A 72,089-nucleotide genomic window follows, 5' to 3' on the forward strand; every position below is an offset into this window, starting at 1 on the left:
TCCTCTGTATGGCATGGTGCTGAAGTCATTTACAATAAAGATGCTAATGGATTTTTAAAAATTGTACCCTCATTTGGAATGTTTCTTTGGAAACACGAGGCCATTAAAAGAAGTTATCGCAGCAGCATAAGTGCTCAACATCTTTCTAAAGAGTCACCTGATAAGGCAAGGGGGAGAGTCCTCTGTGTATCACTGGACTATTGGAATTTGCCTTAAATTTATTGTCCTTGGGGCATTCGAGGTGATGTGGTATTCTGTAGGACTTTTTTCCTCCACCCAGTTTATGTTAAGGTTTTTCAACCTCTGCACTTTGACATTTCAGTCCTGATAATTCTTTGTTGTGGGGTGCTGTGCTGTGCTTTCTAAGATATGCAGCGGCATCCTCAGCCTCCATCCCTAAGAGCAACCTCCTTAGTTTTCCTCCAGACATTGCTAAATGCCCTGTGGGAAGCAAAATTGGTCCCAATTGAGAGAGATTTGAGCAATCTACATCTTGAGAAGTCTTTGATGGGAGCTGGGGTTGGTGAGTAAAGTGTCAAGATAGAGAAGAAATAGCTTTAGAGTCTGTGTGTGGCTTAGTTGACAGGAAGAAACCCCTCTCATAGCACAGCCTGGTCCTCTCATGGGACAAACCAAAGGAAACCAATGTCTACATCCCAATAGCACTCAAAGGCCACAGTCCTCCCATTGGGGTTCATGAAATGTCACCTTGAGGGGTGATTCTTCTGTTATTCATATAGATAAAGTCCATTTGCAGATAAGACCCAGGCATTCTTTTGGTTACAAGTCCATATACAGACTGGAGAGCACAGAAGAGGACTGGCAGGAAGTTCTTATGCCATATTCCACATCATGGCTCATTAAGAGGGATATTTAGGTCTGTCTTCTCAGGTGAATGGATCCTTTTGCATACAACATAGCTTCAAAAGGTTTGCTTGCTCTGAATTCAGCTAGTCTAGTATACATTAGACAACTTAAAAGTTCTGGGTGGAGGATTTCTACTTAAAACATTGCCACAAACTTATACCTTGTTCATTTTTAACTTAATTAAAGCTCTGTACTTAAGTATGTAAAAGTCTACCTTGGCATGGGAAATAAAACAACTTTGGGAAAATTTTTCTTTTAACAAAATGGATTAGATATTCATAGTCACCTATTTTTCTCCCTTTCCCTACCTTCTTTGAAGAATAGTAAACACTGGAGTACCTGGGTGGCTCAGCTGATTAAGCATCTGCCTTCAGCTCAGGTTGTGATCCCAAGGTCCTGGGATGGAGCCCCCTATTGGGCTCCCTGCTCAATGGGGAGTCTACTTCTCCCTCTCCTTCTATCTCTCCTCTGCTTATGCTTTTACTCTCTCTCTCAAATAAATAAATAAAATCTTAAAAAAAATACTAAACATTTATGTGAAATAGTTACTTTTAGGGATCCACTCTTGGAGCATAGGACATAAACTATGTTTTACAAATTCCATTCTCAAGAATCCATATTAAGAAGTGAATCATCTTAGGGTGCCTGGATGGTACAATGGGTTAAGTGTCTGACTCTTAGTTTGGGCTTAGGTCATGATCTCAGGTTCATGCGTGTCCTGCTCTGCACTCATGTGGACCTGCTTCAGATTCTCTCTCCTTCTCCCTATTCTGCTCGTGATCTCTCTTCTTTTTTTCAAATAAATAAGTAAATCTTTTATCTTAAAAAAAGTGAATCAAGTTAGTCAACTGGATGAAAACTTTTACTGTTTAAATTTCACTGAATATAAAGAAATTTCACTGGGTATGCTTGAATAGCCATACATTTTTAAAAATTAAGATACTTTAAAATCATATAACTTTTAAGTGAAAAATAATTTTGAAAAAGCCAATTTACATTGGGGTAAATGTATACATATAAAGACTATAACTTATTTTAAAATCTCTAATATTTTTTAGTTTAATTTTTGAAATCCATCATACATTAATATGCAAAATGATTTAAGACTTAGCTCTTTGAGGATAAGATGATTTTATTTTTCCCATTAAATCCAAAAGTTGTGTTATCACTTTCCATCTATAAATGCATCAGGTTCTGCTTTCCATGTTCAATATGATTTTGTAGAACTGTCTTGGGATACTATGTGATACGCAAGTTGTGGAAAAAATCATTTGCTATTTTTTAAAGTTTTCCTTTTAATTCAAGGTAACATAGAGTGTTATATTAGTTTCAGGTGTACAACACAGTGATTCAACACTTCTATAGATCACTCTGTACTCATCATGAGAAGTACACTCCTAATCTCCATCATCTACTCCCCGCCCCCCACCACCACCCCTCTGGTAACCATCAGTTCTCTGTAATTAAGAGTCTATTTTTTGATTTGTGTCTCTTATTTTTTCCCTTTATTTGTTTGTTTTGTTGTTTAAATTCCATATGAGTGAAATCGTATGGTATTTGTCTTTTTCTGACTTGCTTTGCTTAGCATTATACTCTAACTCCATCCATGTCATTGTAAATGGCAAGATTTAATTCTTTTTGATGGCTGAATAAACTATTGTGTGTGTATATCTCTTCTTTATTCATCAGTCACTGGGATGCTTCTATATCTTGGCTATTGTAAATACAGCTGCAATAAACAACTTGTTACAGTCTTTGTAGGCAGCATGTAGATGGGTCTTGGTTTCTTATCTAGTCTGTCCCCCTTTGTCTTTTGATTGGAGTATTTATCCATTTACATTCAAAGTAATTATTGATAGGTGGGTATTAATTACCATTTTATTATTTGTTTAATGGTTGTTTCTGAAGATTTTCTTTGATCCTTCCTTGTCTGTCTTTCATGGTTTGCTGATTTTCTTTAGTAATGCATTTGGATTTCTTTCTCTTTATTCTTTGCATATTTATTAGTGGCTTTTCATTTATGGTTACCACTAGGTTTATATACTCTTCTGCATATACCAGTCTATATTAAGTTGATGGTCATTTAAGTTAGAACCTATTATTTTCTCTGTTTTAGGCATTTGTTATTATATTTTATATACTTTTTTGTGAGTTCCTTGACTTTTAACAGAAATATTCATTTTTACTGCTTCAGTGTTTCCTACCTTTATACTATCACTTTTGGTTTCTCCTTTCCACTTAAAGAGTCCCCTTTAATATTTCTTGCCTGGCTGGTTTGGTGGTCATGAACTCCTTTATATTTGTTTGTCTGGGAAACTATAGCCTTGATGGATATAGTATTCTTGGCTGCAGATTTTTCCCATTCAGCACTTTGAATATATCATGGCAGTTACTTCTGACTTGCAAAGTTTCTGTTGAAAAATATCTTGCTATCTTTATGGGTTTTCCTTGTAAGTTACTGACTTGTTCTGTCTTGGTGCTTTTAAATTTTTTCCTTCATCACTATAATTACCTCTTAGTGTGGATCTGCTTTTGTTGATTTTCATGAGAGCCCTCTGTGTCTCCTGGATCTGGATATCTGTATCCTGCCCCAGATTAAGTAAGTTTTCAGCTACTATTTGTTCAAATAAATTTTCTCTTTTTTTTCCTCTCTTCTTCAGGGGTTCCTATAATATGAATGTTATTATGTTTGATGGCGTCACTGATTTCCATAAGTCTATTCTCATGTTGCATAAGTTATTTTCTCTCTCTTCTGTTCAGCTTGATTACTTTCTATTACTCTGTCTTCTAGGTCACTAAGTTATTCCTCTGCTTCTTCCATCCTGCTGCTCATTCCATCAAGGTGTTTCTCATTCATTGAGCCCTTTATCTCTGCTATGTTATTCTTTATCTCTGTGTTAAAGGTCTTGTTCATATCTTCCACTGTTTTTTCAAGTCCAGTGAGTATCCTTATGATCATTGCTTTAAATTATCTGTCAGTCATGACACTTATATCTGTTCCACCGGGTTCTTTGGCTGTGGCCTTGTCCTGTTCTTTCTTTTAGGATAAATTTTTCTGTCTCCTCATTTTGTCTTCCTCTCTGTGTTATATGTGTCTTCTGCTCTTAAAACTAGTCACTTTATGAAGAGGTCCCAGAGGGCCCTGCAGTGCAATGTCCCCTATTCAGCAGAACCTGGCACTTCAGGAGGGTATCCTGTGTGTTGCTTATGCTGGGATGTTATGTCTGAGTCCCTTTTCTTTTCAGTGCAGTCTTCTGCACTGACTGTGCCTGTTGTGTGCTGTGCTTATTCCCTATGATATTAATGGGACTGGGGCAGGCCAGCTCTGAGGGGCTGTGCCCACTGGGGAACATGGGAGCAGGATGGCAGTGTTAGCAAAATTTGCACTGGGCACAGGTCCAAGGCTAGTAGGCTTGGAGTGGGTGGGTCCTCAGGAGAACTTGTAGGCATGATACACAGCTAGCAGGTTAGGTAGCAAATGTCCCACACCTAGCCCCACCTCCCACAGATGTAGCCCCACCTCCCACAGATGACTCTGTATTTATGTTGGGGGGCAGGAGAGGAAAGTGGCACCAGTCAGCTCTCCTTCATTTTCAGAGGAGCCCCAACACCACTCCGAAATTAATATTGATAGATGTGTCTCCTATTTCCCCCCAGTATTGTGTAAACTGCCATTTTTATGTTGTCTCTCCACAAAGGCTGCTGTCTCCGGGGCAGTGGCCCAGCTACCTCTTGCCCTCCTGGGTCACCCAGGGGTGGGTCAGCTGACCTTTAAAGCTCCAGGCTCCAAGTCCCACTGGTTTTACAAACTCATAAATGTCAGCCCCTCTGGTTTTCAAAGCTGAACATAATGGGGATTAATCTGTCCCATGTGAGGTCCCTGGTGTGGGGGAGCCCTTTCTCTCTACTCCATGTGCACAGCTCCCTCCTTCCTGCAGGCAGCCTCCCTCCACCTTTCTGCCCTTCCTCTTCTTTCAGATGCAGCTTCTTCTCTGTTGTGGAGTTTGTTCTGCCAGACTTCAAACGGCCCTATGGTTTATTGGCCTGGATGGCGATGATATGTACTTGTAAACATTGGACAAGGTGAGCTCCAGGTCCTCCTCCTCCACCATCTTCTGCTTTCTTCTTTATTTGTAAAATATTAGTCTCAAATTCTTTGGGTTAGCAATTATGATAATAGACTAAATATTCATTAGCTGAACACTCTCACAAGTTGGAAAGAATTTGGGTTTCTGAAAAGAGTATGTTTGTCCTTGTTTCTTTCCCAAAACTTTCCTCTGTTCTTTTTCTCTCTAGCTATTAAAAAAAAAAAAAAGTTCCCTTCTTTCTCTTCATTATAATCTGTAACCATTATAATCTGTAACAGGAAAACAATGTGTTCTAAGAGTTGAGTACCCCTTACTTTAGCACATGAGAAGCAAAAAGGAGAATATTAATAAATCAATTTACAGAACACTAAGAATAGCTGCATAAAAAGCCTTTCTTTATATACTTGTCCTTTGTCTTCTACATCACTACAAAGAGAAGAGTAGACTCTGCCAACTAGATAAAGTTTTCTAGAATGTGAGAAAGTAGCAAAAATGGAGACAACCCTTAATGCCTTTTGGTTTAGAAAAGGCCTGGAAGGGGTCGCCTCTAAATTGATAACACCTGGCATGCATCAGGAAGAGCTATTACCTACATACCAACAAGCAAGGTGAAGAATCCGTGCTATTATCTTCCTGGCCAGGAGACTTCAAGGAAGTTGGTGCCTCGAGCATTCAAATTGCCTAAATGATGCTCCATGACTAAACAGGAGTGTGACCTTGAACAAGTTCTTAACCTTTCTGAAGTCTGTTTTATTTCCTAGGATATTGTACAAATCAAATAATAGAATGTTAGTAACACATTGCATTTAGATCTTAGTAAGCACCTAACAAATGGTGGATAGATGCATAACCTATTGATAACTGCCCCTCATTTTAGTTTCCCCTCCCTGTCATTCCACCTGCCAACTCACTCTGTAGGCAAAAAAAAAAAAAAAAAAAAAGACATACAAACAGACTGAATTGAAAAGAATTACATTTATTCACATGACACATATGCTTGATTTGGAGTTACTGCTGTTGTGCTTACTGAGTTCATTTCTGAGACACTGTACTTTTGACTGCTCTCCTTTTCTACTCTGTGGCATTATGGTCCTTGGTTCTTTAACAGAACTCACATGTGAGTTAGGTCCCTTAGGAATCTAACCCCTGGTGATGTGTTTCTAAAAGGAATGCTGCTCATATCCAATATGGAGGCTAGATCTGAGAGGTAAACAATGAGAATGCAACAGTTCCCTGATACCCAGGTAGCCACTGACTTTGCCTCCTATTAGCTCCCGGTGGGGTGCTAGCTTGCTATTGACAGTAATATGCCCCTCTACCACTTGTACCATTCAATCAGGACAGCCATGGGGGAGTTATAGGATCTGCCTGGCCCTCCATCTGTTGTAAACCAGCCCTGCCTGGGTCTATACTTGGTTACTTCCGCACATTTCCCTGACCCTTGATGAAACTATTAATTTCTTCATTTATTGTCATGTCTGAGTTTGAATTTCTTTTCTCTCACTGGTTTCTAGTTCATAGCTATCTGTTCTCCATCAATCTGGAAATGTTTACTTCAGTGCAACTAAGTGGAAATCATATTTCATCGTATACTAACTCCACCTAAGGAAACATCCATTTCTTTAAGAAATTTCTAATTTTTGTCTTCAGGAATCACATTCACAGCATTTTTTCCATCCTTCTGTCACAACAATAAGTTATAGACATTGGACTGATTATACTAGAAGCTTTTCAATAACATGGACATTTTCATTTTCTAAGAAAGAGTGGGCATAAATGAGGGAATGACAGGTTCAGAGATCAAAATAAATTTCTAATATCAAGCAATTGCTAAGGAAGATTTTTATCCTAGCTCTCATTTTTAAAGTTTGAGTTCCAAGATTTTCCCATTAAGATTTTCTTTTAGCATAAGTCAGTTTTCATGAATATGTAATGAATTTCAGTTTACCATTAGTTTTGCCATTAAATAAAACATTATATCAGAAAAAAAAATACTTGTCTTATAACTCCCAGAGAAGTCTGTTAAACTAAGGTACTGAAGCTCAGGCAGGTTTTATGCTAGTCCTGTTGTTGCCTTTATCACAGAGGGGGGTGAGGGTGGGATAGGGAAAGCCTCTACCTTCTCTTCTCTATGACATGTATATCACCTAAATGGAAGAAAGGAAAGTAGAAACTGCTGGTTTCTGGTGCTATTCAACTATAAAGTTCTATATTCACGGAGCAAAAACATTTTGGTTTTCAGGATGAAATTGAAATTCCCTTTTTCTTTTTTTTTAAAGTGGAGGATAATTAAAGACATGTAGGAAATGACTTGTTGGAAATGAACATATTACACTCACATCAAGATTGAGTTGGCCAGAGCAGTACAATGTCCTAACAGGTTTGCAGCAATCCAGCTAAATCTACCTTGAATGTAATTACAGACAAATAGTAAATATAAATAAATAACTTCTTGTTCTTGCCCATGCCAGAAAATTTTTAAAGGTTACTCTGTGGAGGTACCAGGACGGCACAGTCAGTTAAGCATCTGACTCTTGGTTTCGATTCAGGTCATGATCTCGGGGTTGTGAAACAAGCCTTGTGTTGCCCTTTCTCCCTGCTCCTCCCTCTGCTCACGCACTCTCTCTCAAATAAATAAAAATTTTAAAAATGAAAAAGGATGCCCTGCCAACTCATTATGTGAAAAGGGGCAGGTGTCCACAGACTCCATGGCAGATTTCTTAGGAGAGAAAGAAGTAACATAGAACCCAAACCTTAGAAAAGCCATGAATTTTGTAGTGGGTGAACATGAACATTTTAACTGACCTGGTAAGTGCCCCTACTGCCAATCCCACCCTCAGCTAAAGGATGCAGTAGGAAGGAAGAGAAGAGTTAGAAGACTAAGGAAAGCCTCTGTTTCTTGGTTTTTATCACCCTGAAGTATCACTGACTCCATCCTTCCAAACTGGTTGGAAGTAAGGCCATTAATCACACAGCAGTTTTGCTTCAGAGATCTCAGAACAACTTAGAGCATTCAACAGTAATTTATCGTTTGCATAGTTAAAAAATGTTATCACTAGTGGTAATCACAGTTCAGCTGCCAGATGTAGAAACTTTTACCTAGGGAAAGTTAGTACTGGGTAAACTGACCAAGAAGATTCATTTGCTTCAAAGAAAACAAAACTTATAAATTTAGCATAGTAAATCCAGAGATATTTTTTTCATCTCCGTATGTTCCTATTGTCTTTGTAAAGATGCCCAAAACATCTTTGCCAAGAACTGAATTCAGCCATCTGGAAGTGCAAGAATTGTAAGGTTCCAATAACCACCAAAGACAGATACATATAAAGAACCAAAACATCCTTGTGCAATTTCCAGTATGGGTCCTTCCCTCCTTCCTTTCATGATTCCACCACTTTAATGTATACGCTCTAAGCCTATCTTATAGTTAGAAATGTTAAGGTAAAAAGAAAAATAAACTATTATAGGTTTATCATGTTTTTTTTCCTTTTCACATAGAAAATTTCTGATCTGTTTTGAAATAAAAAGTTTTCAATCTAGGGAAGGAAAATGGCCAAGTGACTCCAAATCCAATGGAAGATGAAGTTCACAGCATCACTTTCAACAGCACAAAGATATTGAGTAACCATAGCACAGTTTGTATATGCATCTGTTCAATGGGCATTGGGGTTTTATTCCAAGTATTTGGTGCTAAAGATTTATTCTTGAGAGAGAGAGAGAGAGAGAGAGAAAGAGAAAGCACAGGGAGGTAGAGGGAGAAAGAGAATCCTCAAACAGGATTTTGGCTCAGATGACCTGAGCCAAAACCAAGAGTTGGCTGCTTACCTAACCAAGCCACCCAGGTATCTGTCCAAGTGTTTGATTCTAAAGAAATAGTTGATTTTTTTCCATTGTAGCAATATTTAATTATATGTGCCTTGAGGATACTACCAGTCGTCTCTGCAAAATCGTCATAAATTAAGTGGGCATTGTAAAGATGTGTGGTACAATGCATAGGAGAGCTGCATGGCTCGGGGATGTTAGGGTTAATGTGTCAAAGTTGGATTTCAAGTTCTTGCTGCATACAGGTTCTCTCAGCTTAACCAGCACTACATTCTTCTCAGAAAAGCAAACCCAAAACTGCAGGTACATTGTCAAAGTTTATTTAATTTTAAAGATATTTGCATTTTTACTGAGGCTTGATGTAGCAAAATTTCTTAGGTAACAGGAATGAATAAATTCCAACCTCTCTTCATAATATCATTGTTCTGGATATGTAAGGAGTTTACAAATAGATAACAAGAAAAGCATAAACAGGAAATTCTGTCTGGTTTCTGAGAAACAAATAGTGTTGATACTATAGAGTCATATCACAGAGGTGATTTTTATTTTTTTCCCTAAAATGTAATGTAGACCGTAAAATTATTCAGAAAATAAACCTAGGCTATCATTTATCAATGCTTTCAGACATTTACAATATTTATCTCATTTGCAGAATGTGTCTGTTGAGAGAAAAAAATTACACATTCCATTGTAACATTCAACATCATTTTTTTCCCTGCTGCCAAAAATGAAAACAGAGCTTACTTTTCCCTGGAGCAAACACGTTATAATCTCACTCCATTAAAGGCGAAATTTGAGGCTTATACATCTGAGAGATTTCTTTAAAAAAATTTTTTAATGTACTTTTTAGCATGTGGGAGTGAGGTGGGTAATGCTAAAGTTTTCACTGGTTTGTAAAATAGGATTTTTAAAAAATGAGTGTAAGTCAAAGAAGACCCACACATTGAGTGTGCTACCAGGAATGGATGCCAAAGCAAAGTAGTAGCTATAAACAGAGTGGGGGCTGGGGGCTGGGGGCTGGGGGTAGTTAGATGGGTGGACAGAAACCCAAGAGAAATTGTTAAAGACTTTGAGCAAGATGCAAGGAAGCTTTCTATTTTCTCTTCTCCTGAGGCTGTGGCATCTTAATTTTACAAAACTTCAGCCTAGCTTGGTTGGGCTGAATTCTTTCCTGATGAAGAGAAGGTCATGGCTGAGACCCTGCTCAGTGTAGGGGGCCAGGTCTACGCTGTTCTGTTCGTCACACTGCTGCTCTTGGGGCTTATTTGCATCCTAACTTGGCTGCTGGTGAAACTTGAGTTCTTGTGGTCTCTACCACATTAGGAGAACATAAATGAGAAAGAGACAGAAAAGGATAGAAAGAAGGATTTTCGAGAAAAAGATTAAAATATCCAAGAGGTGAGCTTTTTTAAATGAAACCTTCTATCTTAGTTCATCAGCCCCTTCAGATAGCTCACAGATGTTCTCCAGTGAGAATTACCCATGCTTTTGTGTTCCCATGGGATTTTGTTCATGCCTCAAGTGGAGCACATCTAACACTGTGTTGTCCCTGGTTCCTTTGACCACCTTTCTCAGAAACTTAGGTTTCTTGAGGGACCATCTCTACATACCCATAGTTGTCTTTCTAGCACCTGGAAAGGGATCTGCACACAGTAGTTGCTTAGTACATACTGGAGGAATGAACAATCAAGTACAGATATAGACATGACCCAGAAGGTGGACTATTGCCTGTACTCCTCGTATTTTCAGCACATGGCACCATTTCTGAACAGCAAGGTCTTGATATAACCTAGTAAGTAAGAAAGAACCAAGGCTCTGATGTCAAAGAGACCCAAGTTTGAACCCCAGTTATGCCGTATAAGAGCTATGGGAGCTGGAACAAATTACATCTCTGTTCATCAGTTTCATCTGTTAAATGGGGTTTGCGAAGGATCAACCAACCAGATAAGACATGCAATGAACACCTTGGCATAGTACCAGGCATGAGTAAGTCCTGACTTAAATAGCAGCAAATCTTATAGTAAAGGACATAAGATTATCTCTTCACCCTATATTAGGTTGAGTGTTCATTAATTTTTAAGGTCTGAAATTCCATGAGAGAAAGGATGGTGTGATAATAAAAATCTTTGTATGTCTGGCGTACTGCCTGTGAAACAGGTATGGGAAATGGAATTATTCCCAAATCAAGGGTCTGTCACTGACAGAGACAACATTTACTGATTCCAGTTAACTCTAGCTATTTGTGTAGCTGGCCTGACTGTTCTCATGGTCACTGTACATTCCCTTTACCCCCCATTTGCCAAATCCTTTCTGTGAGGTGATAAAGCAGGGTCCTATCCTATCATAAATTAAACTGACTAGTTTATATCCTGGAGCCATGATCGGAACCTCATACCTTGGAGCTTTAGTTTCACAATATTCTTGTACCTGAGAGAGAAAATGTGGTCTCATTTTTCAGAATTGAGATAACTGATGTTTGGCTTAAGTAATCTGGCATAAGACTCTAGATGTTTTTCTAAGGAGACCTTCAACTAGTAGTTGAATGATAATTAACAGTTGCATAACCCTAGCTAAGGACTAGGTCTACCTTAACTAAATACACTTATGTTCCTCTTTTAACTTTCCTGAGCTTCAATGTCTTTATTTATAAACTGTGAGTAATAATCTCTACTCCTCTTAACTCACATGATTTCAGGTTGATCAAATGATACGGTATACCTGAAATATTTTTGGGAAAGAAAAAGCAAATATTGATTATTAAATCCTACATCTGAATGCCTCTTATTTGTTGCTTCTCTCTTTAAAATCGTCTCCCTTAGGAAACATTGCCAGGACCTTAACAAATGCTGCCACATTTTGCATTGGAGGAATCAATCTTTTTTCTCAATAGGACGAAAGACTAATGAGTTCTCTCAGTATTCTAGTGTGATTATATGGACTTAGCCAGTGAGGAAATTAGAACTTAGAAGTGCCCTAACTTGCCCAGATTTCACATTGCCGGCTTCTGTAGAGACTTCTATATCTAGAAACCAAATCTAATGCTTTTCTGCTTGCACATCAACCACAGAATTAGGAGGCCTTTGTGTTTTATGTGTAGAGAAACAAATGTAGAAATAATGTGCTTACACAAGAGGCCACCTGTTTTCCCAGGACTGAATCTCTTGAATATTCATATTGAATATATATTGATTTATCAAAGGGGCAAAATATAATTTACACCTGTTACAGGTAGCAGCAAGGATTTGGAGTTCTACTGTTTGCTTGAAGGAAGAATCTCTCTAGAAACTTGTGTTGAAATGCATGCAGATCCCGTGGAACCTTGTTTGCACTTGCCTTTTGCTACTGCAGGTCACATCGGAGTCATTATTGAGGTGGTGGCTCTAGTAGGTCCTGGAAAGTACTTTGTTGTCTGTTAAAGTCAAATAAAAGCAGCAGTACCTGAGAGAACAGGAGAGAGAATGCCAGAAGTACTCTCCAGCAGTGGTCATTAACCAGTGTCTCACAGCCTATGCAGAGTGTTTTGGTATGCTACCCACCAGCAGGCCTGTAAGCATTCTTTAGCTTAAATAGAAATTCAGTTTTTTCTCTTTGAATACCAACAGAGGCAAGCAATTAATTTATTGACTGAACAATGGTGTTTTTTCAGCTCTGTTGTCAAAGATAATCATTTAGACATGTTTAATGAGATACTCTGCCTCCATTAAAGTCATTAGAATCAATCAATAAATAAGTGGTTGGATTTCAAAGAATTTGTACCTCATCATGAAGACTAAGTGAATATTTCCCTGAAGTAAAAAAAAAAAATAAAATAAATAAAATAAATATTTCCCTGAAGTAAACATAGAAACTGAGAAAGTTAATTCAACAAATAATTTTTCCCTGGAGGCAAAAACTTCTAGTCTCCAAGAAGAACATATAAAATGACCCTTCGGGATGTAGGAAGACAGTATTAGAATTTCCACTTATATTTCCTTTTATTCTAAAATACGGAGGAAGAAATTACCCAGAACACATTAATCTATTGGCTGACAGTGGTGCCCTTGCTCTGACCACATATTGCATGATCATTTGTCACTAGGTATGCTGAAGTCTTCTACAATGCCATACGTGGACAGTATCTGCATGCATTCATTCAATTTCATACCCAACAGATAGTTACTGAGTGTCTCCTATGGGCCAGACTCCATCTTTGGTCATTGGGGCACCTCAACATTCTGACCTACATGGAAAACAAGGACAATGAGCTCTGCTAAGAGGATTATTGAGTTTTAATTAATTATGTCACTCAATTTTATACTCAGTAAGTATTAAAATGGTAAATTTTATGTGATACATATTTTACCAGAATTTTTTAAAAAAGATTTTATTGATTTATTCATGAGAAACACAGAGAGGCAGAGACACAGGCAGAGGGAGAAGCAGGCTCCATACAGGGAGCCCGACGTGGGACTCCATCCAGGGTCTCCAGGATCAGGCCCTGGGCTAAAGGCGGCACTAAACTGCTGAGCCTCCCGGGCTGCCCAGCAAGAATTTTTTTAAATACTGGATCTGTGGACTTTATTTCCTCTTAGCCTATTCTCTCAGATCAGACATTTTTAAAATGTGAAGTAAATTAGGTCTCCTTTCCCTTGAAAGCTCTTCAGGGACTTTCCATTATACTTCACATGGAATCAAGAACCCTTTTCAGGGCACCTGGCCCTATGGATACTGTCTCTGTCCCTACTATTTTTTCCTTTCACTCACTTTCCTCCATCCACACCAGTCTTGCTATGCCCTAAGAATTCAAAGCTCAGTCCTGCTAAAGGTCTTGACACTTCCTTTCTTCTGCCTGAAATAGTCTCACCCCTAACCTTTTTCTTACTCGTTGCCCTTGGCTATTAATCAAGTCTTATTGAAATGTCACCTTGTCAGAGAGGACATCCTTGACCACCAATCTGAACTAGCACCTCCCTCGTCCTACTCAGTCATTTCTATCCTCTCAGCCCACTTCATCTTACCTTCTTCAAGTCCTTTTGCCATTTTCTAAAATTATGGGCATACCTTGGTGTTATTGCAGGTTCAGATCCAGACCACTGCAATAGAGTATAGCAATAAAGCTAGCCAAATTAAATTTTTGGTTTCCCAGCACATACAAAAGTTATGCTTATACTATACTCTATTAATAGCTATGATAAAATATAATACATATAAATACAGTAATGCAATTACATTAGGTCTTAAAAAAAAGTACATACCTTAATTAAGAAGCATTTTATTACTAATAAATGCTGTCACCTGAGCTTTCAGTGATCATTGTTCTGCTTGTGAAGGGCTTTGCTTTTGTGTTGATGGTGACTGACCAATCAGGGTGGTGGTTGCTGAAGGTTGGGGTGGCTGTGACAATTTCTTAAAATAAGACAATAATGAAGTTTGCCACATTGATGGGCTCTTTTCACAAAAAAAATTCCTTCAAAAACCTTTCCTTTGAATTTACAAGTTGGCTGTTTGGCACAAGAGGTCTAGCTTTTGGGCTATCCTGGCTTTAGATATATCTTCCTCACGAAGTTTAATCATTTCTAGCTTTTGACTTAAATTGAGAGATGTGTAACTTGTCCTTTCATTTGAACACTTAGAGGATATTGTAGAGCTATTAATTGACCTGATTTCCATATTTTTGTATCTCTGAAAATAAGGAAGCCTGAGGAGAGAGAGAGATGGGAATAGTCAATCAATGGAATAGTCAAAACACATTTATTGTTGAAGTTTGTTATCTTGTATAGGCATAGTTCATGGTGCCCCAAAACAATTACAAAAGTAACACTAAAGATTGCTGATCAGATCACTATAACAAATACAATAATAATGAAAAGATTTGAAATACTCCAAAAATGTGACAGAGACATAAAGTGAGTAAATGTGGTTGGCAAAGAGTGTCAATATAGTTGCTCAAGTCAGGGCTACCACAAACCTTGAATTTGTAAAAAATTGAAGTATCTGCAAAGCAAAATAAAGCAAAATGTAGTAAAATGAAGTATTTCTGTATATGTTATTTATTGGTTTGCCTTCTCATTATCTAACTCCCACCCTAGAATAAGAGTAGAGATTTTCATCACCATAAAATCATTAGCACCTGAAACAGTGCCCTGCACACTATATGCATTTAATATTATTTGAGTCAATTAGTTCTGACAGTAGATATCTTGCTTTTCTGAAACAGGCTCTGTTTAGAGCCAGTCAAGCTTACATCATCTGAAGCTTATTTGAAGTGGACTGGCTTGTGTGGTAGACATGGAGATGCACCACCCAGAATCCCTTCGAAAAGAGGTAGTGACACCAGCTGCTGAGAGTGATGTCAGCACATGGCTTGAAGGATTGTTGTAACTGCAGGGGGTCACCTGACCCAGAGTCAAATACTCCCTGAGATGGCCCATATCCAGTGACTGGTGGAGTCACTGGATATGGGCCATCTAGAGACACAACCACTTCACCCCAAGGCAAGCCAGCTCTGAAGGGTCATCTGAGTTCTAGAGCCAGTGTGGGGTCAGCTGAGGCTCTCCCCAGGCCTGTCTCACCAAGTCACTTCTCCCATGCTCACATCTGCTACCTTCCATACTATCCACAAGTGTTGACCTTAAGACATTCCTGCACAAATGGCCTGCCCTCTCAAAACTCTATATCAGCATCCACTTCCCTGGGAATCCCACCTGTAGCAGCTTGCATGTGTGAGATAAATATGAAAGAACCACATTCTGAGTTTGCCCCTGCCCCTCAAGTTTAGATAACTAAATGTAGTTTGTATCAACTTTGGCAAAATCCTGAAACCAATCAGACACTTCCTAGTAATGCTGGTGGGGTTACAGAAGCTGTGCTAGTAGCAGAATTTTTTCCCACCTAGGAAAGGTTATCAGTGAACTGTGGGATTTGGGGTTGTGTTTATTTCATGAATTTGTCACATTTGTGTTATTCCTTTGTTGCCTGCCCCCTAATTTGTAAGTAGGGACTAAATAAAGCAAAGGATTTACCCTTAGAAGTGACAGGTACCTCCTGGTACCAGTTGGGGAGAGGTGTACCAGAAAGATACCCTGCTCAGTCTAGTACAGAGTGTAGGAGGGAGGGCAACCTGCTAAAAGACAAGGTCCAAGGCTTTCACCAGTTCACAGAGGAGCTTTGGGAGACCCAGGGCTCCCTAAAAGTACAAGTAGGATAAGCATGTGCATGCTTTTTTAGGAATTCAGATCATCAAAGGGCCAATGCTATAAAAAGGGTTAAGAGGGTCTTGATCTTTGGGAATTTCTGTCTTGAAACATGTCCTATAAGATTTCCCTGTCCTGTCCTTGGTACTTGTCCTTATACTAGGGATTGATCCACTACTTTCAGCCATTTAGATTTTCATCTGCCCCTTGAGTTTGTGGATTTGTTTTGGGTTGTTGGCTTAATGAATTTGACTATAGCAGTTTACTTTTACTGGTTTATCTATTTTCCTTGTAGAATTTTATCTCCTCATTTATTTTCCCCCTTTTGTCTCATTCATCTTTTAAAATGAAGAAAAGCTAGCACAAGAGAGATAGTCTTTAAACACAGTCCTGCTATGAATAAGGAATGAATTTTTACTTCCCAATTTACTCCTCAGGGGATTTTCCAGTGCAGCAGACACAACAGCCAGGTTATAGCAGGTATTGGGGGTGAAATCAGATCTCCAGAAAAGCCTCATTTTACACTGAATTTTGGCCCTGATGTATATACTAACATGAAAACACATGTACATACACAAGAAAGATTTGTAGTTTTCTCTCATACCACCATCATAGGAACAAATTATAAATGCAGACATTAAGCCTATTCTTCCCCACTTCTAAAATTGGATTTGATTGTGAGCTCACTATTTCTTCTAAGAGATGGCTAATATTTATTAGCTAATTTGAAGAATCAGTCATATCAGACTAACCCTGAGTAAATCATGATTAGTCTGTTGGTCATTTAAAATCTTCTTTCTTGGTTATCAAACATTTGGCACCTACTGTGTGCACACATGAATAAAGCATAATTCCTGCCCTCAAGATGCTCATAATTAGTTATGACAAGCCAGACTGTGCTTGGAGATCTATGGCTGGCACTAAATAAATAGAAAATCAAAATGTATCTAGTAACATATATGGGAGGACTTGAATATATCACTTTCGCCTCAAGGTCTAAGAACCTCTTGGTTGCCTCTCCATTCACTGGTAACACTCATTACTCATAAATGATTTTATCAGTGGCATCTTCTCCATTTTAAAGTCCCCACCTCAGACAAAATCCATTGAGTGGTCTTGATGTCAATTTTTATATTTCAGAGAGCTAGTCCTTACATGTTTAACTCTGAAATTTTTGTTGTAACATTCAGCTCTGTTTCTGTATCTGGGAAGCTATTTCCTAGCATACTACAAATTTTTTTTGAGATGACATTTATATATATCTTTGTAATTATGTTTAATTGATTTGTTTCCTTTGGTAGTTTATCTCCTAACTTTATCATACTTTCCATGTCATATACATATAATATTGATTAAAAATGGCAATTTTTTTTACTTGTCTGCCTTATTACCTTTGATATTTATACTGGTTGGACTTTGTTAACATGGGCTAGGTGTGGTAAGTATATAGGTATATGTTTGCCATGCTCTCTTATTATAAATTATTTCTCTTATAAATTATTTCATCTATGTATTTACAGATTGCCATGCTCTCTTATTATAAATTATTTCTCTTATAAATTATTTCATCTATGTATTTACAGATTGCAGAGTCTCTGCAAACAAACTACTCTTTGTTTTAATAATTTATTTGATGCAAGTATATTTTTTAAGGATTGATTTACTTATTTTAGAGACAGCATGTGATCAGAGGAAGGGGCAGAGAGAGAAAAAAAAAAAAATCTCAAGTAGATTGCCTGCTGAGCACAGAGCCCAACATGGAACTCCATCTCATGACCCTGAGATTATGACCTGAGCTGAAATCAAGAGTCTGGTATACTAATTGAGCTACCCAGATGCCCCTAATATGGATATACTTAAAGGAAACAAATCATAGAATAGAGATTTATAACAAAGAGATAAATTAGAATTTGATTCTTCAGTTGGAATTGAATTCTTAATGGGAATTATAGAATATTATTAAGCAGTAGTTTCTTTTATTCATTGTGTTTATAATATGTGTAACTTTAAAATACATGAAGTCTTAGGCAATTATAATAACCTCTTCCATATTTTCTAAGATGGAAGATACCTTTCCATGCAGCACTTGGCCATGGAGTTTTAGAGTAGTGAATAGTTGAAATTACATATATGTGTACAACTATTGAAGAAGTTTTGGTGAATTGAATAAGAAAGGATTAGAAGCACCTTTTTTTCCTTTTTTGAGATATGGTATTACCCCTGTCCCCTGCTTAATGCTTTTTTTTTTATCTAAATTCCAGTTAGTTAACATACAATGTTATATTAATTTCAGTAGAATTAAGTGATTCATCACTTAAATACAACACCCAGGACTCATCATGACAAGTTCCCTCCTTAATCCCCTTCCTCTGTTTCCACCATCCCCCCACCTACCTCCCCTCTGGTAACCATCAGTTTGTTCTCCATAGTTAAGAGTCTGTTTCTTGGTTTGTCTCTCTCTCTCTTTTTTTTTTTTTTTTCTTTGCTTGTTTGTTTCTTAAATTCCACATATGAGTAATTTATTTTTAATATTTTATTATGTGATTATGTGTAGATTAGGTCAAGTAGGTAGGCTGAGCATATGTATTTACCAATCTTCTTATTATATACCCCTTAAAATATGATACAATATATGTTTAAAATAATATTTCATAGTAATACTGGGAGAATCTTAATAATATTCAAGAACTTAAAATATGAGTATATATATGTATTCCCAGACTGAGATATGTACATTAAATATGTCCAGCTTTTTACATGCCAATCATACCTCACTAAAGGGGTGTAAAACAAGAATTAAAAGTGATAAATGATGTTAATGTGGGAAACAGCATGAGGAGGGAAGCCAGTGATTAGCCTCTTGACCGGATCAGTGAAAAGACAGGGACAGGGACAAAAATTCATTTTCAACAGGAAGATAGAAACATAGCTTCAGGAACACCTGGGTGGCTCAGTGGTTGAGTGTCTGCCTTTGGCTCAGGGTGTGATCCTGGAATCCTGAGATTGAGTCTCACATCAGAATACCTGCAGCGAGCATGCTTCTCCTTCTGCCTATGTCTTTGCCTCTCTCTCTCTCTCTCTCTCTCTCTCTCTCTCTCATGAATAAATAAAATCTTTAAAAAAAAACATAGCTTCAACATGTGCTTCAAAATATTAATGGTGGGTACTTAAGGGTGGATATAGGGTATATAATTTTAAAATGATTACAGAGAAAAAATGCAACACTCTACAATTAAAATAACCTTAATCCAACAAAAAAATGAGAAAGGAAAAAAAAAAGGAAAGGAAAAGAAACAAAGAGAAGACAGCATCGTATATGTGGATTAAGTTTGACTTCTTATGACAGAAAACCTGTAAGTGAGTTAAACATTTAAGAGATGCGTTAAAAAACAAAAAACAGAACAGAACAACAACCGATAAAAGCAGTCTAAAACAGGTACAGGTGCTCCAAAACTCTCATGAATCCTGTTCTTTTTATCCCTCAACAATATTTCAGCCATGTGAATTCTCTAAGGCTACTTCATGACAGCAGATAGCTGCTGAAGCTCAAACATCATATCTATGTTGTAGAACAAATAAAGAATGAGACAAAAGAATGAAAACTTGTCAGCCAGTCACACTTCCTACAAGCAGCTTTTCCAAAGGAAACAAGGGAAGAGAATAATACAAACAACACAGACATGTACACACACACACACACACACACAACTAGAGTGCTTTGAATTATCACCTAGGCCACCAGGGAGATGGACAAATGCTTTTTCCCTACAACCTAGTTTCCTAACATTGAGGTTTTTAAGAAACAAAGATGTTAGGTAGGCAAGTCCTTAGGGCGGCACATATTCAACTACCTGATTTGTGACTTCACATCAACTCTGACCCAGGTCAGGAGGGAAACATCAGCAGTGCCCAGGAACTCACTAGAGAAGCCAGACCTGTGATCTGTGTCAGCTCTGTTAGTATCATTGTGTCTTTACCACCCTGACATCACTCTTTGTGTGTGGCACAAATCTTTACCAAACTCTTCCCTAAACCATTCTTCAAAGTAAACCTGATTAGAGTCTATAGATACCTCCCTTTCCAATTGCTGTTCATACATATTCATGTGGTTTATCTCTTTAGAATGCCATTGCCTAAACTGGGGGTCCCACAGCTAGTGTTCTGGAGAATGGATTGTGCAGATTGCTGTTCTTACCTAGAGTTTTTATTCCATCTGGTCAAACCCCTTCCTTGCTTTTGTCTATCTTACTTATAGCTTTAAAAATGCAAACCAGGGGCTCCTGGGTGGCTCAGTTGGTTAAGTGACTGACTCTTGATTTTTGGCTCAGGTCATGATCTTAGGTTCATGTGATAAAGCCCCGTGTTGGGCTCTGTACTCATGGGGAGTCTGCTCGAGATTCTCTCCCTCTGCCTCTCCCTCCTCCACACTCAAGCACGCTCTCTCACTTGCTCTCTCTCTCTCTCTCAAACAAATCTTTTTAAAAAGAATACAAATCATTTCTTGGCTGTGTTTTCCCTTTGTTTTAACTCCATCTTCTTAAAGGTCTTGTTGATTTTTTTTTTCAAAGATTTATTTATTTATGTTAGAGAGCATGAGCAGGGGGAGAGGGAGAGAGAGAATCTCCAGCACATTCCCACCAAGTATGGAGCCTAATTTGGGGATTAATCCCACCACCCTGAGATCATGATAAAAAAATCAGTTGCTTAACTGACTGAGCTACCTAGGTGCCTCAAAGATCTTTTTGATCTTATATACACTAACCAAACTCAATGCATCACTACCTTCATACAAAGAATACTCATATAATCCCTCCCCCAATGTCTCCCTCTCATAAATATTTTTTCCACACAACATATGTCTATGTAAATCCACAGAGAAGTATCTGAAAAAAAGTACTCTCTTAAAATTCAACTTTAATAGTGGTAACCTGTAAGAGAAGAGAAAGACTAGGAAATAGAGCATAGTTTTGAAGAACATTTACTTTTTATTCAATATACTTAGGCTATTGTTGTTAGGTGAATTTTTTTTAAGTTGAGACATAACTGATATATAACATTAGTTTCTTTCTTTCTTTTTTTTTTAAGGTTTTATTGATTTATTCATGAGAGACACACAGCGAGAGAGAGGCAGTGAGAGAAGCAGGCTCCATGCAGGAAGCCCAATGCAGGACTCGATCCCAGGTCTCCTGGGATCAGGCCCTGGGCTGAAGGTGGCACTAAACCACTGAGCCACCCGGGCTGCCCATAACATTAGTTTCAGGTGTGCAACATAATGATTTGACATTGTGAAGTGATCATTATAATACTCTAGTTAACATCTATCATCACACATAATTACAAAACTTTTTATGTTCATGAGTTTCTTAAGATTTATTCTCACGGTGCCTGGGTGGCTCAGTCAGTTAAATGTCTGCCTTCCACTCAGGTCATGATCCTGGGGTCCTGGGATTGGCCATGTTGGGCTTCCTGTTCAGCAGGGAGTTTACTTTTCTCTCTCCCTCTGACCTCCCCACCCCCACTTGTGTACTCTCTTTGTCTCTCTCTCAAATAAATGAAATCTTCAAAGATTTACTCTCAACTTTTATTTTTTTTTAATTTTTTATTTATTTATTGATAGTCACACAGAGAGAGAGAGAGGCAGAGACATAGGCAGAGGGAGAAGCAGGCTCCATGCACCGGGAGCCCGACATGGGATTCGATCCTGGGTCTCCAGGATCGCGCCCTGGGCCAAAGGCAGGCGCTAAACCACTGCGCCACCCAGGGATCCCTACTCTCAACTTTTAAACATATGACACAATATTACTAACTAGTCTCCATGCTGTATATTACATTGGCATGTCTTATTTCTTTTATAAGTTTGTACCTTTTGACCACTTTTGCCCATTTTGTAGCCCCTACCCCTTTACTCCATGCCTCTGGCAACTACCAATTTGTTCTAGTGTCTATGAATTCTAGGGAATTTTTTGCTTTTGTTTATTTAGATCCATTATCAGACACCAGAGATCATACAGTATTTGTTTTCCTGTGGCTTATTTTACTTAGCATAATGTCATCAAGGTCCATCCATGTTTCAAGTGGCAGGATTTCTTTCTTATGGCTGAATTTTCCACTATTTACATATCACAACTTCTTTATCCATTCATTAGTGGTATCTTGTTACAAATGGTAAAATTTCCTTCTTTATTATTGGCTGAATAATATACCATTGTGTGTATATATATATATCCCAAATTCTCTTTATCCATTCACCTATTGATGAACCCTTATGTTGCTTTTATGTCTTGGCTAGTATAGATAACACTACAATGTACATTAAAGTACATTTATCTTGTACAGGTTGGTGTTTTTGTTTCCTTCAGATATATCCTCTGAAGTGGAATTGCTGGATCATATAGTAGTTTTATTTTTATTTTTTTGAGGAACTTCCACAATGTTTTCCATACTGGCTACACCAAGTTACATTCCTGCCAATAGTGCATATGAGTTCCCTTTTTTCCACATCCTTGCTAATACTTAATATTTCTTATCTTCTTTAAAAAAGATTGCATTTATTTAGTCATGAGAGACAGACAGACAGAGAAGCAGGCTCCCTGTGGAGCAGGGTGACCATTGCAAGACTCGATCCCAGGACCCTGGGATCATGACCTGAGCTGAAGGCAGATGCTTAACTGACTGAACCACCCAGGCACCCTATTTTTTGTCTTTTTGATAAGTCATTCTAATAGGTATGATACCTAATTTTGGTTTTGATTTGCATTTCCTTGGTGATTAGTGATCTTGAGATGGTTGTTCTGAACCTGTTGGCTAACTATGTATTCTTTGGGAAAATGTCTATTTGAATTCTCTATCTATTTTTAATCATAGAGTTCTTGTTGTGTGAGTTCTTTATATATTTTGGATATTAACTCCTTATCGGATACATGATTAGCACTTATTTACTTCCCTTTAGTATGTTGCCTTTTTTGTTTTGTTCATAGTTTCCTCTGTGGTGCAGAAGCCTTTTAGTTTGATGTAGTCCTACTTGTTTATTTTGCTTTTGTTGCCTTTGCTTTTGATCCAAAATATCACCAAAACCTATGTTAAAGAGCTTATCACTATGATTTCTTCTAGGAGTTTTGTGGTTTCAGTTCTTATATTCAAGTTTTTAATCCATTTTAAGTTAATTTTTGTGTATGGTATAAGACAGTGTCCAATTTCATTCTTTTGCACATGGCTGTCCAGTTTTCCCAGCACCATTTGCTGAAAAGACTGTTCATTCTCCATTGCATATTTGTGATTTTTTGTGGTAGCTTTATTGACCATATATGCATGCATTTATTTCTGGACTCTATTTTGTCCTGTTGATGCATGTGTCCATTTTTTAGGCCAAAACCATATGATTGTGATTACTATAACTCTATAATATAGTTTGAAATCAGGAAGTGTGGTGTCTCCAATTTTGTTCAATCTCAAGATCGCTTTGGGCAATTTAGGGTCTTTGGTGGTTGCATAAAAATTTTAAGATTGTTATTTTTCTATAAAAAATGCCTTTGGAATTTTGATAGAAATTGTATTGAAACTGCAGATTGCTTTGGGTAACATGGACATTTCAATAGTATTAATTCTTCCAATATATGAGCTCAGAAAATCTTCCATTTATTTGTGTTTTCAATTTACTTTATTAACATCTTATAGGGTTTATTGTACAAGTCTTTCACTCCCGTGGTTATATTTATTCCTAGGTATTTTATTACTTCCATTGCAATTATAACTGGTATTGTTTTCTTAATTACTCTTCCTAATAGTTTGTTGTTACTATACAGAAGTGCAAAAGATTTTTATATATTGATTTTGTTTTCTGTAACTTTACTGAATTTGCTTTTAGTTCTAATAGTTTTTTTTATGTAGAGCCTTTATGGTTTTCTATATATAATATCAGGTCATCTATAAATAGTGCCAGTTTTACTTCTTCCTTTCCAATTTGGATATCTCGGGATCCCTGGGTGGCGCAGCGGTTTAGTGCCTGCCTTTAGCCCAGGGCTCAATCCTGGAGACCTGGGATTGAATCCCACGTCAGGCTCCCGGTGCATGGGGCCTGCTTCTCCCTCTGCCTATGTCTCTGCCTCTCTCTCTCTCTGTGTGTGACTATCATAAATAAATAAAAATTAAAAAAACCAATTTGGATATCTCATAACTTTGTTTTCTTTTTCTTTTTCTTTTTCTTTTTTTTTTCTTAATTGCTCTGGCTAGGACTTCCAGTACCATGTTGAGTAAGAGTGAAGAAAGTAAGCATCCTTATCTTGTTTCTGATCTGATATTAGAGAAAAGTTTTCAGCCTTTTACCATTAAGTATGATGTTGGCTGTCATCTTGTCATATATGGCCTTTACTATGTTGAGATATATTCCCTTTATACCTACTTTGTTGAGAGTTTTTATCCTAAATAGATGTTGAATTTTGTCCAATGCTTTGTCTACATTTATTGAGATGATCAGTGATTTTTATTCATTTTCTTTTTGTGGTATAATACCGACTTATTTATGGACATTGAACCATCCTTGCATCCCTCGAATAAATCCCATTTGATTGTGGTATATAATCTTGTTAATATATTAAGTTCAGTTTGCTAATAGTTTGTTGAGGATTTTTTTCATGTGTTCATTGGGAATATTGGTCTGTAATTTTCTTGGAGCAGGTTTGTTTCAATGTACTTCTGAATTGTCTATATTAATATGAAAATATTGGGCAGCCCCAGTGGCACAGCAGTTTACCCCCACCTGCAGCCTAGGGCATGATCCTGGAGACCCTGGATGGAGTCCCACATCAGGCTCTCTGCATGGTGCCTTCTTCTCCCTCTGCCTGTGTCTCTGCCCCCCCCCCGCCCCCGCCCTCTGTGTCTCTTTGAATAAATTTTAAAAATCTTAAAAAAAAGAAAATATCTTTTATGTTACATTTTTAAAAAGAAAAAAATAAGATTCTTTAAATCCTGTACTACTCTTCAATGTTTGTGAATTAGATATTTATGAAAAGTTTTTTTGGTGGTAGTGGTGGCTTTATTTTCTTCTTTTGTTTGTTTAGGTATCTGGACAATTGTCCTCAAGTCTAATAGAGAAAGAAAGAGACTAAGAAGCCCAGTATTGTTCCTATTACATATTTGGAGATAATATCTGTGGTTTGTGATCTGAGATCCATAAAGAGAGTGGAGAAAAAAAAAAAAACAAACACCCTCTCCATGCTTGATAAGCTAAGAAAGAAAAATAAATTCAAGCTGACATGAGCTATAATTGTTTTTGGAATACTACATCAAAGCCAGAAAGAAATTGTGGAAATTACTTTGAGAGTTTAACCTGTGGGAAATAAACCCTTTTTTGTAACTAGATGTTTCAGGCAGACACCTAGATATATCCAAAGTTATATGAATTCAAATGAGAAAGGTCAGTAAATTTCCAGATAGAGGTATAGACTAAAAGTTTTCAAGCCTATCCTGCATTGGCATGTGTCTCTTCTGGAATCCTTCCTGACTAAGGAGATAAGCTGGTGTTCATTGGCTCTAAATGGCTCCAAGTCTTTGCTCTACTTTCTGCCTGAGAGAGGATGCCCCACATAATCACATCAGGAGGCAAGGAGGCCCTGGGGATACCACCACTCAGTATTTGTCCCTCTGCTTACTCTTCCTTGGCTACAGGAACTCCTCTTCCAGTTCTCTCCTTCCCACCTCACAGCCTCTGAGGTCATACCCCCCTTAGTTTCCAGAGGCTAATCCAAAGTTAGGAGGGAGGTGATGGCTGCCTGGATAGAAGAGGGGAAGGAGAGATCCGTGATCCCTTGCAGAGGCAGGTTTTCTACAGTGCTAAGAGTTAAAGAGACTCTTCTTGATTGTTTTATTATGTCCTTTATGCATTATTGAGGATCTTCCATGTACAGACACTAGAAGGGAGAAAGTGGGAAAACTGTTTTCTCATAGCATAGGTAACTGTGGGCTTTTGAAGCAACTGGGAGCAACACTGAGGAACTGAGGAACACTGACGTGTTCCCGGTTTTCTGTTTGTTTTGTAATTTGGTTCTAAAATTAGGATACCTTCATCTATAAGGCAAATAATGATTGAACTGGCTTAACATATAAATTTATTTTAGAACATAACAAGAAATCCAGAGGCAAGATGGTTGGCTAATTCTCTGGTTCAGTGGCCTCATCAGTAATGTGAGTGCCTCCTCTTATTCTGCTCCTAGCATTCTTAGCTTACTGGTTTTGTCCTAGGAAATAGCCCCTATCATGGTCTCAGGATACTGTCACAGTTCCAAACTACCTCTGGATATAGCATTTAATGTTTGAGAGGTCATTCTGTCCTATGTGTCTCTTTTACAAAACACATCTTTCCCAGAAACCCTCTCCTTGGCAGATTTCTCTCATTGGCTAGACTGTATTTTCTTGCCCTTGTCAAACACCATCCCTGGCAAAGGGGATGATATTACTAGAATTGCCTTAGATTTGTCAGGAGTTAGCCTGAGCTGGAGAAAGGGTCACGGTCACCCTTCCTAAGGAATATACACCTATACAAAACTGTGGTTCATTTACAAAGAGGATAATGGAAATTGGAGAGGTAAACATCAATTTTGGCTACAATCATTGATTATAATGAAACAATTCCAATAATAGTAGTCTTTATCAAATATGTACTACATGCTGGGTTCAGAGGACTTTCTATGAAACATCTTAAGAACAAACTGGGATGTACCAATATCAGCTCTAATTTATAGATAAGGAAATAAGCTTAGAAAATATAAATAAAATGCCCCTACGGGGCACCTGGGTGGCTCAGTGGTTGAGCATCTGCCTTTGGCTCAGGTCTTGATCCCAGAGTCCTGGGATCAAGTCCCGCATCAGGCTCCCTCCAGGGAGCCTGTTTCTCCCTCTGCCTATGTCTCTGCCTCTCTCTCTGTGTCTCTCATGAATAAATAAATAAAATCTTTTTTTTAAAAAAAAATGCCCCCCCAAAAAAAGAAGAGGTGGAAACCAGTAAGTTCATGTTCTTATGTATTTCACATTGTCCATCCCTCATATGTTCTAAGATGATCTGTCATGAATTTTTTCCTTTGTTGGTATATTGGCTGTAAGAAAGCATGCTCATTTAACTTTATGGCGATACAGTCTGGAGAAATTGCATGCTATATTCTACTGCAAATCATCACTGATGGGGCAGCCTGGGTGGCTCAGCGGTTTAGCACCTGCCTTCAGCCCAGGGCCTGATCCTGGAGAGTCGGGATCGAGTCCCACGTCGGGCTCCCTGCACGGAGCCTGTTTCTCCCTCTGCCTGTGTCTCTGCCTCTGTGTATATGTGTGTGTGTGTGTGTGTGTGTGTGTGTGTGTGTGTGTGTGTCTCATGAATAAAAAAATAAAATCTTTTAAAAAAATCATGACTGATGAAAGCCTGGATATGTCAGGTTTTTATAAAGGGCATTTAGTGGGAAACATGATAAGGAAGTCCCTTTTCTATCCTATTCTCTTTCAGTCCCCAGTGCTATTTCCTCCACAACTTTTCCATTCCACTCTCATTTTCCCCACTTCTTAGAATTCCAATGAAAAAAGCTGGAAATAGCAATCTTTATATTTTAATAAATATTCTGTATACACCCCTTTTATCGCCACTTCCATTTTATGAACTGATTTGTCACTTAAGTATGCCAACAAAGCCTACCCTTTCACAGTGTTGGTCTGGCAAAACCTAGAATCTCATAAAGGATACTACCAGTGACTGAATTGGCATCCTGCTGCTGTCAGCAGCTCCACATAGGCCTCTGCACAGGATGAGTGAAGTTCAGAAGGTACTCCTCCAGGAAAGTGGTAATAAGGAAGTGTACATTTTGTTAGGCTTGATGTTCTGTTATCTGAGCCTTACAGGCTACTAAAACCTGGCAATGGACTGCTAAGATAGGATTTCACAAGAACAAGATTTATTTCTTATTAAAAACTGTCATTTTTTTCTAAATTTTTAAGTTTGTATTTGTTGTTCACTCTTCACACATATTTAAGTTTCTGAAAGGGGAGAGTTAAACTTTGCAGATGACCTATCAAAATTTCTGATCTCAAATCTGATAAATAAGGGGTTAAGTATTATATTGAATTTGAGTAGATCTGAGTGAGTTTCAGAGACAGTGAATCATCTGAACATGTTTAATTTAGAATTTCTTTGAACTTAAGACATTCTAATTGTGTGTGTATGTGTGTATGTCTGTGTATGTGTGTGTTTGAATTTAACATGGTGGGTGAGACCAAACACTAAGAATTTTTTTTTGAAGTATGCCATTTGATGAGATTGGAAATTATTGTTTTAAAGTTGCATCAAGTCTTCTACCTCTTTAAGAGTAAAGGCTGAAATTACTTCAGAGGAAGTTTCTTGTTGAGTAGTGTGAAAAGTTGGTCTGGTCCAAAATGCTTGGTTTCTCAGTAAGAAAACAAAGAGACTTCCACAAGGTCATGCTGGTAATGGAAATGGTAGGTTTCTACCTCTCAGACCAAGGCATTTTCTTTTCAACCACACTACCACCCATTACTTCCTGGTTCATAAAACCCCTGCCTTTGTAGTTTAACACTCTGAAGGCACCATTGTGAAATTCTTAATATTTTTATCTCCAAAGTCTGATGTAATAATGCCTAAACAGATTCAAGTCAGTTTTCAAATCCTTATAACTAAAAGATTTGACATATTTTATAAACATTGATAGGCCTATAAAATATTCACATAAGGATAACAAGGATGGTGGCGGGGGGAGGCACTAGCTATCAAGTACTCTTATCCCACATCAGAATTTCATTTGACAAAGGTGGTATACTATGAACTTTATTTGCATTAAATTTTAAATCTTCAAATGGCTTTCCTTCAATGTTTAGCACACTGGCACTGGTAAGCTACCTCATCGTTAAATATATGAAGAATTTATGGACTGCAACCTTTTGAAGACAGCACCAGAAACCAAAACCACATAATATATTCAAAACAAAAATGGTTGAATTATTTGTCTAAGGGAGAAGAATATTTGTCTTAAATATGACATTAGAAATAATATAATTAAGAAGAAAGTAGTTCTGTCTGAAACTTACTGTCCTATTAATCTAAGAAAGATAAATATCATGTTGTGAGAAAGAAAACAAAGTCTAAAAAGTAAAAATGTTGGGTGTTTTTCTGCAAAGAAAGAACACATCTTTTTTGAAAGGTAGGTAAGGTGAAATAAGGTTTCCTTCAGTTAGAGTCCTATGGCAGGCTAGCAAATTTGTCAGGTTTCCAAATCCATGCTGTTTTTCATGCTGGTATTTTGCTTATGGACAAAATGAGCTCAGAGGAGAGTCTGGCTCAGAGGAGAGTCTTTGCTTTACTGTAGACCTTGTTAAGCAGCATTTGGGGAAGTCCCACCCTGGGACTCTGCAAAGCCTCCAGTTTTTATCTTATCCAAGTTCCTAGTGAGTAAGATTAATAAAGTTGCATTTAGCATTCCTCTCAGAAAACAAAGGACTACAGCTCTCTGGGGCTCAGCACAAAACAGTGCTGCCTGCACCTGCACTCATTTCCAGTTATTTTCCCTTCAGTGTGGGTGGGGTTTCTTCCCCATTACCTCCACATTGAAAAGATTTGAGACAGAAAAAAGAAATTACTTCTATCGCTTTATCTACCTTAGCTCAGTGTCATTCCATAGGCATTTATAGATTTTTCTCCCAAACAAATGGAACTATTAACTCTTTAAATGTTATGAAGGGACCAGGAAAAGTTAAGTTTCCTTTCTGGAATTTCCAGAAGCCTCTTTTGCATGTAACTCTAAGTCAGCACATCCTTTTTATTTCTTCTATCGATGTCTATCCACAATGCCCAGGTGGGTTTCTGTCAGGAGGACTCCGGTCAGCATTGTTGGCTTAAAAAGCAAACTAAAGCTCTCAGTATATGCAATCACACATAATTATTTAGTCATCAACACTAATGTTGCTTAGCAAGTCTTATTAACCAACTAAGGCAAATTCTAACTTTTCACTATACTGTAGAATTTTTGTGACACTCCTGTTCAAGAGCAAGTGTGTTCTACCTAAGTCATTCACAGTATAGGTAGTGTGTGGGTATGAATGATAGGGGGCAGGAAGTCACATTCTATTTTCATGTATGTTGGACATTACCCAGTGTTTCATGCTCAAAGAAAAAGAAATCATGAGAACACTTTCTTCTATGTCCCTTACTACTCACAATTTACATCAATTGTCAAAGAATTCTGAGATTGAAGATTCATTGGATTGAACCTGAGAGTCCAGAGATAAGATGTATTCTGATTGGAAAAAAACAGGCTTCTATGTTCTACAACCTGACTCTGTATGGAAAACCAGCCCTAGATCTTGAGGGGAAGGGTGTAGAAATAGTGACATGGTAAATAAAGATTTTCACCTGACTTCTACCTAGTATTCCAGTTAGATTAAGACTTTGTAAATTAGTCGACAAATATTTATGAAGCATTTACAGGAAAAAAAAATCACACATGATGGTCAACTGTAAGTCTGACACCAAGGAAAGTGTGTATTTGTCCAGGGGGCACAAAAATGGTCCTGGATGTTTTTCCTAAAGAACTCCAGAATTCCATGGTCTGATGTACCTAACACATTGCAGAGATGACTTTCTCCAAACTTGTTAGTTCTAACTCCTGCCTGAGAGTCTACAGGCCATGTGGTACCTCATCTTTAATCCTTGTGAAGGTTCTGGGTTCCAGAATTGGCACTCAACAGGGAAGCATAGTAGTGAAGTAAGCGAAGATGACCCTTGATGTTGTCCCTTCATCCATTCACCAGTATCCTTCCAGCCCTGTCTAGTCTCTTTCTACTTTACATTCCCTCCCTCTCCTTGGTGAATGAAATAAAGCTCTCCATGCACAACCATCTATGCTAATATGTCTGTTTTAATTGTGACAGTATACAGAAAGGCTTGGTAGTATTTGTGACATTGTTTCTGGAAATAAAAAGAAATCTGTGTTCAGATTTGATTCCTACACTTTGTATTTGAGTGATGTTAGGCAAGATACCTAAACTGATAGATTCTTACTTTTTCTTTCTCTAAAATGAGGAATAATATCAATCTACCTCGAAAAAGACAATTTGTGCAAGACTGTTTTTATTCAAGTATAATGAACATACAGTGTTGTATTAGTTTCAGGTGTACAATATAGTGATTCAACAGTTCTATACATTCCTCAGTGCTCATCATGACAAGTGTACTCTTATCCCCTTCATCTATTTTGCCTATTGTCCCACTCACCCCCACCCCACCCCCTACCCCAGGCAACTACCATTTCCCTGTATTTAAGAGATTGCTCTTTTTGTCTCTTTTCTTTTTTGTTAGTTTGTTTCTTAAATTCCACACATGAGTGAAATCCTGTGGTATCTATCTTTTTCTGACTGACTCATTTCACTATGCATTATTCCCTCTATATCCATATTGTTGCATAGCATGATTTCATTCTTTTTTATGATTGAGTAATATTGCATTGAATAGATATATAACATCTTGTTTTATCCATTCAACTATCAGTGGATACTTGGGAATTTATCCATTTCTTCTAAGTTGTCCAATTTTTAAAAAATATTTTATGTATTTATTCATGAGAGACTCAGAGAGAGAGAGAGAGAGAGAGAGGGAGAGACAGGAGGAGGGAGAAGCAGTCTCCATACAGAGAGCCTGACATGGGACTTGATCCCAGGTCTCCAGGATCGGGCCCTGGGCTGAAGGTAGCACTAAACCGCTGAGCCACTGGGCTGCCCTAAGTTGTCCAATTTGTTGGTGTATAATTTTTCACAATGTTCTCTTATAATCCTTTATATTTCTGTGGTATTGGTTATTTCTCCTTTTCTCTGATTTTATTTGACTCCTTGGGTATGTGTGTGTCTGGCTCAAGGTTTATCAACTTTGTTGATCCTTTCAAAGAACCATCTCCTAATTCATTGGTCTATCCTTTTTTTTTTTTTTAGTTTCTATTTAATTTATTTCTGCTCTGGTCTTTATTATTTGTTTCCTTCTACTGGTTTAAGATGTTTTATTATGAGTATCAGGCAAGAAACATGTAAAGAATCTTTTATAGAGGGTAAATATAAAATTCAGAGTACACACATCTCAGTAAAAGAATGTGTAGGGATCCCTGGGTGGCGCAGTGGTTTGGCGCCTGCCTTTGGCCCAGGGCATGATCCTGGAGACCCGGGATCGTATCCCACGTCGGGCTCCCGGTACATGGAGCCTGCTTCTCCCTCTGCCTGTGTCTCTGCCTCTCTCTCTCTCTCTCTCTCTCTCTATCATAAATAAATAAAAATTTAAAAAAAAAGAATGTGCAAAGTTCACAAGTCAAATGAATGACTGGTAAATACTGGTTAGGAAAGAAAGTATCAGAAAGTGCTCCAAAGAGGAGTAAATAAACACTAAGTGGCCAGATGGTGCAGTTGAGTATTTCCAGTAGGAGCAACAGCATGAGCATTATGACTAAGCCTTTATCTAGTTCAATTTTGCTAAAAAGAAGTGAAAGAGATTGGAGACAGCTGGAGAGATAAAGCAGCCAGGCCTCAGTAGAACCAGGAGTGTTCTACTCTACAGGGAATGGACATTCTGGAAGGTGACTATTGCTGGCAGATAGCAGTCAGGGGACCAGAGATGCTAAACATCCATCTGTGCAAGGCACAGTAACATATAATGAATAATTATTCTACCCAAAATGTCAATAGTATCCTTGTTGAAAGACTGTATAGAGAAAATGAGGGGATGATGCTTGTAATAATTTTGGTAATGATGATGATAAGACTATAATGCTGATAATAGCCACAGCAATATAACCTTATCTGCATCTCAAACCCTCTGCAAAGCACTAGATAGGCATTGTCACCTTTACCCTCCAAAAACCCTAATGAGGGGCAGCCTGGGTGGCTCAGTGGTTTAGCCCCGCCTTCAGCCCAGGATGTGATCCTGGAGACCTGGGATCAAGTCCCACGTCAGGCTCCCTGCATGGAGCCTGCTTCTCCCTCTGCCTGTGTCTCTGCCTCTCTCCTCTCTCTCTCTCTCTCTCTCTCTCTCTCTGTGTGTGTGTCTCTCATGAATATATAAATAAAATCTTGAAAAAAAAAATCCTAATGAGAGTCCTACTATTTTATTGTCATTTCACAGATGATAAAAACTATAGGTCAAATAACTTGCCTCAAATCTAGTAAGTGATAAAGAGTAGGGCCTAATCTTACCTGATTCCAGAACTTTCTCTCTTGAGCTGTATGCTGTACATCTTTCTGTAGATTCTCAATTCTAGATGCACACAGTAAACAATATTATGATGCCTATTTGTTCCTCCAGACTAATTTAATCAGCCTTGGGATTGGATCTCAGGCATCAGAAATTTTCAAAGCTTCCTAGTTGGTTGAGATGGCTACCAAACTTGAGAACCACTGCCTTTCTCAAAGTTCAACCAAAGACCAAAATTAAAGGGTTTTGAAGAGTAAAGAGAAGTTATCATGTTTGTGCTTCAGAAAGAGTAAACCCTCAGTCTGGCTGGAATGGGGAAAATAAATTTGAAGGAAATCTTCACTAAAGATAGGAAGGCCTACGGCAGGGCATTGTAAAAGTTTTACCAAGAGATGCTAACGGTTTGGGTGAAGATCACAACAAAAACAATAGGCAATTGTTATGAGGGAAGGTCACCAGGATTCGGTAATCAATGGGATTTGTATGAGGTATTAGGAAGAAAGAAGTACAGGATGGTTCCCAGGTTTCTCATCCTTGCACATTGTCCATGAATTTTTCCCAAGTTTACTTAGTGCTAATGGAGCCCTCAACAGCCAAAACCATAGAGGCCAGAGAAACAGTTTTTGTTGCTGTGTTTGGAGGCAGGGACACATCTGGTCAGGGGGAAGATCAGAGGAAGGCATAGAAGAAAATGGTGCCTATGTAGCCTCCGGGAGGAGATGCTGGGCAAATAGTTGAAAAAAAACAATCTGAGCTTAAGTTAAAAGTCTAGCCTGAAAATAGACATTAGCAAGTAGTCACTGATCTTGATAACATAAAATATGATGTTCTTAGAATGCCTTAATGTTTGTACGAGCAGGTAGTTGGAATCCCAGCAACCTGATCTGTCTGGACTTACAAAAAATTTCTTTTTAACTCAACCACAATTTCTCTCTGTCCTATTACAAGTCCCCTTTAGAAGTGTGAAGGGCACATGTAAACATATATGCTATAATCCATTTAAAAAATTCCACTTATGGATTATATTTCTAGACTTTATTCAATAAACCACAACCTGTACAATTCCTTATATTTAGATGGCACTCTTCAGTTTGCAATGCCATGCCTGTATATCAAGTCATCTGATTCTTACAAAACTTCTTCCAAATGAGGAAATCCAGTCTCAGATTGTGAGAAAACTTGACAAACTGACCCAATTAGTAAGTGGAAAATCTAGGACTCAAGTTCATTTCTTCCGGCTCCCAAGCCAGCATTCTTCACCAGGCGGGTTTCAGCACATCCCATCTTAACACCACCACATTAGACTCCCAGAATCAAACTCCATGGACTCAGATTGCTTCAATATTCTGAAAAGCTAGTGGAAAATCTACCTAAATGGTGGGGTGTTGGGGAAAAAAGAAAATTTACAAGAATTAGTTGAATGTCAGTATTAGAGTAGACTAAGCTCCTGGCTCAAGGCCCAAAGACCACTTGCACTGAGAAATTCTTTCATCCCATCATGATTTAATTTGTACATTTTGATCAATATTTTGTCTCATGTATATGAGAAAAGCAATACCTAAGGCAGGTCTTTTAACTGCCAGCCTATTCATTTTCATTCATTTGTTCTCTCTCTTTTCTAAAGGTCAGAGTTCATCAAAGAATGTGGTATCCATGATCAGTCTGAAATTATTAAAAACCTCAGAGATATGCTACAGTGATCTCTGAACTGAAAAGCTCCCACTTGTTCTCCAGGAACAAAGAAACGATGAGTCAATTGATGCTGTGTACAGCTTCGATTGTTTTTTTGGAGAACAATTTGTTATTATGTCTTAGGTAGCTGTCATCTGCCTGGGGATTTGATAAATAGAGTATGTAAAAGTGTGGGCATCAGTGAATTAGCCAGTGATTCAGAGCTATTGAAAGGTCACATCTCATTTTTTTCATGCCTACCTGAAAATCTCCGGTGTTAATAGTTCATGATCCACCAAACTGCGTTGTAACCCTTAAAACAAATTACATTTTTAATCAGTAATTTAATACTAAATTCATTCAATAATAAATATATTCAAAACCTAGTTTTCTTAAAATTTTAAGTTCTTTGCAAAACTTATTATATTACAAATCTGGCAAAGTTTAAAAATAATTTTCAGGAGCTTTTAATTGACTAATTCCAATTAACAAAACAATGGAATTAGATATGTTAGGTATTTTAACCTGCATTTACAAATTTAACATATTTGGTGACCTTACACATGACACTTTCACTCAGATCCTAGGAGCCATCACCAAAGCAAGGAAACCTGGGAAATAGTCTCTACTTTGGTGACTGTGTATTCAACTCCTCAAGAGTCAATTTTTAAAAAGTAAAAAGGGAAGAATGAGCACTAAGGGAAAATCAGCAGTCTTCTGCCACTGGTGAGTTAGGCTAATAGCTGATCCTCACTACCTTATTTTTCCCAGCAGTTCTTTGAGACCTCTCCTGTAATTACTGCAGGTGCTTCAAGCACCTGTACACTCAGGTGTTGCCCTGGCTTCAGTACACATTTGCTAACTGATTGCATCTTGCTGGATGAATTATTATGTAGAGATTGGAACCCTGTGAAAGTACTGCTAAGAGATTCTATTCCATCAGATATATTCACTCTATATAATGAACTATGTGCAGTCATTTTCTTTAGAGGTATCTCTGTATAGGATCTTGGATATCAAGGAGTTTCAAACTTGTCATTCTGTGATCCCCTGTGTTCAGAACCTTGGTTTGTGGGAGCTAAGAAGAAGAAAATTCAAAAATCAATGTGAGGAGCACCTGGGTGGCTTAGTCAGTTAAGCATCTGACTCTTGATTTCCCCTCAGGTCATGATCTCAGGATCCTGAGATCAAGCCTCTATATGTGTGTTGAGCTTCCCACTCAGTGGGGAGTCTGGTTGAGATTCTTTCCCTCTGCCACTCCTCACCCCCACCCCCACCACAGGCATGTTCTCTCTCTCTTATTCTCTCTCTTAACTAAATAAATCTGAAGGAGGTGGAGAAGGAGAAGGAGAAGAAGAAAGAAGAAGAAGAAGAAGAAGAAGAAGAAGAAGAAGAAGAAGAAGAAGAAGAAGAAGAAGAAGAAGAAGAAGAAAGAAGAAAGAAGAAGAAAAGAAGGAGGAGGAAAAGGAGGAGGAGAAGGGGAAGGAGAAGAAGGAGGAAGAGGAGGAGAACGGGAAAAAGAAAATCAATATGAGGTCAGAATTCATCACTTAAATAATAAAACAAGGGTCTGTTTTAAAACATTTCTGATGAAGTCTATTTCTGCCTACTAGATGCAGGCTATGGAAGAAATGTTTACATAGACCATAACTGAGCTAGGTTTGCAGCTATATACATTTAACAACAATCACATTTGAACCAAAACAGCATATTTTCTTAAAGATCTTTTATATTTTCTAGAAGATTACATTTCCAAATACCATTTAGCTTGAGGAATTCTTTTCCTCATAATCTTTGCTTGGTATTTGAAAAGTTATTTCTATTTGATAGCTCATAAATCTTTAGTCTTTCCTATACCAATAACCTGAGCTCAAATGTGGAAAGGAAAGGAAGGATGATTGAGAAAAGCAAGAAGGAATAATATGAAGGTAAAAAAAAAAATAGAACACAGTTTCCTCTTTTTTATTATAAATAAGTATTTTCAAAATACAGAACATTTCATACTCCTCTCCATTATCCCTATAAATTCCAGAATCTATTTACTATATGAAAAATTATTATATTTTAAAAGCCCATCAGCATCAACATAGGTATTTAATATTAGATTATCTCAGAGGTTTTGCTATTATTTTAGAATTTTAAATGTCATAATAAAAAATGTCAAAAAATGTCAACTTTCTCTATTTAAAAACCACTATTTCTACATGGAGCTAGAGATAGGGAGCCATTACTTTTTTTATGTCTTAGTTTTCTTTTTGAAGAGTTGGGCATGAGCATTCAGATTTGCATTTCCTGAGCCCCTTTAACTTGCTTTCAGGAGTTTGAGAGCTAGTCAGTGTTGAGAATGACATGGATTTGGCTCTTACCCTCAGTGGGACTCAGGAGGTCTAGAAATTGTTCATGGTATTGTCCGTATGGACATACTTCAGTTTTTTTGAGTAGAGGCTCCAAAAGTTTTCACTAGATTCTCAAAGGTATCTGTGACCCCAAATAAGTTTAAAACTGTGGCCTCCATTCCTTCTCTGAATTCTTGTGTGCATCTCCATACCTTTTAAGAAGTGATACATTTTTCTTTACCTGTTGGAGGTGTGGTGGAGACTGGAAGAAAGACTATGATAGGAGGATTGGCTATGGTCAGAAAGGGGTGTAGTGCTCAAAGCAGTAACAGCCATCCCATCTCAGAAGTACTTGCCAGTCTTATCCAGCCTGGGGTTCTCTGTGACATTTCTCCACCCAGCATTTCAGGTTCTCCATTTGTAAAGTGTACATTTGGAGCAGGAAAACACTACCTAGCCCTTTTCAAGACCCATGATTTGATTTGATTTGATTTGATTTTACTTGATTATTTGTTAAAGCTGACACATATGGGGCACCAGGATGGCCCAGGCGGTTAAGTCCTTGACTCTTGGTTTTGGCTCAGGTCCTGATCTCAGGGTCCTTGGATCAAGCCCTGCATCAGCCTCCATTCTCAGGAGGGAGTCTGCTTGAGGATTATCTCTCTCCCTCTGCCCTTCTTCCCATCTCTAAAATGAATAAGCAAATCTTTTTTTTTAAATTATGATTTTAAGTTGACACAAATCTTACATTACTTTCAGGTATATAGCATAGTGATTCAACAAGTCTATATGTTATGCTGTGCTTACAAATGTAGCTCCCATCTGTTACCATACAACACTATTACAGTCCCTGTGACTTAGTCATTCAATAACTGGAAGCCTGTATCTCCCACTCCCCTTCAGCCATTTTGCCGATCCCTCCACCCCCTCTGGCAGCCATTAGTTAATTCTCTGTATTTAAACTGTATTGTAGGAATCCCTGGGTGGCTCAGAGGTTTAACCTCAGCCTTCTGCCCAGGGCGTGATCCTGGAGTCCCAGGATGTGATCCTGGAGTCCCAGGATCGAGTCCCACATTGGGCTCCCTGCATGGAGCCCACTTCTCTCTCTGCCTATGTCTCTGCCTCTCTCTCTCTGTGTCTCTCATGAATAAATAAATAAAATATTTTAAATAAATAAATAAATAAATAAATAAATAAACAAACTGGATTTTAGATGGTGACTTACACACAGGAGTACACTAAATCTGTTTCCTGAGGGAAGAAGCCATCTTTCCTCTTTTAGGGTCCCCTAAAAGTGCTCTTCACATCTAGTTAAATATCTCATAAAAGTTAGTTAAGTATAAGATTTAGATATATATTATACTGTGTGTTTATCAGGTCATTTGGGATTTTTATAAAATCCTGTTTCTCCAGTTTATAAAAAACACAATTTCCCTTGGGTTTCAAGTACTGCAAAGTAACAAATTCAATTAAATCTAGCAGCAAATTTCCCCATAGATAACAAAAAGCACATTTATACTAGGGAATTCTTTTTTACCTAACAGAAGAATTAACTGTATATGTGCTAGAACTCCCTGCCTTCAATTCTTCTACAAACCTAGAGGTGTGGACATGTCCGCAAATAGAATAATCACAGAAAATGGCCAGCCTTAAATCTGTTGAGATTTAAATCAAGAAATATTTATATTTTATTATTGGTTACAGTTGATGTGTAACATGATACATCTACCTAATGTTACATATTTAATTGACTTTTATTCTTGTAGCTTTTCTAAGAGTGAAAAGACTCAAACTAAATTAAATCTTCTAATCCTGAGTAATTGATAAGAAACACAGAAGTAGAAGGATATTAAAAGGAAAGGAAATATATATATTCCAAGTGCTTTATCTTATGTTATCAAAATGATTTGCTGAGCACCTAAGGCAGGCTCTGTGCCAGGCCGAAGAAGCACAACAAGGAATAAGATCATACCCTCAAACACTGGGGATGCAAATACCTAAAAATGTCAAATTCATAAAAGCAGAGAGTAGAATGACCATTGCCAGGAGCTGAGGGATCAGGGGAAAAGGGAAGAGGTTGGTCAAATGGTACAGACTTTTGTTTTAAAATGAGTAAGTTCTGGGGAATCTAACGTGCACATGGTGGCCACCGGTAACAATATGTTTCTGCACGTGTAAGTTACTATGAGAGTAGAGCTTTAATGTTCTCATTACAACAATACCAACAAAATGATAATTAGGTGAGATGAGGGAATGTATTAACTAACTTTATTGTGGTAAACATTTTGCAATGTATTTGTGTACCGAGACATCACATTGCACACCTTAAATTTAAATATGTTATATGTCAATTATATCTCTGTAAAGCCGGAGACAAAAATAAGACTTATTCAACTCACATTCAACCTCAATGTGTTAGTTAATTCTGTCCTGAATAACTTGTATTTACCATCAACTCTGGCCCACTGGGCAAACACACACACACACCATGAAATTCATGTACTCATAACTTTGCTTTCTAAATATTTTGTGGCCATGGGGATTCCTGGGTGGCTCAGCGGTTCAGCACCTGCCTTTGGCCCAGGGTGTGATCCTGGAGTCCCAGGATTGAGTCCCCCATCAGGCTTCCTGCATGGAGCCTGCTTCTCCCTCTGCTTGTGTCTCTGTCTCTCTCTGTCTCTGTCTCTCTCTCTCTCTCTCTCTATCATGAATAAATAAATAAAATCTTTAAAATAAATAAATAAATATTTTGTGGCCTGTCATTTAATTTCATGGCGAACTGCTAATGAGAACTACCTCCACTCCCCACCCCACCCATTCACCCCACTCCTACCATCCCCCTCCTGAAAATTGTCTCAGAAACCCTCTTGAATTCGTAGGACAGCCAAGGAAGATTTCTGCTCTCAGGCAACAGAAAGAGGAGACATTTTATTTTATTTTATTTTATTTTATTTTTAGGAGACGTTTTAAATGTTTAATGGGTTAAGATTTTAGGAAGAAGAGATTAAAAAATTGTTTTAAAATGCATATGCACTTGTATACCTATTTAAAATTAAAGCGGGCCAGCGCGTGAGCGATCTGGGAGGCTTGGACTCCACTAAGGGGAGAGGGAGATCCGCCTGCAGAGGTGAGGCCACTAAGCGAGGTCACCGACCTAAGAGGAGCTTGGCCCAAGGCCCGCCTCTAGCAGTGTCTGCGTCAGACTAGATCCCGGCTTCTGGGTCCGTGATCTCGCCTGGCCGCAGCGCCATGCGTGTAACGTTGGCCTCCTGAGGGGGCGTCTTCAGCTCACCGCTCCCTCCTCCTCGGGACTTTCTCAGGTACCTGCCCATCAGCCCCTGAGGCACAAACCTGGAGGATCTGGTTCTTCTCATCTAGCCAGGACCTTCCCTACACTAGTGTGGGCGTTCAGGACAACCAAGCAATGTGAAGCTATGGTTTTCACAGGCCCCTTGAGATATAGCCCTGAAGATTGGCAATTAGAAAACAGAAGTAAAGGCACAACACACTATGGCCTCCTAGCCTCAGGCAGAGGGGCCAGAGGGTGTGACTTCAGGATGACTGATATAGCTCCATGAGGGTGGATACCATCTCTCATCATTTCAACCAAGGAAAGAAATCAGTGGTAGTCTGAAAGTGGCTGCTTATGTAACAACTGCATTCCATGCCAGGCCTGAAATGTTCCAAAGCTCACTTCTATGAGTAAATTGCAACGAAGATTTCTACAAAAAAAGACACAAGCAAAAGAAGAAGGAAAAAAGTTTAAAGCTTGTCCTGGAGCACTGCTGTGATAATCCAGTAGCGTGGCATGTTAATCCACGGCCTTCAAAATCCTAGAAGACTAGCTCTAATCTCCTACTCTACAGAGAGAAGAGAGAGAGAGAGAAAGAGGAAGCGGCAGAGACACAGGCAGAGGGAGAAGCAGGCTCCACGCAGGGAGCCCGACGCAGGACTCGATCTCTGGACTCCAGGATCACGCCCCGGGAGGAAGGCAGGCACCAAACCGCTGAGCCACCCAGGAATCCCCCCCCCCATTCCGTTTATATACACATTTTTTTCAGGGGAGTCAGAAATAAGGCAAAACAGATAGCCATCTGCCCATCATCTGCCTAGTGGCCATTTCCAGTCAACCAAAATGCCTTCTGGTTGCTTTATGTTCCCTGATAAAAGATGCCTAAACCTGAATTTATCTCCCTCCAACTGGCTGTCCTTCCCAACTGCTGTATTTCCACCTGCTCATCCGGGACAGAAATTTCTGAGAGTTATTGATTTTTCTCTTTTCTGGATGCACCCTGCCCACTACTCCCCTCAGCAGTTACGCAGTCTTGTTGCTTCTTCCTCTGTGATGCTTTCAGGATTTTCTTTCTACTCCTATCACAGCCATTCTGTTCTGGCCCCTTGTCACTTTACTCCCAGCTTTTGCTAGACCATTCTTTCTGGTTTCCCTGGATCAAGCTTTCCTCTTTAGATCTCTCTACATAGGGAATAGAAAACAATCCTCTTGTTTTAGTGATACATATGTCTTTCTGGAAAACTTTCAATGGCTCTCTATATCTCAGCATAACTTTCAAACCCTTCTAGCTGATAGTCAAGGGTATTCATAACCGTATCTTTCACTGCTTCCTAAGCTAATGCTTTTTTTTCCAGATTTTATTTATTTATTCATGACAGACACACAGAGAGAAAGGCGGAGACACAGGCAGAGGGAGAAGCAGGCTCCATGGAGGGAGCCGATGTGGGACTCAATCCCGAGTCTCCAGGATCACGCCTTGGGCTGAACGCAGTGTTAAATAAATCGCTGAGCCACTGGGGCTGCCCTCCTAAGCTAATTCTTTTTTTTTTTTTTTCTAAGCTAATTCTTAATTCCTGATCATTCTCGCAGCTGTGCCTTTGCTTAGACTATACTCCCTATTCTTGCTGTATTTAACAAATCATAGCCACTCTAAATCTCAGCTGAAGTTTTAGCTTATCCATGCAACTTTCTCTGACCCCTACACTCCATTGATTACAGATTCTGGTGACTTACAGAACCTATAGTCTGTACTTAATTATAGGTCACCTGTCTTTCTATGCCTATTTCCTTTCTTCCCACCTATTATTTCATATTCTAAAGACAATGCCATACTTGCATGGCTGCCACAGTACTGAGTCCTGGGCGGGGCATAAAATGGGTGCTGTATATAGAAAACCAAGGGACAAAGATGAGTTCTAAACATAGCTGAGGAATCAAATAATAGCTAACACTCACATATATGTGAGGCACTGAAAACGTGTTTTATATGTATTAACTCACCAAATCTCACAATAATCCCACAAGGTAGTAACTATTACCCCATTTTATAGATAAGGAAATTGAATCAAAAGCCAATAAGTGACAGAACTCAATTCAAACCCAGGCAGTCTAATTCCGGAATCTCTACTCTTAACCACTTTTTTGTATATCACCAAGGAGATGGAAAGAGGGACATGTTGCTATAAAGATGGGAGAGTAGAGGTTAAGCGATTAAATCATGGGGCTAAAAAAACTGGATAAAGAATAAGGACAATTACAAGTAAACGAGTGCAGACGTGGGAACCACAGCAAACAGGAAAATGAAGATAAGGACAGTTGTCAAAGAAAAGGTAAAAAGAGAGAGTCAGTCAACATGGTTGGGGAGATGACGAAGGCCCAGGAAGACCTCAAAGAAAGGCTGCTGTGTCAAGCAGGAGGCAGGGAACAAATGAGAAAAGGCAATTCTTACAAGATGGTGAAGGTGTTGTCCGTGTTGGGCTCTGGCACAGGCACTCTGCGGAGCCTCTGCTTTGGGCTGAAACCAGTACACGATAGCGTCTCATCTTTGCAGGTACAGAGCTCACATATGTTGACGTTTGTGGTAACATTCTGTTCTGGCTGCTCAGTGAAAGTTGTATATGCCTTTTCTGGGAAGTATTTTGCAAAATGCACCACTGAGTGCTGAGTCGTTCGTTGGGGGGAGAACCGACTCAGATGACTCTGGTTGGTGACTTACAGTAATTTCCAAGTCCATAGGTGGAACAGTGACTTCAGTCAGGTTTGGCTGTTGACTCTGAACACGCTCTGGATGTGCAAGTGTCACCTCAAGGTCTGCTGGAGAAGGAGCTGTAGTCTTCTTCGTGGTTGCAGAATGTTTAGCCTCTGTAATAGGTTCTGGAGTAATGGTAAGCCCCAAGCCCCCATGATGAAATGTGATGCTGGGTGATTCTGGATGCTGGCCTTCACCCTTACTTGGAGTTGGACTCATCACTTCCTGATGAAATGGATATTGAACTTTAACCTCCTTAGGTGGCTCTGGAGGCTGAGTTGGGGTCTCTTGCATGGCTGGAGAAGGTTCAACTTCCATATTGGATCCTGCAGTTACAGTAATTTCCAGGTCCATAGGTGGAACAGTGACTTCAGTCAGGTTTGGATGTTGCTTCTGAATCTGCTCGAGATGCGCAAGCGTCATCTCAAGGTCCTTTGGAGGGGGAGTTGTAGTCTTGGTGGTTGTAGAACGTTCAACCTGGGTAGTAGGTTCTGAAGTTATGGTAAGTCCCATGTCCACAGGATGAACTGTGACACTGGGTAAAGTTGGATACGGAGCCTGATCCTGACCTAGGGTTGGAACTGTCCCCTCCTGATGGAATGGATATTGAACTACAACCTCCTTAGGTGGCTCTGGAGGCTGAGTTGGGGTCTCTTGCATGGTTGGAGAAGGTTTGGTCTCTGTAGTAGGTTCTGGAGTTATGGTAAGCCCCAAGTCCAAAGGTTTAACTGTGACTTTATTTAAGGTTGAATGCTGAACCTGAACCTGCTCTGATGGTGGAAATGTCACCTCAAGGTCCTTTGGAGGAGCTGTAGTCTGATGCAGAGTTGTGGACTGTTCAACCTCTGTAGTGGGTTTTGGACTTATGGTAAGCTCTAGGGCCAAAGGTTGTGTTGTCACATTTGGTGACCACAGGTGCTGAGCTTGATCCTGAGCTGACGTTGGAACTGCTGCCTCTTGATATATGGAAGGTTGAGCTACAAGTTCCTTAGGCAGCTCTAGAGGCATGGCTGGAGAAGGTTCAATCTCTGTAGTGGATGCTGGAGTTATGGTAAGTTCCAGGTCCAAAGGTTGAACTGTGACCTTAGTCAAGTTTGGACGGCGAGACAGAACCTGCTCGAGATGTGCAAATGTCACCTCCACGTCTTTTGGAGGAGCTATAGTCTTTTTCAGGGCTGTAGAATGTTCAACTTCTGTAGTGGGTTCTGGACTTACAGTAAGCTCCAGGTCCAAAGGTTGAACTGTTACACTGGGTGATGATGGATGCTGAATTTGATCCCAACCTGGTGTTGGAATGGTCTCCTCCTGATATACTGGAGATTGAGCTACAGTAACCTCCTTAGGTGGCTCTGGAAGCTGGATTGGAGTCTCCTGCATAGGTTGAGGAAGTTCAATCTCCTTAGTGAATTCTGAAGTTATGGTAAGCCCCAGGTCCAAAGGCTGAACTGTGACTTCAGTCAAGATTGGATGCTGAGCTTGAACCTGCTCTTGATGTGCAAATGTCACTTCCAGGTCCTTTGGAGGAGCAGTAGTTTTACTCACGGTTGTAGAATGTTCAACTTTTGTGGTGGGTTCTGGAGTTAGGGTAAGCTCCAAGTCCAAAGGCTGAACCGTTACATTGGGTAACAATAGATGCCGAGCTTGATCCTGACCTGGAGTTGGAACTGTCACCTCCCGATACATGGGAGGCTGCATTACAAACTCGTCAGGTGGCTCTAAAGGAGGACCTGGAGTCTCTTGCATGGTTGAAGTTTCAACCTCTGTAATGGGTTCTGGTGTTATGGTAAGCTCCAGATCTAAAGGTTGAACTGTGACTTCAGACAAATTTGGACTCTGAGCCTCAACATGTTCTGGATGTGGAAGTGTCACCTCTGGATCCTCTGGAGGAGCTAGAGTCTGCTGCAGGGTTGTAGAAGGCTCTGGAGGTACAGTAAACTCCAGGTCAACAGGTTTAGCAGTGACACTGGGCAAGCTTGAACGCTGAGCTTGATCTTGTCCTTGAGGTGGAACTGTCATCTCGTTATGGACTGGAAGTTGTGGTTCAACCTCCTTAGATGGCTCTGGAGGCTGAGCTGGAGAAGGTTCTGACTCTTGATGGGGCTCTGGGGACTGAGTTGAAGCCTGCTGCAGAATTGGAAATGACTCTAGCTTCTCAGGGAGCTCTGAAGGCTGAGTCTGTGCCACCTGTTGGGCTGGAGAAAGTTCTACCTCCTTAAGGGGCTCTAGAGGTAGAGATGGAGCTTCTTGCAGGACTGGAGAGGATTCCACCTTCTCAGGAAACTGTAGAAGCTGAGAAGGGGTCTTTTGAGAGACTGGAAGAGGTTCCACTTTGTCAGCAAGTTCTAAAGACTGGGCTGGGGATTCCTGTTGTGTGGCAGAAGGCTCTACCTCCTGTCGGGGCTCAGGAGATATAGCTGGGACCTGCTGGGGAACAGGAGGCTGAGCTGGAACCTCTGGTTGGGTTGGAGGCTTGACGTCTTCAGTGGGCCCTGGAGAATGAGCTGAGACTGTGTACTCATTTGAAGATGGTTCAATCTCCTTATGGGGCTCTGATGGCTCAGCTGGGGCCTCCTGTTGGGCTGAAGTAGGTTCCATCTCCTTAGGAGGGTCTGGAGTCTTTACTATGAGTTCTTGTTGGCCTGGAGGAAATTCATCTTCAAGGGTCTCTGGAGACTGGAAAAGAAGCTTGGACTGGGCTGGAGAAAATTCAACCTGCTCAGGGGGAACTGGAGCTTAAGCAGAGGCCTCCTGCTGCCCTGGAGAATGTTCAAACTTAGTGGGCACTGGAGTTATGAAAACCTCCAGATCTACAGGTTTTGCTGTGATATTGGGCAACATTGGATGCTGAGCTTCACCAGGACCTAGACGTGAGGATGTCACCTCATGATGTACTGGAGGCTGAGCTACAATATCTGTAGAGGACTCTGGAGGCTGAGCCTGGTGCTCAGGCTGGACTGGAGAAGGTTCTACACCTACGACAGGCATCTGAGGCAGAGATGAGCTCCACTGCTGGCTTGGAGAAAGTTCAGTTTCCTCAGGAAGATCTCCAGTCTGTGTTGGTACTCCCTGCTGATCTGGATAAGGTTCAACATTTTCAGCAGGGGCTGGATGTTATTCTGGAAACTCCTGCTGGATTGGAGAAGGTTCCAACTGTTCCGGGGACATGGCAGACTGAGCTGAGGCCTCTTGTTGGGGTAGAGAAGTTTCAACTTCATTAGTGGACTCTGGAGTTATAATAAGTGCCAGATCCACAGGTTTAACAGTGACTTTGGGGAAGAATAAAAGCTCAGCTTGACTCTGACCTAGAGGAGAAACTGTTACCACATGATGCTCTGGAGAGTGAGCTGGGACCTCCTGCTGGGTTGGAGAAGGTTCAACCTCACCAGAAGGTTCTGGATACTGAGCTGTGGCTTCTTGTTGAGTGGCAGAAGGGTTAACTTCCTCATAGGTCTGTAGATGCTGACTTGGGGCTTCCTGATGGGTTGCAGAAGGTTTAACCTCCCCTAGGGGATTTGGATGTTGAACTGTGGCCTCTGACTGGGCTGCAACAGGTTCAGTGCCCTCAAGGGACTCTGCATACTTAGCTGGGGTCTCTGTTTGGGTTGGAGAAGGCTCACCCTCCTCTGGGGTCTGAGGGTGCTGAGTTGGGGACTCCTCCTGGGTTAGAGGAGGTTTGATCCCCTCGGAGGACTGTGGGTGCTGAGGGGGGCTTCTTGTTGGATTGGAAAAGGTGCAACCTCCTCAGAGGTCTGTGGATGCTGACCCTGGCTTTCCTCCTGGGTTAAAGATTCACTCTTCACATGAATCTGTGGAAATTGAGTGGGAGCCTCTTCCTGAGCTGGAGATGGTTCTCCCTCCTCAGAGGCCTGTGGATACTGGGTTGGGGCCTCCTGCTGGGTTGAAGAAGGTTTAGCTTTCTCAGGAGTCTGTGCATGATGATCCTGGCTCTCCTCCTGTATTGAGGAAGGTTCACCCTCCTCAGGGATTTGTGGAAGCTCAGCAGGGGCCTCCTGCTGGGGTGGAGAAGGTTCCTTCTCTTCCTGAGTCCCTGGAAGTTGAGCCAGGGCCTCCTCCTGGGTTGAAGGTGATTCACCCTCCTCAGGAGCCTGTGAATCCTGAGCCAGGGTGTCCTGCTGGGTTGTGGAAGGTTTAACCTCTCCAGGGGTCTGAACAGGGGTCTCCTGCTGTGTTGGAGGTTTCTCCTGTGTGGGAGATTCTGGGGACTCAGTTGGAGTCTCCTGTTGAAATGGCAAATGTTCATTCTCCTCAGGGGACTGTGGAGGCAGAGTTGGGGCTTCATGCTGGGTTGCAAAAGGTTCCACATTAAGGGGCACAGAGGGCTGAGTGACAGACTCACGTTGAACTGGCAAAGGTCCCACCTCTGTAGTGGGTTCTGGTGTTACAGTAACCTGCACGCCTGCAGGTTTAACAGTGATATTGGGCAGGTTTAACTGTTGAACCTGATGGTGACCTGGAGGTGCAACTTTCACCTCATGATGCTCTAGAGGTTGAGCTGGGTGCTCCTGCTGGGTTGGAATAGGTTCCACCTCCCCCAAAGACAGCTCTGGTGGCTGAGCTGGTTGTTCTTGCAGGATTGCAGATGATTCTATCTCCCCTGGAGATTGACCTGGGGTCTCCTGCTGGGTTGAAGATTCTGCCTCATTAGGGAGTTCTGCAGGCCCAGCTGGGGCCTCCTGTGTGACTAGAGTAGGCCCAGTCTCCTCGGGGAGCTCTACAGGCTGAGCTGGGGCCTCCTGTGTGACTAGAGTAGGCCCAGACCCCTCGGGGAGCTCTACAGGATGAGCTAAGGCCACCTGTGCAACTGGAGTAGGTCCAGCCTCCTCGGGGAGCTCTACAAGCTGAGCTGGGGTCTCCTGTGGGACTGGAGTAGGCCCAGCCTCCTCGGGTTGATCTGGGGCCTCCTGTGGGCCTGGAGAAGGCTCAGCCTTCTTGGGGTGCTGTGGAGGCTGAGTCACAGTTACAGTAAGTGCCAAATCTACAGGTTTAACAGTGACATTGTGTAATTTTGGCCGCTGAGCTTCATTCTGACTCAGAGATGGCACATTTACCTCCTGAGGTGGTACCTCCTCCTCTGGTGGCTGAGCTGGGGCCTCCTGAGGGGTCCAAGGTTCTACTTCCTCAGGTGCCTCTGTAGGTTGAGCTGAGGCTTCCTGTTGGACTTCAGGGGTACTTGAAGGTTCAGCTGGGGCCTCCTGTGGGCTTACAGAATTTCCAGCTTCCTTAAGGATCTCTGGAGGCTGAGATAGAGCGTCCTGAAGAAGTGGAGGTGTTTCTGTCTCTTCAGGGGACTCTGGATGCTTGGCCTGGGCCTCCACCCCAGGCACAAAAGGTTCAGGTTCCTCTACAGTGGACTGGAGAGGTCCTGCAGGGGTCTCCTGCAGGAGTGAAGAAATTTCAAGCTCCTCAGGGAGCTCTGGGGGGTTGATCTGGTCCCCCTGGGAAATCCATTGGTCGGTTTTCCTCAGGGTATATGATATCCATACCAGAATCTGAATAATCGTCCTGCAGTTGTTCTAGGAGCTCTTTATTTGCAAATTGGTTTGGAGTTCCAATAACAACTTTGGCAAGCCTTCGATGCTGAACTAGATCTTTGTCCAGGTTTGGGGATGAAACAAAAAACTTTCTTTGGTTTAAACTCTGACTATCCAGAGGTGGAGCAAGTATTTCCAACGACTGGTGATCTTCTGGCTCATCTCCAGTTTTCATCTTACTTTTGAGTGGAGGAGGCAGAACTATGGCCTGATTCTCATCACCCAACGCTGGAACCACTTGTAAGAGCCTTTCGTGCAGGGTTGGCTTGTCATTCAGATACTGATCTGTCTCTGGGGGCAGCTCACCATTTGAATCCGTGTCCAGGAATGGAACCAAAGTCTCAGTCAACTGCTTAGGCGGGGCCGACATCTGGGCTGGAGCAGAGGACCTCAAGTTATTAAAGCCCCCCCCGGCTCTGCGGGGCGGGTAAGTGCCTGGAGCGATTCACGCAGGAGTTCAGAAGAGTGCGAAGACCAGGGTTCCGGGGATCTCTCCGGAAGCGGAGCTGCCTGGCCCAACAACCACGATGGTTGCCAGGTAAAGAGAATTAATAAAACGCAGAAGCAAAGCCTGGACATGATACTCTGCGGAGCAGAGACCCAAGCCAGTGGGGCGCTCGGTCTCGCCAGAGAAACCGAAATGTTCAGGGAGCCCGGTGACGCCCCCATTGTTAGCAACTGCGCGCCCCTCCCCCGCCTACGTCCCACCCTTTATTTACGCCACCTTTGTGAGCTTGGCACAGCTGGGCTGCGGCTGGGCTCCGAAGCCCCTGGTTCAAGCCTCTTCCCCAGAATCCCCAGGCCAAGCCTCCCTTCCCCTGCAAAGGCCACCACTACCTCCCGCCGAGCTACAGGGAAGGATTTGGGCTGCTGGAGTCTGCAAGGACCCAGACTCCAGCCGCTCTGAGGTGTAGGGTCGGGGTGTGGAGCAGTTTCCCGAGGAAGCAGAAGACCTGGCGTCCCGGGAGATTCAAAATGCTAGTCCAATTCCGGCGGATCGAACTTGTCCTCTTCAAAGCTTAAATCCGGGACACATTCCTCCTCCCCCTGGCTGTACTGCTTCTAAGAAAAGAGGCTGACCTGAAGAATAAGCACAGGGACAGTGGGGAGGGGAGCACACTTCACGGTTACTCTGAATGTTGCCATTTCCTCTAAGTTCTCAATACGCATGTCTGAGTTTTAATCCACTACTGTGTTAGGAGGAGGCTACCTACCCCTGAATCAGCGACGGCTCCAAACTCCTGTGGGAGGGGCTTGGGGGCATGGGGGGAGGGGAGAGGTGAGCAACTCGTTCTGGGAGTGAGAGTCTGAAACCAAGGGACTAGCCCTCCGTTTACCTTAGTATGGAAAACTTCCGCGTCCCACCTGCACTCAACACACCTGTCAATCTAGAACAAGTAACCTTGAGGTCCACCCTGTGTGCACGCATGGAGAAGGCGCTTAAAATGTTGAGGTCAGCATGTTCAACTTTCTGGAAATACTGTAACTAGCGCCCCGTTTACTTCCTTCACTGTCCTTTCTATAATCTCTTTCATTTTAGTCCGTGTTTATGGGCTGGCACAAGCTCTGGAGAACGTAGGTTTTTGTTTTGCTTTGCTTTCAAGGGTTTATTTATTCAGAGAGACAGAGGCAGAGACACAGGCTGAGGAAGAAGCAGGCTCCATGCAGGGAGCCCGACGCGGAACTCGATCCGGGTCTCCAGGATCACACCCTGGGCTGCAGGCCGCACTAACCCGCTGCGCCGCCAGGGCTGTTGGAGAGAACGGATTTTATCCTATTCCCAGTGTCTAGCACATACTATGGTTTTTAAATGGAACTAATTCCATAACTGGTCTTATTTAGGAATGGATCTGTTGTTAGAGTCAGGTTTCTGAAATCTATAGCATCAATACTGAATCTCTTTCTCTCACATTTCACAGGAAGCTAGACTTCTTAAAGTGTAAACTTGGATAAGTCTGAAATTTCCTTGACTGGCTTGATTTAAATTGAATTAGAAGAATTCTTGCACAGACAAAACTTCAAATGCTTTTTCAGAAAGTAACCATCTTTTCATTCTCTACTCTCTTCCCTTCAAAACAAATGTTGCAACTTCAGAGTTAGTTAAATAATCATAATTCTAGCCCCAAATTCAGTTCTTAATGACATGAAACACATTCTTTGCTCCTATTATTTATTTTTTTTAACATTCAATATATAGAACATTGGCATTTTATTTTAGAAATTACTTTGTCAACTTAATCCCTAATTCAGGGTTAGGGTTACAGAAAAGTTCTTCAACAAAATATTTCATACAAGATGTCTATGTGATACTGATATCTGGGTAATATACCTTATTTGAAAGACAATTAAAAAAAATATTTTATTTATTCATGAGAGCCACACAGAGCCCTGAGGGGAGCCTGATGTGGGACTCCATCTCAGGACCCTGGGATCAGGCCCCAAACCCAAGGCAGATGCTCAACCACTGAGTCACTCAGGTGTCCCAATGCACATAAAGGTTTTCAAATGCTGTAGCATCATCTCACTTAAGGCCATAGTTACTCTGTTCCCAAGTCCCTGAGATTCTGTTTGAGGGGAGCGCTAAAAGGCTGTGTCCTCTTCTATGTCCACAACTATAGGAGCACTCTGATGCAATTGGCTCTCCAAATTTCAAATAAGGGGTCAGAGCCAAGGGCCAAGACTTCAAGAAAAGCCCCAGAAATTCCCTGCACTCAAAAGCAGTTTCAGAGTTTCACATTTCCCAAAAGATGACAGAGCTAACTATAGTCTTCCAAATCCTGTCAGTTGCTTTAAATTATGGTTATAGTATAGTATAGTATAGCTGTGGAACCCTTGAGCTTTAATAACCAGGTGCTTGAATTAAATCATGTAGCTCCTCTTGGGTTCTGGCATCTGTAATCTCTTCACACGGTCTGTATTCCACAGCTATTTTACCACTTTCTGTAATAAAGTTAACGAGGATCAATTCAGAGTTTTTCTTGTTCTAAAATGTGCTGTACTGGGTGTTATGCTATATGTTGGCAAACTGAACTCCAATAAAAACAATAAAAATGAGATTGCTGTATACAAAAAAATAAATAAATAAATAAATAAATAAATAAATAAAATAAAATAAAATTAAATTAAAGCAAATGTCACATTGCAATAAAAAGAAAATCTAAATGTCCACTAGGCGAATAGTTAAATAAATACTGATGCTTGCATGTGTTAAAATTCTATGTAGCTGTTAAACACTATTTAGGAAAACATTTAATGATGTAGGAAAAGATCATTATTTTTCAGTGCATGAAGCAAAAATCATAAAATAGGATATGCAGCATAATCACATTACTTTCTAAAGAATGTATATAAAAAACATTGAAATATAAACATCAAAATATTATGTGATGGGATTATGAATGATTTTTTATTTCCTGTGTTCTCTGTATTTTTCATATCTCAAGCATAAATAAATGTTGCTTATAAAGTAATTCTAAAGGTCAAAATTGTTTTTGAAGCAGAGGGAAAAAGTTTTTTATCTATAGCCTATTCAAATACCAATAATCAAAAAAATCATTGCTTTTGAATTTCACATTTGACTAAAAAAAAAAAATGGAGTGGATATTGATTGAGGTAGAAGAAGTGGAATTACCAAATAACTTTCCCTCTTTCTTTACGCAAAATCCATCACCCTGTAGAGAATTCTTTACTTATCCCCAGTAGGTCCCCTTTCTTTGTCATTCCCTATCTACAAGTAGAAAAGGGGTAGCAACCCCTACCCCCTCAAAGAACTCACTAACATTGTTAGCCCTGCCATCCCCAAGAGTCCAATTTCCAACTGTGCCTTCCTGATCTTACACTCCACTGGGAACAGTCTTTTTTAGCTCAGAGACAAAGATCTGTTTCTTTAGGGGGAATAAATAAAAAATATCCACAGATGCCTCTGTGGATAAAGTTCCATGTGACTCTTAGAGGTAAACGGCTGTTGTGCAAGGTGCAAATCTCACATATACCAGGGAGTGCTTTAATTCCACCTTCTTACTTTACTGAGAGCTAACTTGTTCTCTTAAATTTCTCTCTCTTTTTTTTTTTTTAAGATTTTATTTATTTATTCATGAGAGACACAGAGAAAGGGGCAGAGACATAGGAAGAGGGAGAAGCAGGTTCCCTATGGGGAGCCTGATGAGGAATTTGATCCCAGGACTCCAGGATCGTACCCTACGCCAAAGAAAGACACTCAACAACTGAGCCACTCAGGTGCCCCATTCTCTTAACTTTCAATGCCTTTCTGTAAACTGAAGTATCTCCCTAAAGACTCATCTCATACATGGAAGATTATGTATGCCTTTGTGTCCCATTGGTTCTAATCTAGGGATTAAGATTTTAAAGACCTGTACCAAAGCAAAATTTGACAAAAGGCTATGTCAATTATCAAAAAAATAATTCCAGCAGAAGAACTCCTGCCTTCCCAATAGGGTACTTTAGATTATATATATATGCCTATGACCTAACACCAGGTACAGAAATTCTTCTTTAGGAGTTAAGTTTTCTTATATTAGGATTATTTTTTCCCCTGATTTTAACTACCTCCTACTCTTTCTGTCCTCCCTCTAAGTACTTAGCCAATAATCAGTTTCTGTAATTTTCCTAAAAGCTAGTTGTTAAGGATGGACATTTTCCATAAAATATTACTACATATATTATCTGCTCTGGGCACAAGAGCATCTTAAGATACTCTTTAGAATCACAAAACAATCTCCAGATCTAACAGGGATAGATTCCTCATGGTGGAATTCTAGATGTTATGAAAGTTGACATGGAAGGTGTATAAACAGGAGGTCTTCTTGTACTCCCTCAAAGCATTCCTTTCTAGGAGCTTCTGGATCTACCAACAATCCAGAGCTCTGCTCCAGACGGGATCAGAGGTGTCTTGAGCTCTTTTTCCAGGGATGGGAATCAGTTTGAGTTGACCCAGCTCTTGTCTTGGTAGACCAGCTTGTAATCAATAATGATCATCTGTAAGACCACAAGTGTGCACCTAATTCCATCTCCTTGTAGGACCCTGAATGCTCCTGGATGTAGTTTGAAAGCTGCACAAGATAAAATTCAACATTGCCTATTTTCCTGAGAAGTATAATTTCCCATAACTTTGGCTTAATCACAATGTAAACTGTATCTTTGGACACTTAGATAAATCCTGGTGCTGCCACATTCTTTGTTAGATAAAGTCCTATCACAGATCTTGCAAGGCATCCAACATAAGATCAACCAAATGCTAGGAAGCCCAGTAACCTCTGTTAAGGAAAAAGTTGAGATTACTATCTTTTTCATTTATTCATCAAACATTTATTGAGAGCCTATTATGTACCAAGAATTGTTCTAGGTGCTAGGAATTTAGCAGTAGTGAGCAAGGTCTGGTCAGAAAAATATCCCTATTCTAATGAAATCCCCAACTAATGAGGGAAAGGAGATGGCAACAAAATAAGCAAAATATGTATACATTAGTTTATGATAATTATTATAAAGAAAAATAAAGCAGGAAAGGAGGATAAAAAGATTCACGTCATAGAGCTGGGGAGGGTATTACATTTTAAATACAATGGTCAGGGAACGGTCACACTGTGAAAGTGATCTTTGAGTAAAAACCTGAAGAGACAAGGAAGGGAACCATATAGGTATCTGGGCAGGGAGCATTCCAAGAAGTGCAAAAGACTTGAGGCAGAAGTATCTCTCTATGTCTGAAGAACTACAGCAAGGTCAGGATGGGTTAGGATGGAGGGAGCAAGGGGAGAGAAGTGGAAGAAGAGGTTAGAGGGTTCAAGGGCAGGGCCATGACAGCCACAGAGGTATGTAGGTTTTGTTGTGGGAGACCTGGGAAGCAATGAAAGAATCAGAGCCGACTAACTTGACAGCATCACTCTGGTGGTTGTGTTGAGTACAGACTACAGGAAAGCAAGGGTAGAGATCACACAGATTGGTGAAAATCCAGACCAAAGATGTTGATGAATTGGGCCAGGATGGTAGCAGTGGAAGCAGTAGACGTTTCAAAGCTACTCAACCAAGCATAGCAGTCACTTGTAATCATACCATCACCATATAGGGAAAACAACAGGTGCTTGTGGCCTGCCCTCAAGCCCAAGTCCAAGAGAACCTGAACAGGTTTCTGTAGAGACTGACTTAACGATGACATGATCTGTAAGGCAACCAAGCATCAACTCCCAGAAGGTCACTGAGTACATTTAAAATAGTTTTCCCTAATGAACACACAAGGAGAAACTGTAATTTCCCAAATTCAGTAAGTAAACAATATCGTAGACTCAAGGTTAAGGGCTAGATAGCAATAAATCGTTGTAGTTAGTCTCTCAGGAAATTTCTTGCAGATAAAGTAGCCAGCACTCATGATGATACAGAAAAGATATAAATCTAACAAGCAAGCATCTTCATTCTAACCTGCCCAGTGCTTATGTTCTGAGGGTCTTTAAGGTAGGTGATTTATAAATAGACTCCAGACATCCACCCTGATGTTAAAAGAGATGGAAAAGCTAGCTGCTTGAGAATAGAGTCCCTAAGCCCGGAGTCTATTTGTTCAAGATTCTTTTTCCACTGCCCGTTGAGATTTGTCACCTCTGTCACCATCTCAGACATTATCCAAAGCCGAATCAAAGAAATGGGGCTCATACTTCTTAGTCCTGTGCCTGTGCCATGGGCAGCCATAAAGAGCTTGCCACAGACTGGGATATGATCAATAGACCAAGGGGACATTCTCTTTGGGAATTCAACCTTTGTTGAAAGATTCAAACAATAGGCAAATGAGGAAGGACAGGAAAGGAAAGATCAGCAAAAATGACATTAATAGGAGGAGGGGCAGAAGTGCCTACATCTGCTGTGATGCTGACCAGCCCCTGGGGCTGCATATTTCCGTTTCTGTTTTCAGATTCCTCTCCTTCCTGTTGCCTAAGGTGTTGTTGCTTTAGCTACCCTGAATGAGAAGGCTCCTTGCAACTAAAAGTGCCTTCTTGGGGCTAAGAAAAAACAAAAAACAAAACAAAACAAAAAAAAAACCTAGTATTCAGAGTACTAACTGAGACTTATTTCTAATTTATGATGGTAAGATACTTCAAGAAAAAAATGTCAGGGATCCCTGGGTGGTGCAGCAGTTAAGCGCCTGCCTTTGGCCCAGGGCGTGATCCTGGAGACCCAGGATCGAATCTCACGTCAGGCTCCCGGTGCATGGAGCCTGCTTCTCCCTCTGCCTATGTCTCTGCCTCTCTCTCTCTCTCTGTGTGACTATAATAAATAAATAAAAATTAAAAAAAAAAAAGAAAAAAAATGTCATCTTTAGAACTTACCTCACTAGCCAATGAAATGCATACGTGTTAGAACTAATTTTTCTGGGAGAGGTATGGGTATGCTCCCAGACATCAATTCTTATCCACACAGTGCCTATCCCAATGTTTCCCCAGAAAAAAAGTCTGCAGCCACCATGGAACAGAAAAAATGTCAGCTCAATCTTTCTCGTCCTCCTAAGTGTTGTGAGCAATTTATTCTATAAATTATCTTCTTCATGAACCACACAGCCTTTTCAGGAAAATTGTTTGCTGATGGCCCACTCATAAGCATAATATAAATAAGGTTATTTACTAATACTTAGTATATATTGGGCCTGTGCTAAGAGCTTTATATGCATTCTTGTAATTAATCTTACAACAAACCTAGGAGGCCCTTTTTATCCACTTTTACAGAGGAGAGAGCCAGTTTGGAGAAGCCACTTACATGTGAAAGCCCACATGCAGTATTGTAAAATACTGCTAAAGGTATTTATTCCTCAGGGAAAAGGTCTTGCATGATTATGCTTATATGAAAATAGCAAGAAAAACACAAAAAACTTCTTGTGTCTGGGTGGCTAATTAGTAGCCCAAAGTCTTAGTTCTCAGGTAACATTCCAAGATACTAAATTATTCATGGATAACTTCCCCAAATGCAAAGGCTGAGTATAAGCCCCAAATGACTCCAGGAAAGACCACAAATTGTTGACTATGCATTTGGCTTAATTAACTGAGAAAATGCATTCACATTTGCTCAGAAAAGCTATTTTGTGAGGCAGAATTTCAATAAGTAATATGATTCACGGCACCCACTAACTGTTCTTTCATCTGTCACATTCCCACAATCCATCCCCCCACACACACCCCACACACACACACACACACCCCTGCCAAGCATACAGGGCAGGCTGTTTGTTCATGCCAGGAACAAACTGGATATTTCTGGAAGAACAAAATGAAAAGTAAATAACCTGCAGTTTATGCATCTTCACAAATTGAAATGAAGCCGTTGTTACTCACGGACCAAAAGATGTACAGTGTTTGTGTTACAATGCAGAAGGCCCCCAACCTGTGGAAAGTCCATCAAGGCAGCAGACCACCACAGTGCTGTCTCCTTCCAACCCAGGCCCTTCCTGATGAGCCTCAGAGTTAGCAAAGAAGGGCTATGGCTTTTCACAGAGAAGGCTACCAAGTCCTTTGTGTTTGAGTGGTCTTCCCGAAAGTTTTCTCATTACAACAGTTCTGTCCATGACCTCTGTCCCATTTCCACCCCAACAGGCTTTACTACAACTCCATTCAGACTCTGACTACCCAGAGTTAAACTCTACAGGGTTAAGGTCACATTCCTCCATGAAACTGCTCTTATTTCAGATGCCAGCTTCAAGTTTTAGGTGACCCCAGGCCACTCACCCTTTTGACTGATTTGGCTACAAATTTCAGGGTTCCTGTGTTCCCCCTCAGTTTTAACAGTTGGTTAAAGTAACTCTCAAAACATAGGAAAACACAATACTTACATTTGTATCATAAAGGATACACATAAGGCAAGTTCTGGAAGAGTCCTGGATGCACAGCTTCCACACCTTTTCCCCATGGATTCAGAGTGTGTCACCCTCCCAGGACATCAGCATGTTCATCAACCAGGAAGCTCCCAGACTTTGGTGTCCAGTGTTCTTATTGGGACTTTCAGTAGTTTTCGTTATGTAGAGATGATTGATTAAATCATTGACCATGTGATTAAAACTCAATCCTCAGCCCTTCTCCCCTCCTTGGAGGTCAGGCAGGCTAGAGGTTAAAACTAATTATGTAGTTGGTTTTTCTGGTGACCAACCTCTGTCCTGAAGCTATCTAGAGGCCCACCATGAGTCACAAGGTTAGCATAACAAAGAGAGTCCTATCATTTGGGAAATTCCAAGGGTTTTTGAAGCTCTTTGCCAGGAATCGGAGAGAAAGAGCAGATATAGTATTTATCTTCCACAGCCTCCATTGTTACTATATGATAATGATTTCTGAATTCTTATCATCTTTGGTTCCCAGAACTGAATATCCAGCTCCTTGTTTAACATCTCTATTTGGCTATCTCACAGGCCCTTCAAATTCAGTATGGACCAGACTCAATGGATTTCCCTCTAACACAATGTCTCAATCAGGGTTCATCAGAGACATAGAACCACTAGTCGTGACAGATAAGATGTTTATTATAGTGATTCCAGTTGATGGAGTTGTGGGAACTTCAACTGGGTTGAACCATCTGTGTTGTGTGATGCTGTTGTTTTTACACTTGGTGCTGGAGCCTGAAGTCAGCAGGGAAGGAAAGATGGACATGAAGGAGGGGAGAACAGGGGGAAACTAAAACACATAAAGATGTGCTAGAACCCACCAGGAATAGATGGAACCCACACCGGTCTCTCATTGTTTCCAAGACTCCAACTTGCTCGATACAAGTGCCCTGTAATAGAAGCTGCATTGTGGAGCTACACAGGCATCTCATCCAGGAGTCTGAAAGGCTAAAGGAAGATCCAGTAGGTGCAATTACCACAAGCCCAGCTGCTGCTCCCAGGCTAACAAGGTATACCTGTAGAAAAGGGACAACGTAAGTGAGCTGAAACATCCATTGGTGCCTCCACATCACTTCCAGCATAAAAAGAAAGGCTGCTACTTACTTCACTTCTGCTTTTCAAATCTCAAGCAGAGTGGCTCTTGTGACCTCTAATTTAGAACTATTCAGAGAAGTGGAGTCTCACAAATGTAGTTCCAACTAAGCTAAACTGATTGAGTACAAGCAGCATACAAACCAAGAAAAAATATTCCCTCTGTTCTCTTATATCTTATTAAATGGCTTCTCCCTCTCCTGTAGACTTTTAAGTCATAGATTTTGGAGAGTCATTTTTAACTTCTCACTCTTCCCCATAATCTATATCCAATCAAACACAAATCCTTTCTGGTTATGCTGCCTCAATGTTGATTCCCTTGCTTGCCACTACCACTACCCAGGTCCAAGTCACAATCACTTAGGGTTTAATTTCTACAATAGCCTCTTAGCTCAATTCTCCATACCACGTGCAGAAAAGATAGTCTAAAATCAATTCCAAAGCATGTAAGAGTCTTCACAATCTGGCTTTTGCTTACCATACTGGCTCTCCTATCCCTGCCACTTTGGTCAGATTTCAATTCCTCTCTTGCTCCATGCTCTGCTCTCAGCTCCTTGAAACTTCGCTTTTCCTATGATGGTTCCGTCTTCTCACTCCTGGCCTCACTAATAATTCCAACTCCTCTGACGGTGAGCAATATGATGAAATTATAAAGCATTTGCCAGTGAATAGACCAAAATGTCCTCTTCTTCATGTTCAAGGGGAAAACACATTTGCCCACACACAATCCATACACATGTGCACACGTGTACACACACACACACATAATTTCTAAGACAGGGACTCTCGGGGATCCCTGGGTGGCGCAGCGGTTTGGCACCTGCCTTTGACCCAGGACGCGATCCTGGAGACCCGGGATCGAATCCCACGTCAGGCTCCCGGTGCATGGAGCCTGCTTCTCCCTCTGCCTGTGTCTCTGCCTCTCTCTCTCTCTCTCTCTCTGTGACTATCAAAGATAAAAAAAATAATAATAATAAGACAGGGACTCTCTCTTACTGTACATCTAGATCTTCCCTTTCTGTGGCGACAGGAGTAATGGGTCAGTTGACAATGGAGAGAAAAAAGCCAAAGACAATAAATTGCTGTCCCTTAAAAGGCCTAAACTTGGGAAGGTAGATTGGAGTAAGAAAAACAAGGTGCATATATTTGGGGAATAATTTGAGGGTTACTTTACATGTAAAGGGTAGAGGGAGAAAAGAAAAGAGATTTTATGAAAGGTTGCTTTCTGAGTAGTAATACAACTTAGTGGTTAGTGGTCATAGTGTTTGGGTTTATATCCAGTTTCCATTACTTACCAGCTATATAACCTTGGGTGGTTATTTAATCTCCTTGTGGCTCAAGCCACTCCATTATAAAACAGTCGTTAGTCATTTCTATCTCCTAAGAATGCTATATGTCATACATAGTATGTGCTTAGTAAAACTTCCTCATATGATCTATGGAAAATCCCTTTTTGGCATTTTGTCAATAAGCTGCACTAAAATGTCAATTTTCAATGATTTGTAAAAGTCAGACTGCTATTTCTGCAAATGTGGTACCACTACAAGATGGAGTCATGATGTAAGCCTTTCAATGACATCTCAAAGATGACCTGAGCCAGGTCTCCCCCATTTTAGAATCTCATTCCCTCCCCCAGTGTCTTGGCAACACTCATCTCATATGGTATTTCCTCGTTTGGTGTCTGATCCTCACTATAACATAAACTCCATAAGGGCAAGAACCACAATATCTCTTATTTATCAGTGTACCCCTAAGTTTCTAGAACCTAGTAGGTGCTCTCTATATATTCATTGAATGGAAAAAGAAAGAAAGAATGAATGAATGAGTCCATCCATAGCCAAAAGCAGGACAAGAAATATGAAGCATTGGTATGTGTTATCCCACAAGAAAAAAAGTAAGTTTTGTGACTAAAGTGATGAAACACTGCAAACACTGGATCTGTGAGAAAATAGTGTATAATCTCATTTTGCCAATTTGGTGGGCAAACCATTCACTTAGATTCTCTGAGCCTGTTTCTTCAGTTGTTATCTCACCAAAATGGATATAATCATACAGAGCTTATGGAGTGGTTAAAAAGATTAAGTAACATACATAAAATCCTCTAACTCTGCCCAGTTGATACGTGTGTATCCATTGACTCTAGACGAGGATTTGACACATGTCATGCCACCTCTTGATATTGTATTGGAGGCAATTCAGGAACTAGTTTTGGGGAATATAAGAAGCCTATCAATGATGCCATGCTGCAGCTTGATCCTTCAAGAATTGGCCAACCTCTGATACTTTGACAAGTACCAAAACATGTAAGACTTAGTAGTAAGTAAGAGCTCTTTAGCCTTGAAAATTATCTTTAGAGGGCCCCTGGGTGGCTCCGTTGGTTGAATGTCTACCTTCAGCTCAGGTCATGATCCTGAGGTCCTGGGATTGAGCCATGAGTCAGGCTCCCTGCTCAGTGGGGAGCCTGCTTCTCACTCTCCCTCTGCTGTTCCCCCCATTTATGTTCTCTGGCATGCTCTCTCTCTGTTAAATAAATAAATAAAATCTTTAAAAAAATTATCTCTAGATATCTTCTTTCCATGTCATCATGATATGATATAAAGGATAGAAAAGAACCAGGACAGTTATATTACAACTAAAGACCAACCCCAGAAAAGGATAATAAAACATTCATAATTAGAAGTTAAACATAAAAAAGTTAATTTAAGAAAATCCTATGATTTGATTATGACATTAACTGTGTGAAGATGTTGATTAAAGATGAGCCTTCTGATAAATTTAAGACACAAAGTTAAATATTGCTGAGTATTTACAATTTGCCAGGCACTATTCAGTTACTGAACTAAGGGATGTTATCATCAACTGGCAGGCATTGTAGTCAGTACGAAAACCAGAAACGGTAAATTTGATATGATTATATCTGACAATATACATGTAACATACTCTTAATTATATCACTTGCCCTTGGGATGTTGTCATGGAAATTTTGTGAAGTCTTTTAATTCTCAGCGACTCCTACATGTGCTGATTTTTTTTTTCAAATCAAGAGATAGGCCATAGTTTTCTCTTTCCTCTGGCTATCTTACCCTTGGTTCCCTTCCTTCACTGGTATTTTCCTGGAATGTGAACCTCATACTTAATAAATTGCTCAGTGCAGATTTAGAACTACATGATTTGTTTTTTTCTAATATTGTCCCTAAAGCAACCAAAATTATCAGCAATGAAGTGTTAGTCACAGCTCAATTAGTGTTTTAGATGTTACTACATAGTCTGTCAAAATAAAGACTCTAACAACTATTGACGAGGAATATTGATCGACAGGCTAATACATACAGTTTGGTAAATTGTAAATATTTACTTAATTATATGAACAGACTAAAATTTAGCCTCTTTTTGTTAATATTGCTAATTAACTTTCAAGTTTACACCATGCCTTGTGTGGGCTTTCAGATTCCTGGGGAATGGTAGTAAATGTGCATCAAGCACTTACTCAGGATGGTCTGAGTTACCTCTATAGTGGAGTCAATCTCCTTCCCCTCTCTCCCTTTTACCCTGCCTGCTCTCTGGCAGTCTGCCTCAGTCCTGCAATTTGCTCTGCTCTGGGGAAGACTCCAAAAGGAGGAGATATCACTCTCAGGAACCTCTCCTGCAGAATTTTCAGGCAAGTACATGCCTGTAATGCTGGCATAAAGAATGTGTGTTCTGCACTACTGCAGCAAGAAATGCCAGAGAAGGAAGAGAGATCTCTGTGTTCCTCTCAGAGTACACATTGGCTTTGTATGGCATTCACTCTGGAGTCCTAGCTCTGGGGACCCAGGGCTGCTGCTATAGGACAAAGGTAATGCTAATACTAGCAGTTACCATTTGGGGTCCCTATCTACGTGCCAACCACGTTGAAAGGCAATTCACAAATTTTGTCAATTTAATAGTGCCAACAACTCCATGAGGGAAGTACAATTATTATGTCTACTTTACAGATGCATAAACTGTATCAAAGAGAGTCTAAGTAATTTTTTAATGAGCAAGGTATTGCAGGATCTCTTGGTCTCCCAAGTCTTTGCTTTTAATCACTATACCACATTGAGGTTCTATTTAATAATAAATATGAAACTGAAAATAAATCCCTACATGCCAAGTCATTCATTCCTTAGACGTGTTTTGAACACATGTTCTGTGTCCCTCTGTAAGGCCAGCCCCTTCCCTGCCCATAGGATTCTGCTTCCTCTTACCATTTGCGGATGTCGCTTGGGCCATTCTCTCCCCTCTTCTGCATCACCAAATTTTCCCTCTTTACTAGATCAATGCAAATATGTTGTTTTTTCTTCCAACTTAAAACAGTCATTTGTTGGGGAGCCTGAGTGGCTCAGCTGGTTAAGTATACAATTTTTGATTTTGGCTCAGGTCATGATCTCAGGGTCTTGGGATCGAGTCCTCTGTTGGGCTCTGCACTCATGCAGTGAGTCTGCTTGAAGATTGTCTCCCTCTTCCTCTATCCCTCCCCTGATATTCTAAAATAAATAAATAAATCTTTTTAAAAAAATCATTTCTTGACTCCATATCCCCCTCCACCTACTATACTACTTCTCTGTTTTCCTTTGGAGCAAAACTCACCAAATGAATTGCATATTCTCACTGGCAGTCAGTAATCCAAGTGGCTCTGTATTCTTTCTGTATTCATACCATAATGTGAGGTTTAAAATTATGGAGACACCTTCAACACCTTTTACCTTGGGCCATTTCAGCAATCAAATTGAGCATTAGACTATAGTTTTCATTTCAAATATGGTTCTCCCCCCGCCCTCCATTAACTTGGAATCCAGCAGTAAAAAATACATGAATTGGGAGGGACAGTAGAATTCTGTGGATTGCTTGACCACCCTCTGCTATTTTGCCAACATTACGTGACACCAGAGTTGGCATTATGGAGTGATCAGTGGAAATCCATTTGCCACAACTGAGAGAAAGCACTTACAGGAAGCTCCCTCCTAGTGATGTCTGAGAAGTATTCTCTTTCTACAGAGAGAGCTTGTTTGATACAATACTTTGCTATGAAGTTTATGTACAAATCATTTTCTGTAAGTAAAATTATGTTTTAAGCATAGCTAGGGAGCTTGCCATGTAAAAAAACAAATGAAACAGAATGAGCAAAAAGAACATAGAGGTACAAAAGAGCATTATGTGAATTATTATAGATTCCTTTGTAACCCAGAGAATGGTTTTGTAATGAAAGCATTTATCATTTGTGCAGCTCTAAAGGTTGATGTATCATGTGCACTTTACCAAGTGTGCACCTACATAGGAAGGGCAGTATGATTTGTTCTTCTGCATTTTATAGATATGTTTGTATTATATAATTCATTTGAAATTCTGCAACGAGCATATATTTGGTAGTTTGTGTCTCTCAAATGGGTTTTCAAAGTAGTTTTAAATGACTCTCATGAAAAATAGTGCTCAGAAAGCAACATCAGAAGGTAATTCCAATATGGTTATTTACATAAACGTGAGTCCCAGCTGTTTATACAGTGTTCTCAGAAAAGACGTTGGAATCTAGGAACTGAGAGCAAACTTCTCTCAATGAAACTCAGTATGAAGTTATTGTATAAATGTAAACTGTCACAGGAAGGAAGAAAGAGGAGAGATGGAAGGAAGAACAGAGGGAGGAAGGAGTAGAGGGGCAGGGGAAAATGAAAGGAAGGAAGGAAAAGTGAGCCCTTTGCTTGAACAAAGATCATGTCATCATTAGTTCAGGACTGTCATATTTGTGAAAGAGGCAAGGCTGGCACAGAACTGCTAAATAATGAGCTACTTTTTCAACAGCTAACAACATATTAAATACAATTCTTAGCTTTAGATATGATGAAAGTGTATTTGGCTAATTACATATAGGTTTTTAAATTCTTGCAAAATAGACTGATGAGATGCATTTTCAAAACTCCTTTAAATCATCAGGAAAAAAACAGATAATTCAATTAAATGGACCAAGGGCTTAAAAAGCCACTTCACAAAACCAAATATGCAAATGGCCAATAAATAATGGTACTCAACATCATTACTTATGAGGGAAGTGCAAATTAAAACCACCATGAAATACCAAAACATGCCCATCAGAATGAGAAAAGAATGAAGACCACTACGCACCAACTGGAACTTTCATGTAGTGCTGGTAGGAGTATAAGTTGGTATAGCCACTTTTGAAAATTGTTGGCATTATCCCCTGAAGCCATCTGTGTGACTGATGGCCCAGCAATCGCACTCCTCTGAACATACCCAATGGAAGAATATGGGCACCAAAAGATAAGCATATGATTCCACTTATATAAAGCTCAAAACAGAAAAAAACTACAACGAGAAATCTCAGGTTGGGGATTGCCTTTAAGGAAGATAGCGTAAGTGAATGAAAAAGGGTGTAAGGGGGCTAAAGAGGTGCTAGTATCACCCATTTTTTTAATCTGGGTGCTGGTTACATGAATCTGTTTCTGTTGTGAAAGTTCATTAAGCTCTGCACTTAGACTTGAACAATTTTCCGTGTGTATATTTCAACTAAAATGTTAATTTTAAAATGGACTGCAATGGGGAGACAGACAACTGCACAGGGTTTACTCTTGCACTGTTGTACGTCTCTTCCATACTGTGACATAAACAAGGTCCATCTCTGCCTGTCTCCTGGCCCTTCCCTGACACCCTTCTTTGTGGGCAGACCACACTGCCTGCCCCCATTAGATGGTAAGTCTGTCTAGGCTCAGAATTCTGATTGCCGTTACAGCAAGTCCTTTAAGAAAGCAGTCCCTACTAAATCAGCGCTGTTTACATCCTGCTCCTGCCACTTGGGACTTATGCAACCTCAAGCAAGGGATTTAAAGTAAGGCCTCAGTTTCCCCATCTGGAAAGCAGGATTAATACCTCAAAGGTTTGTTTTCAGAATCACATGATTGAATTGAATCAGAGCAATGCTTGCTTTATAGTGAGCACTTGGTAAATGCAAGTTAGTGTTATTTTTGGAGCAGCAAACAAGGTCTAGATCACGCAAGACTCTTCAGACCTTGAGGATAGTCCAGTTTGATTCAGATTATATGACAAAAACTGGGGGGGAGGGGACAAAGTAAGAGGCCAATCGAAAAAAGAAAGCAAAGCAAAGGAGGTGACTGTTAACTATGCCTCTCCTGTTCTTAGGACTCAGGAAATTGTGAGGAACTGGGTGCCTTGATAGGAAAGAGCTTTGAATGACCTTCACTGATGCCATCTATTGGCAGCAAACCCTTTGCCAAACTCAGGATAATATACAACTTTGGCCTCATCTAGGATGCTGCCATTCACCTGGCTTCCCACAAAGCTCTCTCATCCTCATCCTTATCTCAGATATGACCATTATTTTCTAGTGGTGTCCCTTAGTGGGAAACAACCCCTAGGAGGAGTGAGTAAGGAAGAGATCTAATGATTCTCAAATATGTAAATATAGATTTATTTTCCAGGACTCATAAAAAGAAAGAGACCTAGTGAGCTGAGGACTAACACAGCTTGAAAGAGCATAAATGTATTTCAGGCTCAGATTAACAAAACAATGCTACCCTTTACGGCCCATAGGTAAAATAATCTTTTTTAAAATGGTTAGCAATTATATCTTAAATACAATAATATTTGGAATTATGGAAAACTTTAGAATTAGGAAATACTACATATTGAGCAAGTCTGGGCCAACCATGGAATTAGTTTTTTTACATATGACCTCATTTTATCTTCTTTAAAATGGCTTAGCATTATTTTATCATTATCTCAGTGCCCATTTTTCAATTTCCATGATATTTGTGATCCAATTCTATTGGTAACTTGAAATCTGCCATGATGGGAGTATTTACAGATCAGAAATTGGCAAATGCCACAAATCAGCCTTCCCTCCATGGAGTTAGTTGTTACATACTTACCAGCACACCATTGCACTGATGATTATCCTCATAAATAAGGAAACTCAGGCTTGTACACCCACATGTCCTTTCCAAAGTTATCCAGCTACCAACCACTGCAAAGTCAGGTTTCAGAGCTAAATCTCCAACTTAAAAGCCCATGCTTCATTCCTGAAGTCTTGCTTTGTAATTTAAAGTCATTGCTAATGATCCACTTCATTAGAGATATCGTTTGAGTTTAATTGAAAAGCCAAACCTATTTAAGAATCATTTTCTTAATTTGTTATCTTACCATTTTATTATTTTAAAAAATTTTCAGGACCTTTCAAATGGCACAGCTGAGGGAAACTTGCTTAATTACATTTTCATTAATTTTGCTATGCCAGTCTGATGACAATGACTGCATACTTTGGTCCCAAAAGCAAAATCACTTAGAATGCAGGCCTTGCTCAGAAAAAGAGGACTCCCATCTAATGAGAACAAAGCAGTTCCTTGGTGATAATCATGTTGTTTATTCAATATCAGGGGACCAGTAACCTCTGAGTGATAATTTATTATCATGAAGGACAGCTGTGGAAGGCAGCACTATGATATCAGTGACTTCAAACCCTAGTTTGGGAAATGAAATAAAATCCTAGGACAGTGATTTCTAACCCTGGCTTCATATTTAAATGTAACACATAACAATGTTTGGGATTCACCCAAGACCAATGTAATCAGAATTTCAGCAGATGGGACCTGGGCAGTGGTGGGTTTTGTTTTGTTTTGTTTTGTTTCTCCAGTCTTTTGGGTGCTTATTTACCCTAGACCAACTCCTACCAAAGGACTTGGTTTTTTCCCTCTTTTTACATTGTCCTACAATACTCTGTCAACAGTTGGGTAGTCCTCCCTATCAACTCAGGTATAGGAGGTCCAGCAGCCCCACCCCACTCCAGGCAGCTTCTAACTGTAGTCTATGCTCCCCCTACCATACCCTCTTCCGCAGAGCTCAGAACTGAAGTATCCCTTGATTTATCTTCCTTCTATCTCTAGAACAAGAAGATTGCAATTCATACATGATTAAAATCTCATTTACTCTCACACACAATTACTTAGTTTTATGACTCCCCATGTATTCACTCATTCGTTCCTTTGTTCTATCCAGCAGCAATTGGTACATCTTTTGAGTCAGAAAGTTTTTAGTGCTGCATCTATTTCTGCCTCTGTCCTTTAGTAGCTATGTAAAAATAGACATAGCCTGCTCTCTAGCCTCAGTGTCTTTTCCTGCAACATGTGAATGACAATAGTGTAGCGTAGTGTCTGGCACATAACATACGCTCATTGATAAAGGGGCATAATCATCAACTGCTTCTTTAAACAGGTGTTCTGACCACTACTTATGTGCATGGCATTATACAGTGCACTACCGAAAAAAAGAAAAGCAGAAATGTGAATATATTAAGGACTTTCTCTCAAAAAGTCTAGAATCTAATAAGACTAATAATCTAATAAGTCTAATAAGACTAAATGAACCCACAGATTACAGTAAGAGAGGAAACATACACTTCCATAAACAAGACACAGAGACAAGGAGAGAGATTATGGTTTTTAATAGAGTATAGGATGGAGAAGAAAACATTTCATTAATCCTTTGAATCTGCAGATAATAAGTTTCCAGGACTAAGGATATTCAGGTAAAATTGCCTTCCTACTTCAAATCTTGTCTCTTTATGCTGTCTGAAAATTTTACCTAGAAGCCAATAGTTTGATCCAACAAGTATTTGTTGAACATTGACCTTTCCAATCTTCTAGTACATCCCACCCTGGCTACTATGCCCCAGGACAGCCTGTCCTCATTGCCCCTTCTCATGGAGCCCATTGTCACATACAGGCCTTGACTCATGACATTTTTCAAGTGAAAGACTCTCTCTTTTCCAGACATGCTTTAGGAACCACTCCACCTCTTCCTTGAAGTCTTCCCTGATAGATATTTAGCCTGCAATAACCTTTGCTGAGTATCTGATTAAAGCTCTAGCTATAGCATTCCTCAAAATTAATTAGAGCATTTTAAAAAATGAATATTCCAAGATCTTAAATCAAATCTGCTGAATCTCTGGTGGCAGGGGCTTTGGAACCGGCATTATATGTACCTGGTAGATGAATTCTCTGTACAGTAATCTTTAAGAACTACCCACTAGTCTATTTTATTTCATTTGTTTATGTTATTGCCTCAACAGGATATGATTTTTTTATTGAAGTATAACTAACATATGGTGTTATATTAGTTTTAGGTATACCATATAATCACTCAACAATTCATACATTTCCCAGTGCTCATCAAGAAAAGTGTACTCTTAACCTGCTTATCCCCACTCACCTCTCCTCTAGCAACCACTAGTTTGTTATCTGCATTTAAGTCTCATGTTTTTTGTTTGTCTCTTTTTTTCCCTTTATTCGTTTTGTATCTTAAATTCAATAGGTGAAATCATATCATACTTGTCTTTCTATGACTGACATTTCATTTAGCATATACTATCTAGGCACATCCATGTTGTTACAAATGGCAAGATTTCATTCTTTTTTGCGGCTGGATAATATTCCATTCCATGGTATTCCATACCACCCTTTACAGGATGCGGATTTCTGAATCACAAAAGAGTAAGTCTTTTCTAGTCTTCCGCTCGCTGCAGTTAATTTCCATGATTTGCACCAATCACTGTCCTAAGTGTATAGCAAAGGAAAGACACACTAAACTTGTTATGTGTGCCCTTATGCATTAGATTGGTTGTAAGCAATTGAAGGAACTTGGGGATCATTGTTGAGGGTAAAATCTCCCCATTTTTAGAGAAAAATGATTTATGGGATGGATGAGAATGCCATCCTATTTGTTCAATGTGACTAATATAAATAAGATTTGGGGAGGGAAAAGACTTTGGAATTATGATGCCATTCTCCTCTGCTTTTAATAATTCATTGAGATTGAATGTCTGAAAGCAATGGAGGTAAGATTTGTTGTTGTTGTTGTTGTTGTTGTTGTTTTTTATGATAGTCACACAGAGAGAGAGAGAGGCAGAGACATAGGCAGAGGGAGAAGCAGGCTCCATGCACCGGAAGCCTGATGTGGGATTCGATCCCGGGTCTCCAGGATCGCGCCCTGGGCCAAAGGCAGGCGCCAAACCACTGCACCACCCAGGGATCCCCTAAGATTTGTTTAAATAACTATCTTGATCTTGTAATTTCTTAGAGATTTATCATTCAGGTTTATTGCCACCTTAGCATTTTTACCTCTAGCTGCCTTAACCTGTGGAGGCTTTCTTCCTTCAGGAAGGAGTTCCTTAAAAAATAAAAATAAAAAAAGTTTAATGTCCCTATTTCTCCTATAGAAATATTTAATTCTAAGCATAAAATTCTTTAAGTCAGCTCTGGCTAGAAAATATAATTGCTGTGCAAGGAACTTTAATGGGGAATCTTTTGAACGAATGAGAAATGTGACATAGGGCTTTAAGAAAACACATCAGACAGTTATTGTATCTTGTTAGATAAGGAAAAGATCAGAAACCTGTACATACCAATTGTTATAAACATTAAGTAAAATTTGAGTTTCTGTCTTAGACTATTTTCTTGGAAAAGCAAAGTGTTCTCTACAATATGGAAAGGTTTGTTCTAATATTTCCAAAAACAGTCAATTTATAGCCAACAGGCTAAGGACATTTATCATAGAAAACATTGGTTAAAATATTATTGTGAAAAAAGTATGTTCACTTAAAACTAATTTTACCCAGCAACTTTATCATTATCCATTAACTAAAACATTAAAGATCTAGGTTTAATTAACTCAGCCATACTAAAAAGATGTGTAGATTCTCTTAAAATTGGGAATAAAAATAGCTAAGGTATTCCTCTATCTACAAATTTTAAAAATTCTATAAAACCTAGTGCAGTAACTCAATTCTACATTTCAAACTCCTGGCTAGAAAAAATATATTTCTATAAATCCAACCAACATGGGTAGAATGTTTAGAAAAATAAAAATAAATTCAGTATAGATTGTATTTCTGACAACAAGGTAGACTAGAGATTACTTTGCACTCTGGCTGCAAAACATCTAAGAAAGCAGGGACTCCTCGGTGGCTCAGCAGCTGAACATCTGCCTTTGCCAAGGGTGTGATCCTGGAGTCCCAGGATCAAGTCCCACATTGGGCTCCCTGCATTGAGCCTGCTTCTCTCTCTGCCTGTGTCTCTGCCTCTCTCTGTGTGTGTCTCTCATGAATAAATAAAATATTTTTAAAAAATCCAAGAATGCAAGGAAAAAAATAGATAAAATACTTTTTTAGATCCCTAGAAGAACTTGGAAGACAGTTCTTAAAAATTCCCTGGGGGCGGGGGGGGGGGGTGTTGCCTAGGTGGCTCAGTTAGTTAAGTGTCTGCCTCTGATCCCAGAGTCCTTCAACTAGCCTGGCATGGGGCTTTCTGCTCAGCAAGGAGCCTGCTTCTCCCTCTCCCTCTGCTTGCTACTCTGCCAATTTGTGCCCTCTTTCTTTGTCAAATAAATAAATTATTTTAAGAATCTCCTGGAAGCAGGAACTTTTTGGAAGGACACTATGTTGACCTCTAGGAACACAGAATCTAGGAAAAGCAGTAGGCATGGTTTTAGTGCTGGGGACTAGATTTTGAACTCTCATTAGTAGAGTGCTGGAACAAAGACCTCACTCCAAAAAGCAAGGAGTCAGGAAATAAATTGAGGAAAATTCTCAGCAGAGGCAGAAACTTGGCAAGAAAAAGAAAAACTATAATCTGGAGGAAGATACTCATCACACATGCAACTGGCATAAGATTAGGTTTGGGAAAACACAAATAACTGCTAAAAAGATAAAGGCAAACAACTTGATGGTAAAATGGGCAAAAAAAACATGAACAAGAAGCTCATAGATGACAAAATACACCGTTGCTAAATACAAGGAAGTATTCTCAGTCTTATTTCGAATTAGAGAAGTGTGATTTAAGAAGTACTTCATTTAAGCAGGGATACTGTTAAGGTATACATAAATGCTAGGAATCCCATGGTACTTCCACCATTGGATTCTCAGAACCCTGAAAGCCAGTTCTTTACCATCCAAGCAGAAGATTGGAAGAAATTTATCTAGTGAAACAGATCAGTCTCACACAAAGACCTAAACATATTGACATCAAGTGTTCCTTCTACATGGTTCAATGAGATCACCTACCAGTTAAGCCCATCGTCAACAATCACTACCCATGTGTTCAAAGCTTTCAATACACTATTAATTCTCCTGTTCTTAATCATAAGTATGTAGCCAAGGAGGGTTCCTAGCATGCAGGATAAAGAGCATAAATAACACAAAATAATACATGAAAATAAACTAACTTGGAGGAAACAAAAACTGTAGGGAGAAGAATATCTCTTATCAGAAAGCTAAGAGAAGATTTTAAATCTATGAATTAAGAACCTGATGCAGTTAGCAGGGAAAGGAGAAGGGA

The 72,089-nt window shown here is 39.9% G+C and overlaps 2 protein-coding genes across 3 annotated transcripts; both read right to left on the bottom strand.

Annotated features, from left to right (window-relative positions):
- Positions 1–33,005: 33,005 nt before the first annotated feature.
- Positions 33,006–46,312, bottom strand: LOC144288865 (uncharacterized). Of its 2 annotated transcripts, none has more exons than XM_077856821.1 (3): positions 42,913–46,312; positions 35,097–35,148; positions 33,006–34,530 (listed from the first exon to the last, which is right to left on the bottom strand). In XM_077856821.1, the coding sequence occupies exon 1, from the start codon at positions 45,805–45,807 to the stop codon at positions 43,066–43,068; it is 2,742 nt and encodes a 913-aa protein (XP_077712947.1). In that variant the 5' UTR covers positions 45,808–46,312; the 3' UTR covers positions 33,006–34,530; positions 35,097–35,148; positions 42,913–43,065. The 2 variants fall into 2 exon arrangements, with proteins under 2 accessions (XP_077712947.1, XP_077712946.1); XM_077856820.1 differs by having other exon boundaries at positions 33,009–34,534.
- Positions 46,313–46,556: 244 nt separating this feature from the next.
- LOC144288866 (uncharacterized) lies at positions 46,557–49,219 on the bottom strand. Its single transcript, XM_077856822.1, is given in 2 exon segments — positions 46,557–48,687; positions 48,689–49,219. Coding segments are annotated over 2 exon segments (2,259 nt in total). The 5' UTR covers positions 49,135–49,219; the 3' UTR covers positions 46,557–46,874.
- Positions 49,220–72,089: the final 22,870 nt, after the last annotated feature.

This window comes from Canis aureus, chromosome 18 (genome assembly GCF_053574225.1).
Source record: "Canis aureus isolate CA01 chromosome 18, VMU_Caureus_v.1.0, whole genome shotgun sequence".
Lineage (NCBI taxonomy): Eukaryota > Metazoa > Chordata > Mammalia > Carnivora > Canidae > Canis > Canis aureus.

Coding starts and splice junctions, on each gene's coding strand:
- LOC144288865 (XM_077856821.1), bottom strand. CDS start 45,807: ATGGAACCTACTTCAGCCCAACAGGAGGCCCCAGCTGAGCCATCAGAG.